The following is a 60,948-nucleotide window of genomic DNA, read 5'->3' as shown; positions in this document are numbered from 1 at the left end:
TTTACTTCTCAGTCTGATATATAATGTATAAATGTATAATTGAAACAAAATTTTATGAAGCAATGTTAACACTTCTATACATTATACATTCTAATATTTTCTTATTTGAAGGTAATTCTTTTTAATTTTAAAAATATTCTGGGTACTTCCACTTCTGACAAAAGAGAGCTTGTTTCAGACCAAACTCCCTACTGAGAAAGGACAGAAAATCTGGAAAACTATTTTTTTAAGAGATTTGATTGCCAGAATGAGAGCTATAAAAGCAGTGAGAACTTAAGGGGTCAAAATTCCAGAGAGAAGGGAAACCCAGAAAGATGAGCCCTACGTTTGTTACTGCTCCTTCTACTGAGGCAATTGAGCTGTGCATATTCAGTCACTTAGTCCAACTCTATATGACCCTATGGACTGTGTGTAGTCTGCCAGGCTCCTCTGTCCATGGGATTCTCGTGGACTGCCATGCCCTTCTCCAGCAGATATTCCCCACCCAGGGATCAAACCCATGTCTTTCTTGTCTCCTGCATTGGCAGGCAGGCTCTCTACCGCTAGCGCCACCTGGGAAGCCTGTTGTCACCAGTAAAGTGGTGGCTCAGAGACTGAGTTGCTGAGCACAGCCTTTGAGGCTGGGACAAAATCTGATGTTAACAATGACCAAGGAAAGCGGGCCACGGTAAACATCCTAGATTTTCAGGCGAGACCCCTGAAAAGAAGAGTGAATCAGAAAGAGACCAGGTCTCATAAATGCTAAAGTTCAAATCATCTCAGCCCTGGATTATTTTAAAGTCATCTACCCCTTACTCAACTGCTTGTTCCAAGCACAAATGAATGAAAGCTAGAATATCGAGCCTCAAAACTGTTTTCATACAAAGTGCAAAAAGTACAAGAAGAGACCAAAAGCCAAGAGAAAAAAAATCACACAATAGGAACAAGGACATAGGAGATACAGAAATGGAAGTGATTGAAAAAAGACTTTAATATAACTATGATTTATATGCTCAAGAAGTTTAAAAACAGTATGGAAAATTTAGTCCAGACAAATGCAAAGGATAAGATGAAACTTTTATAACTAAAAATAATAATTAAAATTAAGTACTCAATGAATAGGTTAAACAGCAGATTAGACACACCTGAAGAGAGAAATAGTGAATTGGAAGACAAGCCAGAATTAAAATAGCCATAGAAGATTATGAAAAGAGAAGTCAGTTTTTAAAATACAGAAAAGGACATAAAAGTCATGTGGTTTACAATACACGAATAAATTCAATCACAGAAGGGGGAGAAGGATGAATGGACCTATAAAAATACTTTAAGAGATTATAACCAAGGATTTTTCAAACCAAAGAATAACATCAAACCACCAAAGTAAGAAGCTCTATGTAACCTAAGCAAGATAAATACAAAGAAAGCCACATAGGCAATCACACTCAAACTACTGACAACAAAAGACAAGGTCTTTAAAGACTTTTAAAGCTTGTAGAAAAAAAACGAGATATATTTCCTTGAAAGAGGCAATGGTAAGAATGACAGTTGATTTTTAACAAAAAATAATGGAAATAGAAGACAATGTCCAGAGACACATGTACCCCAATGTTCATCGCAGCACTGTTTACAATAGCTAGGACATGGAAGCAACCTAGATGTCCATCAGCAGATGAATGGATAAGGAAGTTGTGGTACATATACACAATGGAATATTACTCAGCTATTAAAAAGAATGCATTTGAATCAGTTCTAATGAGGTAGGATGAAACTGGAGCCTATTATACAGAGTGAAGTAAGCCAGAAAGAGAAACACCAATACAGTATATCAACACATATATATGGAATTTAGAAAGATGGTAGTGATGATCGTATGCACAAAACAGTAAAAGAGACACAGATGTAAAGAACAGACTTTTGGACTATGTGGGAGAAGGAGAGGGTGGGATGATATGAGAGAACAGCATTGAAACATGTACATTACCATATGTGAAACAGATGACCAGTGCAAGTTCAATGCATGAAGCAGGATTCTCAAAGCTGGTGCTCTGGGACAACCCAGAGGGATGGGGTGGGGGAGGAAGGGTGGAGGGGGGCTCAGGATGGTGGGACACATGTACACCCATGGTTGATTCATGTTGATATATGGCAAAAACCACCACAATATTGTAAAGTAATTAGCCTCCAATTAAAATAAATGAATAAATTTAAAAAAGAGAGAAGACAATGTCATTCTTCAAATTGCTGAAAGAAAATACAGCCAAGCTAAAATCCTAATCTCAGTGAAATTAACTTTAAAAAATAAAAGTCAAATGAAGATATTTTAAGACACATATTGATACATATACTAAAAGAATTAGTCAAAACATATTTTAAAGGGAGTCTTCAGGCCAAAGGCAAATGCTTTCAGATAGAAGTTAAGTATGGAAAGCGAATGTAGATAAATGACCACTTACTCTAACAATAATAATGTATTGTAAGATTTAAATATAGAGAGGTAGAAATAAAATACTCAACAACAATAGCATGAAACACAGAAGGATAAGTGTTAGCATCATCCAGGAAGTGATGAAATTAGCATGTTAAAATACATTTTAATAAGTCAAGGGTGAATATTAATTTAAGATAAATCACTGAAGGAAAATAAAAGAATGTATACACAGCGAGCTGTTAAATGAGGATCCATAGAATTGTAAAAGTGTTTAATCTAATGAAGCTAAGGAATATAATAAAAATCAAGGACCATGTACAGCAAGTATAAACTGTCTGAGGATTCACTTAGTAAAGAACTCGCAACCTCTATAGGGAAAACTTTGAAACTTTGACAAAAGTCAGAAAAATTTATGTGAATACATGGATAGATAGACCTTCTATGCTCTTGCAAATATGTAAAAGTTCAATTCTACTCCCCAAATCAGTAAATTCATTGCAATCTAATAAAAATTTAAGCTGATTTTTTTCATATATTTGGTAAACTTATTCTGAAATTTACATGGAAGAATAAAGGACCATGAAAAATACACTTGACTTTGAACAAGAAGAGAGGGGAGGCTTACCCTGCTAGATGTTGAGGCACATGTTTTGGTAACAGAAATTGTTACAGGCCCAAGAACAAACAAAAGGCATCAGTGAGGCAGAAAGGAGTGCTCAGAAATAGGCTCTTGAGAGCTTAACACATTTCAGAAAAGCTGTCACAGATTAACTCAGTAGCTCCATGAATAAAACAAAACCAAACTGCACCCTACCTGATATTATAAATAGGGACCCTTACAAATAAAGGGGCTTCCCAGGTGGCACAGTGGTGAAACACAGGAGAAGGGGATTCGGTCCGTGGATCAGCATGATCCACTGGAGAAGGAAATGGCAACCCACTCCAGTATTCTTGACTGGAAAATTCCATGGACAGAGAAGCACTATATGCTGCTCATAAGGGATCACTTTAAATAGCAGACTGGAGGCTCTTGTTAATCAGCTGAGCATGATTTTGCCGCCCAAACCTCCAGGGCTCTTCTTTTCCTGACGTTTTCCCAAATCTTATCCTCTGGCCTCCTGTGGATTCTGTGCTCCTGTCTTGCATTTCCAATAATCTCATTTTTATATAAGATAGCCAGACTCGTCATCGTTGTTAGCAATTAAAAAAAACAAAACAACCTCTATTAGTGCGTTTCCAGAAGTCTGGTCTTTGATACACACCACCACAAGCAGTGCCCGCTGCCTCTCGCTGCCATACTGACTTCCTGTTCTTCTCAGCCTGGTGTTAGAAAGTTGAAGGGTGGTCAGTGAAAGTGGAAGTCACCTAGTCATGTCTGACTCTTTGTGACACCGTGGACTGTAGCTCTCCAGGCTCTTCTGTCCATGAAATTCTCCAGGCAATAATACTGGAGTGGGTTGCCATTCCCTTCTCCAGGGGATCTTCCTGACCCAGGGATCAAATCCAGGTCTCCTGCATTGCAGCAGATTCTTGACCACCTGAGTCACCAGGGATAAACTTTTTCTGATTTAAAAAATAAAGAACTCCCTGTCCTTTTATTCCCAGGATGTTCAGCTTTGGTTTAACACACTCCACAAAATACCTGGACCCATATACCTATCACTAGGGAAGAGCCTCCCTCTCACTCTCAGGCACTCCAGTCTCTGTCTCTGCTAGGAACACTTTGTTCTCTAGCATCTTCATCTTATATGATTCCCCTCCACCCACTTATTTGATTTTGAACAGAGGAAAAAGCTGGCAACTTTGGTTGCAAACCAGAAAGATGGTCCTATTGAGCAGTCACACTCAGCACGTGTTCCTTCTGTGAGCTTGGTTCCTGAATACAGTCTGGGGTGGGCAGGGGCAGAGGGTGGGTGACTGTTTAATTGACAGTTTGCAAAAAGGGTGTTCTGCAGACAGAAAATAACAGCCAGTGGCGATGCTGTTTGGACCATTTTTTTTTAACTTAGCAAACAGTTAAAAGCATTTTAAAAATCCAGATTTTTGACATCATGAAAAACCAAGGATGTAACAACACAAGCCCACAGTCGGGCATGTCATCACCAGTTCGCCTCAGTTCTCAGCACTCCCTGTTACCTCCCTGCACTGGGCCAGTAGTCACTCGGTATTCCTCTGCCACTCCTGCTGTTCTTTCTGAATTAAAGGTGGAAAGGGTCATTTGTGTGAAAAAGAATGAGGCAGAATATATCAGCAGGGCTGTTTAGTGGTTGGAGAATCTGTGCCACACAGAGGGCAACAATCAAGCTGATAAAGGCCCTCACTTGGCCTGCCGTGCCATGCCCCAGTCAGGCACTGGGCTGCACCATCCCCAAGGGGGAACATTTTCTAATCTGCTCAGAGCCTTCATATAGACTCCAAGAAGCAGGGCATGTGTTATCTGCAGTGTGTGTCTGTGTTGAAAGTATCAAATTTAACCAGCTTTGCCTATGTTGCCTGGCCAGTTCCTATAGACATTTGAACTTGCATTCTTGGTTTATTTCTTTTACTTCTACTGTTTCATAAGCTACAAATTTCACAGGATTTTCGAGACAACAAAGGATATGAGGAAAAATTTCCCAACTAGGCATTGACAAGATGATGCCTTTTCTCATATTATAAATACTATAAACAGATTTTGTTCCCCCACCCCTCACCCCGTCCTTTGTATTCTCTGGATTATCTGCTTACTAGAATATTTCACATTCCCACTTTTGGCCTTTGCCAGTGCTCTTTCCCCATCTGAAGTGAGCTTATCATTCACTACCCCGTCCAGATCTTGTCCACGCTAAAGGGGCTTCACCTGCAGAGCAGGGTGCAGAGCACTCTTCCATGGAGCAGCAGTGTGGGGGATACTGTGGCCTCCTCCTCAGACCCCCATTGCAGGGCCCACGTATCTGTATCTTAGAGTCAGGAATATCAGTAACCGACAGTTCACAGCTGCGTCCTTCTCAGTCACAGGGAACAGCCTTGCCCATGGTCATGGCCCCTCCCAGAGCTGCCTTGCAGCAATGACTCACTGATACAGAATTTTCTAAAGCGTCACTTGAGGCTTCAGTTGCAGCTGCAGGGTGGTGGCTTCTCCCCGTGGTAGCCCTGCTTTTGTCACCCCCCAGGTATCTTTGCTGAGAGCACCTGCAGAAAATCTTCAGCACAGTCTGGTTCTGAGTGTGTTTCCAGAGAGTTCCGTCTATGGCCATTGGTACCAGATATGGTGGTAGGGAAGTAGATTTCTTAGAGTCATTTCAGTGGGACTGTACGGTTGGATCATTCAAAGCAGAGTTGGCTGCAAATCACATCAGCAGTGGTAGGAGAAATGCTGCAGAGTTTCGGCTGTTATAGTTCTCACCAGAGGCAAACTGGGCCGGGACCCATCAGGGTGAAAAAATGGCAGCAATAAGGACTATAGAACTTGTGCCCTAGGTGACCTTGATTCATTGATGAAAGATAATGACAGTCAGGGTGATTAACTACCAATTCAGAGCAAAATGTAAAGAAAAAGTTTCTTTGCAGCATTTCAGGGAACTTTAATCAAAGGTATGGCAGAGACGGCAGAGGAAGGTATCACAAAGCTCAGAAACATAGGCGTTCTAGGATGGACTCACTATGTAAGGCTGAGAATCCAGAGCTGACTCTGTCCTGTGAAAGGCCTGGAGGACACCTGTTTACCAAAACCACAAGGATTTCCTGAAGAGGGTCCAGCATTGCTGAGCTCAGCAAAGGTGTCTTCTGTCATCCAGAGTTGATGGTAGAAAAAGAAATGATAGGATCCTGAAATATGAGATATTTCATTATCACCATCAGAAGCAAGATGCGTACAATTATCACAATGAGGTGCAAGCCTGAAGACAGTAATGAAGCTGCTATGCAGAGTTTAAGAGCTGATTCACAAAACATGATGTTCTCAGAGGCGAGACAAATAGGTACGCAACAAGGGTGTGGCTTAACTTACGAAAGGGAAAGAAATCAAGGATGGATGATTGGAAGGCCAAGGCAGTTTTCCCAATACAAAGTCAAAATCCTTTGCCCAGTTTTTGGGCCTGAGCCAGTTCTCAGACCTGGAACCCAGTGATTCAACGAGAGGACTCTTCAACAATGCAGCAAATGTATTGAATAGAAATTGCCCCAGTGTATCCATCCAGGTTTTGAAGAAAAACAGAGAACGTAACATAACATAATGTAGCACAATGGAGAGAGAGATTTCAAGGGTTTCAGTCATTTCACTTGTACAATTAGGGTGACTGGCAAGTCTGAAATTGATAAGACTGGCCAGCAAACTGAAAATTCAGGAAAGAGTCAATGTTGCAATTTTGAGGAGAATTTCTTCTTTAGAAAATCTTGGTCTTTATTCTTAAGACATGCAGCTGATTGAATGAGTCCACTCACATTATGGATTCATATCTGCTTTACTCAAAGTCTACTGATCTAAATAGTTGTTGTTTGGTCACTAAGCTATGTCCTAACTCCTTATGACCCCATTGACTGTAATCTGCCAAGCTCCTCTGTCCATGGGATTTCCCAGGCAAGAATACTGGAATGGTTTGCCATTTCCTTCTCCAGAGGGATCTTCCCGACCCAGGGATTGAACCCACGTCTCCTGCTTGGCAGGCAGATTCTTCACCACTGAGCCACTTGGGAAGTCTGATCTAAATGTTAATCACATCTAAAAAATACCTTCAATAGTGTTTGACCAAGATATGGGCACTATAGCCTAGTCAAGTTGACAAGTGAGATTACCCACCACACCAGATCTCCTCCCATGGGATCTACTGTCATTCACTCAGATAACTGAACACTGAGGGAAAAGGCAATTTCCAGCTCTTCCAAAGGTCTGAATTAACATGGCTACCTAGGGTCCTGGGCCTGGTATGTCTTACAGGGGGCCCATTGGGAAGTCATTTTCCTGGTTCCTAAAAGAAAAACTGAAATGGACATTCTTGGTAGGTGGCAGAACCATCAGATTAGTTCTTTGGCCTGTAGGCTGAAAGGTATTAAAGTAGGACAGGCCATGAAGAAGCTCTAACCATCCTCCCCCAGCCCAATGCAAGATAATAAGTAAAAAAAAAAACAATGCCATATCCCATGGGTTAGAGCTAAAGTCAAAAACATAATGAACACAGAAGTGATGGTTCTGTGATAAGCCAAGAAACACACCACCAGTCTGGCCTCTGCAAAAAATCAGTGGATCATGGCCAGCGACAGTGGACAATCAGAAACCTAGCCAAGGAGCAGCACCAAAGTGCAGTTATTGTGTTGGATATGATGTCTCTGCTTGATGAGCCTCCAGGATGTGATAGTGACCACTGACCTGCAGAGTGAGTTCTTGTTCAATCCATTCAGAAGGATCAGGAAGGGTTCATACTCACATGGCACAGACAACAGCGTACATTTATAGTCTTGCCCAGAGTTATACTAACTTTCCTGTTTCTTGTCAGAATGTAGTCCAGAGGGCCATCTGGACATTCTACAGAGTATCACACCAGTCCACTATATCAGTGGCATAATGTTAAGTAGACCAGATGAGCAAAAATTGGCATTGGAGGATGAGATGAGACATTCACTCCAAAAAGTAGGAGAAAAATTGAATGCGGATTTCAGTCCTCTCCCCCATTCCAGTGCCCTCCAAAGTAAAAGACAAATGATTACATCTCACGCCTCCCACTATTAAGTAAGTGAAATGTCTGGTAGGCTTCTTGAACTTCTGCAGGCAGCATATTCCATACTTGGAAAGATACTCTGACCCATTTTACTGGGTAATAGGGAAGTATAGGGGCTTCCCTGGTGGCTCAGTGGTAAAGAACCTCTCTGCCATGCAGGAGATGCAGGAGATGTGAGTTTGATCCCTGGGTCAGGAAGATCCCCTGGAGGAGGAAATGGCAACCCACTTGAGTATTCTTGCCTGGAAAATCCCATGGACAGAGGGGCCTGGTGGGTTCCATAGGGTAGCAAAGAGTTGGGCATGACTGAGCAACTGGGCATGCACACAAGCAGCTTGTCAAAAAGAGATCGCAGCTGCACTCTTTAGGGGTGGCTATGAAGAAGGCAGTGAATTTATGAAGGAAAATTCTCCAAAGAGTAGGCATCCAGGCAGAATACCTGGTCACACAATTCTGCAAAAAGAATAGGATCAAATTTACAATAGCCTGAGAGTCATGGGTAATTGTGTGTGATCCTTCTGGTTGGTCAGGGCCCTGAGAGTTGGAAACAGGGACCTCTGGATGGAACTATAAGAGAACATGACACATTAATTCTCACTTAAGAGTGTGCACCATGGGAAAGGCTCCAAACAACAAGCTAGGCAGAATCAATCAGTAAGTTCGTGTCAGCCACTCCAAAAGCTGGTACGAAGGGCTGTGTGAGCAGAGTAGCTCCATGGCAGAGATGGAGGTTATACGCAGGCCCAACAGCAAGATCTTCCACTCACTAGGTCTCCTCTAGATACTGATACTGTCAAATATCCACCTGCCAGCAGTGGGGGCCAACACTGAGCACCAACCATTGAGAAGACCAACTGTCTACTTGGTACAATTGAGTTGACTGGGAAGACATGCATTATCCTGGGTTTGCCTTTTCTGTCCATGGGAACTTGGTCATTATTTCATCCATTTACAAAAGATTCTGTAAACATTCCAGGGAATTCCATGGGAATTACTCTACAGAAAAGAAAGTTTGGCCATGGCCACAAAGAATTCACTGGTCCTGTTACATACTGCATCACCCAGAAACTGCCAGCCTGAGAGTGAACGCTTTCAAAGACATACTCAAAGACATACCTTGTAGATGACACCCTGTGAGGATGGGCTGTCATCCTCCAGGATGTATATACACCTAAATCAATGACCATATGGTGTTGTGTCCTCTTGGGGCTAAATAGAAGTGGCTGCACTTACCAATACTCTCAGTGACCACTTTGGGGGTTTGGGCTTCCCCTCTCCATTCCTTTAGGGTCTGAGAGCAAGGGAGTCACCATCCTGGCAGGAATTGTTGATCCTGGTCATCAGGAAGAGGTACGGTTGGTGTTACACCAGAGAACAGAGAAGAACACATTTAGCCTTCAGGTGATTGACAAGTGTCTCTTGGTGTTTCTACATCTAGTTTTAATGGCAAATGGCCATCAGCAGCAGTGGTCTGAGGAAAGCTTAGTAACCAGTGTCTCAGTCCCTCAGGATTGAGGGTCTGGGTCATCATGACAGGCCCCAGCCAAGGATGCATTAAATCTAGAATGGGTTGAGGATAATAATTGTCAGTTGTAACCTCAAGAGCAACCTACAACCTTCTCTTGTAAATTTCCATCAGTACATGACCAACCAAAATTCTGGAGCAGCTGTTCCCTTTAAGGGACAAATTCATCATAAGAAACAAGTAGGTATGAGCTGTGCAAGGAATAGACAGTCCTATGTGCTGTGGTGCCCTCTTTCAGTACGGTAAACCTATCCCCTGATGTCTACAAATATCAGCTGCTGATGGTTCACAGTTGTGTCCATCACTGAGCATGACCCTTGGCTTCAGTGGCCTGAAGGTTACACCCTATCCTAGAGAAATGACCCAGAACAGTGGGGACACAGGGGCTTGGCCTCTTCTTTCAGCTCGGGACAACTCTTGTAACCAAATAAGGTCATGCAGACCCCAATTTGGGTCCTTCTCTGGCTGAGGCCCCCTGCCTTGGTGGGGAATGTTCTTTTACTTTTGGCGTTTTTGCAACCAGAAGCAAAACCAATCAAAGCAGAGCAAGCTTTATTAAATGGGCCAGTGGGAACTTAGCTCACAAATCAACTTCTCACTTGGGGAATAATTAAGGGTAAGATTTCAAGGGCAAAGGTAATGGAAGGTTGGTATATACATTGGTTTTCTAGGAATAGTTCTCAGTTCTTCTGGGAACTGGAGTGCCACCTCTTTTCTGCCCTATTATGGTCCTTTGGCATCTGGGTTTGAAGCAAGTTGAACCATTGTGGTGCAAACAGGCAGATATCTTACTCAACCTGACTGCTTGGTGGTGAGGTAATAGGGAACCAACATCATCAGCTGTCTGGTTTCAATGTGCTTTGGGTAACAGTTAACTAACTTCTTTCACTTAGTGGAAGGAGTTTCAGTGTCTGCAAAGCAGCTCAAAGGACATGGTTTAGGAGGAGCTAAAGGTCCTTGGCTTTGTTTAATGATTGTTATTGTTATTTTGCCTTGCTTGACTGTTTTCCTTTATTTTTGCATTTTCTAACTTTTCTGATTAGATTTATTCTTTGGAACTCAGCGGAGGCTTTAGAGGCTAAAGTTTCTCTACAGGCAAGAGGTAGATGGACAACATGGTAGTGGGAGAGGTCCATCCAGGAAGGCCCCATAGGGTCCTGCTTGGTTACACTCTCAGCTCCAGAGCTTCCTAGAGGATCAGTCAAGGCCTCAGGTGAAACCCCTGCCCAGTCCTGATTTCTTTTCTTCCATACATGCATCCCAGGAGAGGTCCAATAAGACTCTGCATGCAGCTTCCTCTTGCAGGGTCCTATTCCAGGGAAGCTAACCTGCCACAAACAATCACCTTCTTGGAAAGGAACCCTCACTGACACCACTCCCATCCAACCCCCACCTCCAGCTGCAATCACAGGAGCCAGTAACCAACCACAGCGTGCGACCTTGCCACTCCAGGGCAAGATCATTGCCTCCCATTTTGGAGAAAGACATTCTGCAATAAATGAAGCAAAAATTAAAGAGTCTTGATTTAAGTCACTATTGGGGGTATCCCAGATGCTCTAGTTCCTTTTTTCCTTAGATATATTTGTTTAGTTTTCTTTGAATTCATGTAAAAGGGTTGAGGGATTTGTGGTTGATCAAGGAAAAAGTTTGATTAGGAGAGGCAGTAATGCATAAGCTTTATTGGGTGGAGCTCAGACAGACAGACTTGTGTGGGAGGGGGAGCATGAGACCAGAGACCAGAAGGGGAAAGGGTCAGGGAATTTTGGGAAAGAGTCAGATGGATTCACATATCTAGGTTGCATTGGTCAGCAGCCCAACAGGGTCTCTAGCTCAGTGAGCTCTGAAGGGCTTCATCAGCTTCTTATGACCAACGGCTCTTTTGTGCCAATGGCCAGTGATGTGGGATGAGATTTCATGGGGGATGCAAGGCAAGCTGTCTCTAAATAGTTAAAAATACTCTCCCTTGGCTATCTTAAAATAACCAGATGTGTAAACATTTGAGCTTGGTGTCGATGGACTTTGAGCTAACAGGTCTCAGCTTGCAGTGAAGAAATAAACAACTTAGGGGACAACACACAGGGCATCTTTGACTCACAAAACAAGTAAGGTCTAATCTATCCTTTTTTAAAACATAGCCCTTTGGTGCTTCAGCTGGCTAGAGTTGAAGCTCTGACAGCTGCAATCAACTATTAGGTCCTGTCTGATACAAAAGCCTAGTCCTATATTTATGAAGCTCTGATGATTGATTCCCTTCCCTGGTTGCTCAGGGCCATGAGCACACACTCAATGCACCGTTCTGCCGTCATTATTCTTTCATGGTTTCATGTTTTTTCTTGCCTGGCCTCTCTAGCTGGTGAGGTCTCTGAGGTCGAGGCCTGGCCAGATGGCCCGTTTTTTTCAGGACGCTGGTGCCTGGAGTTTCCCGGCAGCAGCACTTTTTCCCTTTTCCCGCACTTAGGAGTGACCCCTTCCACCTCCCTTCCTCAGATTAGTCAGCCTGGGCACAGGCTTCACTCAGAACAGGAGAAATGTGAGATCCTGAGCTGACCCCAAAGGCTGCCTGAATTGCCAAGGTCTTCCACAGTTCTCACTCCTTCATGTTCATGCATTTTCTTATTGTCAGCTCCTGAGTGCTCATAGACGCCTGGGGCTTTTGGCCACCTGCCTTGTTTAGCTCTCTTACAGGAGATGCCTGGTACTGCAATCAATCATAAAAAATAAAGCCTGATTTGAGAATCAGGGGTCCTGATTCTGGTCCTGGCCCTGTGTGACCTCGGACAAGTCTCTTGGGTGCTCAGTATCTCGGTTTCCCCATCTCAGCACTGCTAGTAATCATAAACATGTGATCCATGCTTCCTACGTGTCAGGCACAGGCACTGAGACTGGCTCGTGTGACACAACGATGCGACAAGAAGCCATGGGGACTCCCGGGCTTACAAGTCAGATGCAACTTGCCTGATATCACACGCCAACAGCTTCCTAAATCTGGGGCGAGGTGTTGGATGGCCTGCGCCTGGAACCCACACTGCCTACTGAGAGCTCCACTCTCCCATCTTCTCCAGCTGGACTCACCCAGATCCCTGTCTCCAAACTCTGCACACAGTGATCACCACTCAGCTCCCAAAGGCCTGATTGTCTGAGAACCCTTTTGGACTCATGATATTCTCACTGAGCATCAGACAAATTTGTGAGACTTTGGGCAAATCATTGTGTCTGAGCTTCTTCCCAGGAGACTCAAAACATTAAAGAGGTGATATTTAAAATGGGTTTGGCTACTTGCTTATTCTGTTGAGAAGAGTGTTATTTCAGGGAATGGATATGATAGCCACTCTGTGATGCCTGTGGAGGCGTATTTAAAAACACATGCAATAAAGAAGGTTGGGGAAAGTAATGAGCAAAATAAATTGGGTTTTGGAGGTGCTGTGGAGAATAGACCTACAGAACATCCAGAATCACCCCATCTTTTATTGTTATTTAGCTGTTTCTATCGGCCCTATCCATTTCAGTTGGGTGGACCTGTGTTCAGGGAATGAGCTGGGCTCTGGGTTGGGGGAAGGTGCTGGACAGGGGCTGAACTTTTCACTCTTTTTTCACTCTTCAGAGCACTGCCAGAGAGGCGTATTTTTGGAAGATGCATTGGGACAGCAACCTCCTGAGTCCGTGAGAGGATGCTTTTTTCTTTTGAAAACATTTCTTTAATGTCTCAGTGTTCTACTTTCCGGGGAACTGAGCAGCTGCTGCCTTTCAGAGGAGCTATAAATAGACCTTGCTGGTTTGAATAAATAATGCAGCAGAATGAGTGTGGGGAGGGCCAGGTGCACCGGGCAGCCTGATGTGGCTGGGGGTGAACAAGGCCTGGGAGAGGAGACAGCATTCCAGGTGCAGCTGCCCAAAGCCAAGGGGGGCCTGTGGGGGGAATGTCAAACAGGAGCCCAGGACTCTGATGACTCTCCGCCTGAGTGACAAGTGTCAGGCAGAGGGAGGGCGTTGTCGCTGCCCCAGTGGCTGCCAGAGCTGCTGTTGAGGTCTCTCACCAGAGGGCTCGGTGTGCAGTGGGTTCTGCTGGCTCTCTGCCTCCGGGCTGTGCATGCACGGTGGCCACATTTGAAAGGTGCCTTCATGCATCCAATGGCTCATCTGGGGTTGTGATTCTGAGTGTTCTGAACTGTAGGGATGAGTTCCTTCCTGGCAAAAATAAACAGGACTGATTATCTCCTGGTTCCAGGATCCTGATCTGGAATGTCAACACTTCTGCAGCCCCTTCTCCTTCTGGATCTCTGAGCTCCTGTCTCTGTTTCCATCAGTGCATGAATGTTCTGTCCTCATCGTTTTCTCATCCATGATTTGAGAAGCTAACAACATGTGGAGAGCTTGTTTCTGGCTTGAGGTATTCTCAGCCTGGGACACAGAGCACCCTTATGCCCTGAGGTTGGGTTGAGTCCTCAGGGACCTCCAAGCCAGCCTCCCTCCTGCCTGCCTCTGCTGGGGAGGCAGGGATGGCCTTCCCAGGTGGGCAGAGGCCTGGTACAAGCTCCCCGTCCCCCAGGCATGCAGGGAAAGTGTGATAGAATTCATGCTGCTACCAGCACTGCCCAGGACATAAGAACGCTTTTGTCTTCTGTTTCCATAGAACTCCTGTCCTGGACTTTCTGTAATCTGTGAGGAAAAGCAAACAAAAAGGTACTCAAAATCCTTAGTCATCAGGGAGCTGTAGATAAAAACTAAATGAGATGCTTCTTCACGCCTACTAGGATAGCTGGAATAAAAAACACAGACAATAACAAGTGTTAACAAGGTTGTAGAGAAATTAGAACTCTCAAACATTGCTGCTAGAAATGTAAAATGACGCAGCCACTTTGGGAAATGGTCTGGAATTTCCTCAAAAAGTTAAACAGAGTGTTAACATATGGCCCATATAGACCACTCCTAGGTATGTACACAAGAATTGAAAACATATGTTCACACAAAAACATGTACTTGAACGTTCATGACATAATGATTCATACTTGCCTCAAAGTGGAAACAACCCAAGTGTCTGTAAGCTGATGAATAAACCGAGTGGTGTATTAGCCATAGAAAGGAAGCAAGTCCTGACATACGCTGCAACATGAATGAATACTGAAAATGTCGTTCTGAATGAAATAAGCCAGTCACAGAAGAGTACATGTTGTAATAATACCATTTATGGGAAATGTCCAGAATAGACTAGTGGCTGCCAGAGGCTGGAGAATGGGAGAAATGGGGAATGACTGCAAGTGAGCGTAGGGCTTCTTTTGGAGTGAGGAAAATGTTCTCGAATTAGATATGGTTGCACAACTTTGTAAACAAACTAAAGCCCATTGACTGGTACACTTTGAAAATATTAATTTTATGGTATATGAATGTATCTCAGTGAAAAAATGCTTATGCTACTCAAATTCACAGAATCATTCACCAAGTATTTTTTGAACATCTGTTGTGTACATTGAATAGTGTGGCCAAAACCTAGCACATAGTAGGCACTCTAAAATATTTGTTGACTGGGTGACTGTGCTTAACCCTAGAAATAAAGAGATAATTAAGATGTGATTTCCCAAGAAGCCATAAAAAATTGCGTAGCATATTACATGTCACGCTATTTCACTTATCTAAAATTATATGAAGTGCAAATTGAACTATGTGATACAAAGCAGTGGAAACAATGGAAACAGTGACAGACTTTATTTTTGGGGGGTCTAAAATCACTGCAGATGGTGACTACAGTCATGAAATGAAAAGACACTTGCTCCTTGGAAGAAAAGTTATGACCAACCTAGACAGCGTATTGAAAAGCAGAGACATTAGTTTGCCAACCAAAGGTCAAAGCTATGGCTTTTTCCAGTGGTCATGTATGGATGTGAGAGTTAGACTGTGAAGAAAGCTGAGTGCTGAAGAATTGATGCTTTTGAACTGTGGTGTTGGAAAAGACTCTTGAGAGTCCCTTGGACAGTAAGGAGATCAAACCAGTCCATCCTAAAGGAAATCAGTCCTGAATATTCATTGGAAGGACTGATGTTGAAGCTGAAACTCCAATACTTTGGCCACCTGATGCAAAGAACTGACTCATTGGAAAAGACCCTGATGCTGGGAAAGATTGAAGGTGGGAAGAGAAGGGGCAACAGAGGTTGAGATGGTTGGATGGCATCACTGACACAATGTACATGAGTTTGAGTAAGCTCCAGGAGTTGGTGATGGACAGGGAAGCCTGGCATGCTGCAGTCCATGGGGTTGCAGAGTCGGACACGACTGAGCAACTGAACTGAACTGTGCTGATAGAAAGCAGATCAGTAGTTGACTGGGGATGAGGAAGAAGACTGAAGAGAAGTGTGAGGGATAGATTACAAAGACACACTAAGAAACTCTTAGTAATGTTTATTTACCTTGATTGTGGTGACTTTTGTGTGTGTGGAGACAACACCCTTATTGCATCTCATATGTTTTGGCACATGTTTTTTCATTTTCACTTGAGATACTTTTAAAATTCCCTTTTGATTTCCTCTTTGACTCAATAATTGTTCAAGAGTGTGTTGCTTAGTTTCCCTATTTGTGAACTTTCTCATTTTCATGCTGTTATGAATTTCTAGTTTCATTCTGTTATGGTCAGAAAATGTACTTTGAGAGACATAGAACTTCTTAAATGTGTCAAGGTTTGTTTTGTGACCTGACACATGGTCTATCCTGCAGAATATTTCATGTGTGCTTGAGAAGAATGTGTATTCTTCTGCTGCTCTGTGGAAAGTTCTATATATGTCTGTTAGGTCCCTTTGGTCTATAGCATGGTTCAATTCTGTTGTTTCTTTACTGATTTTCTATCTGGGTGTTCTATCCATTATTACAAAGGGGGCATTGAAATCCCTTATTATTATTGTACTGCTGTCAACTTCTGCCTTTGGATCTGTCTATATTTGCTTTATATATTTAGCCTATGAGTGTCTTTTAGCCTATGAGGGTCTTTAAATCTAAAGTGAGGACTTCCCTAGCAGGCAGTGGACAAGAATCCTGCCAATGCAGGGGACCAGGTTTGATCTCTGGTCTGGGAAGATTCCACATGCCACGGAGCAACTAAATCTATGTGCCACAACTACTAAGCACACACTCTAGAGCCCACAAGCCACAATTGCTGAACCTGCATGCTGCAACTACTGAAGCCTGCGTGCCTAGAGCCTGTGCTCCACAACAGGAGAAGCCGCTGCAATGAACAGTAGACTCCACTTGCCACACTAGAGAAAGCCCATACAAAGCAGTGAAGACCCAGCATGGCTAAAAAGAAATAAATAAAAACTGAAAAAGGAGTCTAAAACAAGTCTTCATTGGAAGGACTGATGCTGAAGCTGAAAGTCTAATACTTTGGCCACATGATATGGCCATTGGAAAAGACCCTAATGCTAGGAAAGATTGAAGGCAGGAGGAGAAGGGGGTGACAGAGAATAAGATGGCTGGATAGCACCACCAACTCAATGGACATGAGTTTGAGCAAACTCTGGGACATAGTGAAGGACAGGGAAGCCTGGCATACTGCAGTCCATGGGGTCACAGAGTTGGACATGACTTAGCAACTGAACCACAATCAACAATAACGAAGTGAGTCTATTGCAAATAGCTTACTATTGGATCTTGGGTTTTTCTGCTTTTTTTTTTTAAATCCATTCAGCCACTCTGCCTTTTGATTGGGGGAGTTTAAATGATTTATATATAAAGTAATTGCTGATAGATGAAGACATTATTGTCATTTTGTTCATTGTTTTCTCTCTCTTTTGGAGTTTTGTTCCTCTCTTTCTTGCCGTATTCCTTTATTATTTGATGATTTTTTTGTAGTGGTTTGCTTTGATTCTTTTCTCTTTGTCTTTTGAGTATCTGTTATAATTTTTTCCCCTTGTGCTTAGCTTGAGTCTTGCATAAACTATGATATAACCATTTATTTTAAATTGATAACAACTTAGCTTCAGTTGCATACAAAAAACTCTCCACTTTCACTCCCTCTGCCCCAATTTTGTGTCCTTGTAGTCAGTTTGTTTCATTTTGTATTGTGTGTCTATTAAAAAATTTTTATCTTTAACTGATATATTAGAATTAAAAGTAATTATGCCACCATTATAGTGTTACATTCATCTGTTTGTATATATTTTACCTTGACCTTTACCAATGAGATTTATGCTTTCATATGCTTTTGCATTGCCTTTTTATCATGTTTTGACTTCAACTTGAAGAACTCCCTTAAACATTTCTTGTAAGGCAGGACTAGGGGTTACAAAATTTCTCAGTTTTTGTCTGTCTGGAAAAGAGTTGAACGCTTCTTCATTTCTGAAGGTTAATTTTGCCAGGTATAGTATTCTTGTTTGGCAGTTTTTTTCTTTCAGTACTTTGAATATATCATCTTACTCTCTCCTGTCCTGCAAGATTGCTGTTGTGAAATCTGCTGATATGTGACAAGTCACTTCTCTTACTGCTTTCAAATTTCTCTCTTTATTTTTGACTTCTGACAGCTCGATTATATTAACAATGTGCCATGGTGTAGTCTCCTTTACTTGTTTGGGACCCTTTTAGCAGTATGGGGGCTTCCCTGGTAGCTCAGACGGTAAAGCGTCTGCCTGCAATGCGGGAGACCTGGGTTTGATCCCCAGGTTGGGAAGATCCCCTGGAGAAGGAAATGGCAACCCACTCCAGTACTCTTGCCTGGAAAATTCCATGGATGGAGGAGCCTGGTAGGCTACAGTCCATGGGATCACAAAGAGTCAGACACGACTGAGCAACTTCACTGGTTCACTTAAGTTCCCAGGTGGTGCTGATGCTGTGAATCCAGCAACTTCACTTTCACTTTAGTACCTTGAACCTGGATGTTCATTTCCCTCCCAAGATGTGGGAAACTTAAGCTATTATTTCTTTATATAAGCTTTCCCACTTTCTCTCTCTCTTCTCCTTCTGGGATTCCCAAATGTATATATTGGTCCTTTTGACGAAGTCCAATAAACCCCATTGGCTGTTTTTACTCTTTTAAGTCTTCTTTTTTCCTCTGACTGGACAATTCCCATAATTTCTCTTTAAATATGCTGATTGTTTCTTCTGCTTGACTGAGCCTACTGCTATCTATTGCTTTTTTCTATTTCATTCATTTTATTCTTTAACCCCAGAATTTCTATTCAGTTCTTTTTTGTGATTATCATTTCTTTCTTCAGCTTCTCATTTTGCTCATGTGTACTGTTTCCCTGACTTTTGTGAGTTGTCCAAATTCTCTTGTAGCTTGCTGACCTTCTTTAAAACAATTATTTTGAATTTTCAGGCATGTTATAGATCTCCATCTCTCTGGGTTGGTTGTTGGAAAATTATTTTGTTCTTTTGGTGGTGTAAGTTTCTCAGATTTTTTTTATCTTACTGTATCCTTGCATTGCTGTCTGTGCATTTGAAAGGGCGGTTATGTCTTCCAGACTTTATGGTCTGGCTTCAATGGGGAAAAGATCTTTCATCTATGAGTGGGTTGATGGCACCAGCTGGGTGGGGTACAGCAGTTCCAGCTAAAGTAGGTGCCGTGGTGGCTCTGGTTCTGAGGACTGCAGCAGGAAAGATTCTGGGTGGCTCCAAAGCTAAAAACAGCACTGGGGAAGGCTGCAGGGGTCCTCAGTGTCCAAGGCTGGGAGTGTCTGCAGTGGTGGCAAGGCCTGCTTGAGTCCTCAGTGGTGAAGGCCCCTGGGATCCGTCTGCTCCTCTCTTCCTCTGCAAGGGGGTAGTCACAGCCAAGGAGATCCCTCTTGGTGCCAGGGTGTAGGGCACAGTCATGTGCAAAGTAGCTGCGGAGGTCCAGGGAGTGGGCGTGTGCAAACTGGCAGTGGCACCAGGGTCTGTACTCTTGAGTGTGAACTTTTGTTTCAGTCTACTTATCCTGCAAAGAAATGCTAATATAGGAAATTACTCACTTGACAGATGGAGAGATATCCATATCCTTTCCCCTTAACAACTTAAAGTCCTGATTAGCAATGTGCCTTGGAGGAGTTTCATCCTCACCACACAACATGGGCTCTGGATATACACATTTTTTGTCATTTTTGTGAGTCATGAACAAAGTTTCTAAAATAAGATTCTGAAATAAATAGGCCATTATAAATACTAAGATTAATTTTATGAAGCACCCTGGATTTTTTACTGTTCTGAAATCTGCTGATGGCACAAAGAGTGAAGCCTTTTGTTCTGCTTTCAGTTAAGAAAATCTTGTTATCCATTTATAATATGCTTCACTGAATAGAGTATGACTCAGGGCCTCCCAAGCTCACACTTCCCACGTGCAGCTCAGCATGACATTCAAAGTATTTAACAATCAGCAGGCATGAAGCAGTAACCAAGCACATGGACACTGACCAGCATACCACACTAGTGTGTACCACTTGAATGTCACTTCCACTTAGTACTAGCCTGTGGCCTCACTTTTAGACTGAAAAGGTAAAACAATTTATAGATATCAAAACACCTTAACCCAGAAACTCCTATAACTGCAGGTTTGCATGTCAACTAAGACATAGCATCTCTAGAAACCTTTACCTAAGAGAAAGGATAAAGTAAGTGGGAAAGTCATAGACATTTTTGTTACAAAAAATTATTTCACTACCTAGTGCCTTCCTAAAATAATGAGATACATGATGGAAAATTTGCTGAAAGGAAGAGTAAAGAGGAGTTGATGAAAATTGCTTTTTATCCTATTTTAAATTCATCTTGTTTTATTCAAATATATTTAAAGCATTCACAGGGAAAATAAGTGGTCTCTTTGGTTAGTTGCTTTTAAGAAGTTGTAAGTAGAAGCAGTTTGGTAAAATATGAGGCCCATAACCAAGTAAAGAAATCTTTTTCAAAGCTAAAATAAGCATTATTTAATGGTAAGGGAAATAGGAAGGCATGCAGAAGAGGTGACACAATAATTACTAAGTGGGGGAGGGGTGGATGAACTATCCCACACACACCATCTGTGTGTCGTGTACAGCAAATACTGGGATGAGCCCTGAAAGCAACCCACAGATTTCCATGTGCATCACTGCAGAGCCAGCCTAGTTTCACAGTGACTTCAAGGTGCGGGATAAAATGTCTGATCACAGCTGACTTGATGCCTCCCTGTCCCTCCTCAACTCATCCCCATTCCAGGTAAGATGAGTGCATGGAAGGTGAGGGGACCTAGCAGAAGTCACACGGCAGCTGTGACTGGTGTTTTGGAGGAGGAAGGAGCTCTGATTCAAGGGTGAGGCAGAACAAAATTTTGGAACTGATGATAATTATCCAGAACATATTTCCTCCTTTTACGATGGACATTCCTCTTTAATTTTTGATACTGACCATTCCTGCTTGTGCAGTAAAGGGTTAAACCAGCAGCTTTGGAGTCTTCAAACTCTGCACATTCCAAATCTTCTAGCTCTTGACTTGCTCCTGAGAGATGAGATCCAAACTCTTGGAATATGGTCCCTGATAAGGTTGTTTTTGTGTACCTGGAGGTTGGGGATTTTCCAGAAAGTCTATGCTAACAGCATGATTTACGGTGGGGTCCTTGAGCCATGCCATATCAGTTTGAGCCCTGGAGTAGCTAGACACTGAGAACAAGGTCAGTTCTGTGGGTGCTCCATGCTTATGTGACAAAATCCCCACAAGAACGCTGTACCCCAATGCTGGGGGCTCCTCTAGCTGGCAGCGCCCCTCACCTGTTGTCACTCATCATAGCTGAGAGAAGTAAGCACTATCTATACAAATCCAGGGAGAGAGAACACCTGGAAACGTGAGCCCGCTTCCTCCTGGGCCTTGCCCCCTCAGTCTTTTTCCCTTTGCTGTTTGTAATCTGCATCCCTTCATTGTAATAAACTGTAACTGCCAGTATAACAACTTTTCTGAGTTCTGTAGGTCCTTCTAGTGAATCATTGGCAAGCCTTCTTTCTGAGGGTGGTCTTTTTATTTAACTTGAGGATAGTCTTAGGGACCCCTGACCACAATGTGGTTCTTGCAGAAACTCAGACCGTCTTCCTCCAAATAGCCTCAGGCTGTAAAATACATTGCTTTCCACCCCTGTCATCCAACTTACCCTTCTTCTAGCTGGTCTCTGTGTCCTGAAAAATCCAAGATGAGCACCTTCCAGGCCCAGCAGCTTCTGTACTTCGTCTCACGAGATCCTCGTCTCATTCCCAAGTATAATAGTGTGATGCCAGGGCATCATGTCCCCACTGTGTTCACCCAATGTGTCAGGCAGACAGCTTCTATTTTGATTTTCTGGTTTCACTGAAGTCTTACCTCCCCCCAAAAATGGAACCCAGCCCTCATCTCAGTCAATGCTTAATGCCCAGATCATGTTCTTACTTCTTGGCTCCCATCTTGGCTAGAACTAAACCCTCTCCTCCATGGCCCCAGGGGCCCCCACACCAGACAGACTGCCCTGATCCAGGTTCTGGCCCAGTTCAGTGTCTCCAGGTCACTGCCATGGTTGAAACTCACCCAGAGTCCCTCCTTTGAAACATACTGAATCAGAAGCAGAACAGAATAAACCTCAAAAACACATTTTCCAGCTGACTGTCATCTGTACCTTGGCCTCCATCTGTAGAAGACAAAGCACTGTGCCCTTTGTTCCTGGAGGACTTGGAGTTCTAAGCAGTAGTGAGTGTTGTATCCAGTCTCTGTGAAGATCACTTGTGTGATCTTCTCAGAGATCTCCTCAGGCCACCCCTTCCCTTCCAACTGAGGCTGTCTCCCACACATTGTTCAGGTCTGGGTTTGTGTGTTGTAATTCCTCAGGGAAACCTTTCCTGTGCCTCATTCTAGGTCGGTTTCTCTCGGTCTATGCTTCCATAAAATTATGATCTTTTCAAAGGGTTCAAGTGTGTTTGTAATTACTGGGTTAATGTCTGTCCCCCCCATAGACTGTGGGCTCCATGAATTATGACTTTTTCTTCAGCTGTGTTTGCAATTGCTGGACTAATGTCTGTCCCCCTGCAGACTGCGGGCTCCATGGACACCACCTCCCTTTGTGCTCGCCATGTATCCAGGACCTAGTACCATGCCTGGATCATAGTAGGGCACTTGAGACTAAGAACGAGGTGTATGAACCATGTCACAATCACTTTGTACTTAAAAAAAATTATGACACTGTATTCTTCCATATAAGTTATCTCAGTCTTCATGAACTTTTGCACTTGTAATTTGGTCATCTGTTCACCAAGATGGTTGCCAAGGTAACCCTAGTATAACCAGAAAAAAAGTAGCCCTGCAGGATACAGATGTGCAGGCGTGTGTGCATCAGTCATGCTCCTTCTCCACATGGACCATGGAAGGGAACAGAGCTAATTCTGGAGAGCAGCGCAGACAACCAGAGAGATTGAGCTTGAAAAAGTGGCTGGGAAAATTCTGACATGTGCTACAACAGGGATGGACCTGGAGTGAAATAAGCCAGACACAAAAGAACATATGCCATAGCATTCTATTGATATGAGGTATCTGGAGAAGTCAAATTCATAAAGACTGAAAGGCATCTGTCTCATGGTGGTTGCTGGGGCTGGGAGGGGGATCGGGAGTTGTTGATGGGTAGTTACAGTCTGGGAAAATGAGAAAGTTCTGGAGATGGGTGGTGATGATGGTTACACATCAATGTGAATGTACTTAACGCTACTGAATTGTACACAAAAGAGTAAATTGTGTACAAATTTTCTAATTGGAAAATTTTATGTTATATGTACTTACCACAATAAAACAAAATGAAAAAAAATGAAGAGATTTTTCTAGTTAATCAGAAAGAAATGGATACATTCTTGTTTAAATACTGTAATCAAAGAAGTAGAAATTCCATAAAGACACACATTGGGAAAATATGGCCCATGAGCCACAGTAAGGGGGTCTCCCTGTGACAGGCTCGAGGACACCTTGGTCCAGAGCAGCAGCGGTTGCGGATCGAATGTGTTTATGTTTATTTAGTCTTGCCCCATGAAGTGTGAGTGGAGAGTCCCTGCTTCCTTTGGAGCATCTCCGTCAGCGTTCTGCGCAGAGACGTATATCAGGACAACCAGTGGACATAGTGAGGAGCACTTTTCCGGATGCTGGAGGGAGCGAGCCGCACGTGCACAATGCCTGTTCTGCGCCTCCGTTCCTTGGCTCTTCACCGGTCCTCAGACACAGCAAGCATGCCCGTGACCCATCTCAGGAGGCTAGGAGAGAGGAAGAAGTGTCTGGACGGGACACCTTCCAAGAGGGAGCGACAGACTAATCTACCTAGTGCTCCCAAGGGCAGCCCAACCTGACAGGGATGGCGCACAGCCTTCCCTCACAGACGCGGCCGAACCCAAGTGTGAGCCAGCTCCCTCGGCGCCTCCCACTCCGTGCCTGCGTCCCAGACCCTCCTGCTGTGGAGGAGACCCACTCTGTCCTTGGTTGGTGGTGTGGCATCCGTGTGATTCTGGAGCTTTGCTGCAAGAGGACCTCCAGTCCCAAGATGCTGGGCTGAACATCCCCAGAAGAAAACGGTTCACTCGGAGAGGCTGGAAGGGAATGTCACAGGACAAACACGGTTAAGCAAAAGGCAAAATTGCCCATTTCACACCAAGCCCTCCCGTCTCTCTGCCTAAACTTGTGGCCAGGTGTCAGGCCATGCAGTTGGTCACGGTGCTGTTCTTTGACAAGACGAGAAGGTGCGGCAGTTGGGAGAAGGGGGCCTGCTCTTTCCTACAGAATCTCCTACAGGACACCACCTCTGGCAGCCAAATCCTAGTCCAGTGATCTCCATCCTTACAAGTGACATCATACAATCCCCTCTGACTGGAGCCAGACTAGTCACTGAGCTCCTTAGTTTACTGCAAGACTCCACGGGGTCACAGCTTCTGGCAGAGGGGACTTGATACAAGCTCCGTCGCTCTCCAGAAATACTCATGCAGATGCTGTTTTTCCCAAGCAAGAAAAAGGAGCTAGTTTGATTAGACTAGGAACAAATGTTGTCAAAACAAGTCAGGCAACTTTCTGTAACACAGAGATTGGACACTGCCAGCTACCATTGGACGGTGGCAGCAGCCACAGGTCATGCTGCCGTGGCAGCAACGAGGGCAGAAAGCAGCTGAGGAAGTTGGACCAGAGCCCTGGGCTGGGTGGCTGGGTGACGTGGGTAGGACCGGCAGAGAGCTGGCTCGTCAGTGAAGGGCTGAGATGGATCAGAAGTTAGGGCTGAGGCAGGGAGCTGGGGACCTGAGGGAGAGGGACAGGTGGTCTGTGGACCAGGCAGCGTGGTCGTGCTGAGGTGGGGTGACTTAGGATCATGCAGAACTGGGAAGCTCATTCATTGTAAAAAAGAGTAAAAGATAGATATTCAATGTCAAAAATTCAAACAAGAAAGAGGTATGAAAGTGAGACTAAAAGTCTCTGCCTTTCTCTTCTAGCAGTATATCTTCTCTCCCCAAGATGCCCACTATGTACACCACCTCTCTAATCTTTTCTCTGGGTATTTGGAAACATGCAGGCTTCTTTCTTCCAAATCAGATGTCACATGAAATGCTGCATCCCTTTATTATCATTATTTTAGTCAAATTAAATCTGTATCCAAGCCCCTATCCTCCATTATTCCCAGGACTTTCCTAATTCCAGAGTGGCAAAAACTTCCCAGAGTCCTGTTCTGGCCATGGAGTTTACCAGCTGCTGTGTGAGGCCACAGGGTCCCTTGAGGTCGGCTGCCTCTGCTGATATTGGGCCTTGGAGGCAGAGACACTGACATCTTTGACAACCAGATACCAGTTCCCTGGATCCAGTCCCCCAGGGCACATCAGGTTTTACCCTCCCTGAGGTTAGCCACCACTGGGGCAATATCAAGTCTTCCTCTGGGCCAAAATCCTTATCTTCTGCTGCTATTGGAGAGAAATCTCTGACTAGTTCTTGATGAGGCATTCCCTCCCCCTTACCTTCAGACCCTAGTATAATCTTCAAACCTTACCTTCAAATATTAATATAATCTCTTCACCAAATGTGTTGACTTCTAAGGACCTCTATTTTCTACCTGCAAAAATCACTAAAGCAAGAAATTACTAACCATCTAAGTGCCTTGAAGTAGGGAGTAAACTGAGAACAATGTACAAAATATTGATAATATAACACACACACGGAAATATCACAGGATTACAGAAATGGATCCCACTGTACCTATTCTAAAGCTTGCTTCTTTCACTGAAGAATATATGAGACATATTTCTTTGCCAGTATATTTAGACCAAGATTCCCTTTTTTAAACTGAGCAGTATAGTATCCCATGATTTATTTAGCCATTTCACACTTAATGGAGATGTCAGTTTCCCTTCAAAACCCCCACACCATCAGTGCCACAGTTGTACTCATATATTTAAGTGCACATGTGCATATTTCTGTAAAAGAGAACCTCAGAAGTGAAATTATTGGATTACTAGATTGCTAGATTGGTGGCATATGCTCTTTATATTAAATAAATATTGCCAACTTTTTAAAGATACCGAACTAGTTTATACTTTCGTAGTTTCTAAGCACACCAGTTTCTATACCTCCTCACCAATCTTAATCATTATCAGTCACTTTTTTTTCCAGTCCATTTTGTGGGTGAACAATAGTGTTTCACATTATTTTGTTTTGTATTTCCCTACTTACTGGAGAAGTTGAGCCTCTTTTGAAGGTTGTGGCCGTGTCTATTTCTTCATGATCTTCTCCTAGCTTTAACCTAGTAGTTTAAAAAAATTCTTTTCTTGTTGATTCTAAACAGAATGACTTTTCTGGTCCATGAAACTAAAACTTTGTCTTGTGTAAGTTACGGTTTTCTTATTCCAGTTTTCCCTTTACCTGTCAGCTTTATTTGTGGTCATAATTCTGAGTTACCTGGTAAAGGGTGGGAAAAGTCAGTAAATATTTCAAAGCTCCATCAGGTAATTCTAATCAGCTAAGGCTGAGAGCCACCAGTGAAAGAACAAACAAAACACACAGGGCCTGGGGACCAGAGAAAGGTTCCAGGTGTAGCTGAATTAGTGAGCAACCTCAAGTCACTGAACTGTAGAGGTAAGGCCATTTTTATACCAGCCTTACAACCTCCCTAGTTTTGTTTTACTTTCATTTTCAATCACCATACAGAGGCCAAAGGGAATGACAGGTTTCTCTCCAGCCAGACAGCCTTCAGTGGGACACATTACCCTTCTAATAAAATCCAAACTTCTTCACCTGACTCCATAGGTCTTGCCTGATCTGGTCCATGTCTATTCAACTTCATCCTGAGCCACCCCACCCCACTGCCCCCGCCCCGCATTGCCTTTGCTCACATCAGTCATTTCTTCTTGTTCACGCAGGGTCTTTGCGTCTGCTGCACCTTCCTCTCCCCACCCCCTCCCACTCCTCACTGGCAAAGTGAGCTCCTTCTCTTCTCTCCTTCACAGCCCAGCAGAGATGTCTAAAAACATTACCCCTCATTATTCTCCACTCTGCCCATCACAACTTGTCATTATTTAATGCACTTGTTTATTTGGTTTTGAAAGTAAGTATACCCTCTGACCTATGTACTCCATGGGGGGGGGGGGGGCACCAGGATATTCCACTGCCTGGCACATTTATTAGCACATAGAGGTTATTTCATCACTCTTTGTTGACTGATCCAGTTACAGATCAGCCTCACCAGTGTTTTCTCTAACTCCAACCCTTCCCCCTTGGCCTAGAACAACAACTGAAGAGAAGAGGACAAGGCAGGTCCCTGACACTGTCCTCCCCTGTGGATCATACCTCTTGGTCTCCCAGGTCAGTGGAGACTCTCAAAACTGGTGGGAGCCAGGGCCCCTGCTACTGCTTGGAAGTGTTGCAGCTAGCCATCACTCTCTTCCCCTCAAGCCCTATTCACAGCACCTGGACTCTGCTATCCAGGACAAATAGCTCCTCTTCCAGCTCAAATGGCCTCCTTTCACCTTCTGCATATCAGAATATGGGGAAGGAGAGGAGGCTGAGAAATTTCCCCAGAAGCATTTTGTCACCCTTCTGAAATTTTCTTAAAGCCCCAATAGAAGCCAGGCATAGTATCCCCTCAATTTTTCCATTTCAACCACTATTGGCTAGGAGAACTCTAGGCCAGTTGGGAGGGTCCAGATGCAAGACCTTTGCTCTGATCTTTTCAGCAACCCTAGACTCAACGGGGCTCCTGGTCTCAGAGAGAGGCATCCTACGGTGCTTGGTTATGGGCAGAACATCTGCCCAGCATTGGGATGCAATTAGCCTGTCACTTTAGGTTGTTTAACATGCCAGTCTTGCCTGTGACAAGTTGTCACATCTTTTTACAATGACAGCAAGCAATCCATCCATCTGAAAAACAGGAATTTTACATCCAGAGGAATGCTGAGAAAATTGACCACCAAATCCTGCTGGCCACACCTGGTCCAGCAGAAATTCTTGGCTGGGAGATGGCACTGGTGGGTAAATCTATACATTGCCTCCAGAGGACCAGAAACAAAGTTGTAGACATGATAATTGGGAATTTGTCCATTGACCTGAGGCTTTTCCTATTAAATCCTGGGTCTTCTGAGAAGGACTTCCATATAAGAAAGCCAAGATTTGCTTTTTAGGATGTAACCTATGAAACACTAATCATTCCCCTTTTACTGAAGGCCAGTAGATTTCCTGGCATAATTCACAAGGTTCTCCAGTCCACAGGAGATTAAATGTTAATTACCTGGAAAGGTCTTAGGAATATAGTTTGTACAGTAGTGATTCATACCAGTAACCACTTCAGCTTATTTCCAAACTGTCACACAGTCATGGGGAAGCACAACACAAATGTCACCAACACATCCTGCCCTTCCTGCACACCTATACCACCACCTGTTAAAACTTTCCTTAGATTGGCTTTTCTACAGCCCTTCAGTGGGGTTCTGGAGAGGGTCCCAGCTAGGCCCTGGGTTATCTTGTGCCCCACTGTGGATAATGCCATCACCCCCAGGACCCTGCCCCCAAACTCCTGGGCTCCAATTGGTCATGGAATTTTCTGCTTTAAGCCTAGATTTAGTGCTTTGGCTAAAGAAAAATAACTTTACTGAGGCCCATAAAATGCATTTTTTAAAAATTTGAATTACCTATGTTATTGAATAAAAGGATTGAAAGAGAAATCTGGGAATGCTTGTTCACCACTCAAATGTCAAAGCTCTGCTTCCTGTGAGAAGCAGTAATGAGGAAGCAGTTTTGCAGGGTTTCATACTGAAATTAGGTCTGGACTCTCCCAGCATGGGGCTGACTGGTCATAGCCTTTCCCAGCTTTCCCTGTGTCTCTGTTCAGTCACTTAGTCATGTCAGACTCTTTACAATCCTATGGACTATAGCCTGCCAGGCTCCTCTGTCCGTGGAGTTTTCCAGGCAAGAATACTGGAGTGGGTTGCTGTTTCCTTCTCCAGGGGATCTTCCTGACCCAGGGATTGAACCTGTGTCTCCTGCATTGGCAGGCAGATTCTTTACCACTGAGCCACCTGGGAAGCCCCACTGCTTCCCCTTATTCTCTTGGTAATCATATCCACCCGCCCTTGGAGTCAACCATTACCTGAGGAAGATGGTTATGATGACTCAAGCTCTTTATTTTCAGCCCACACCTTTCTAGATCTCTACCTAGATGTCTTGTGGAAACATCTCAGCAAGTCCAAACGACCTCACCACCTAAGCCTTTGGGATCTGCCACCACTACAATCATTGCCTGAATTCAGACCCTCCACCATGGGCTCGTATTTCTTTCTCCATTACCACCCGACCCCAGCACCCTCCCTATCTCTCTAATTGTATGCCCCCCACCCCCCTGCATGCTGCAGCATCCTAGCCCCTTGATTTCACAACAGATGGGATCTGTGTTTTCCCGGTCACCCTCCTCTTCTGCTGGGAGCCCTGCCAGGCATTCTGTGGCTGCCTGGGACCTGCACACTCTATCTCCCTCCCCTGGGTCAGAGGTCACTCATATAGAATGGGCACACAAGGCTAGCTGGGCTACCTGGATGCCTAACCAGGATCCAAATTGGGCCACAGAAAGATGATTCATGGCGGAGGGAAGTGTAAGGATGAAACTCTAGAGAATTTCCCTGCCATGAAGAGGACACGAGGACAACATGTAGAGTTAGGAGACAGAATATCGTTTTGGGGATATTTACATTTTTGAGGCTCAGATATCTTTCTGCCCTTCCTCTGACTTGCTTGCTTAGCTTGTCCCTAGAATCTGTGAGCCTAAGCTACTTGTAGTGGTTTTTTGCAGGTTTGTGTGTTTGCTTGCTTTAGGGAGGAGAGTTTATTGTTATTTACAGCCGAAAGAGGAGAGAAATGTTTGATTTGTCCCCCATCTGCTCCCTCTCCTGCTCCAGCACATACACAGTGCCTGGTGTATATTAAGTACTTGAGTATCCTTCCCAAGTGCTTTTCTCTCCCTCTGGAATAAAACTTTGAAGGCATAAAGCCATGTCTTATTTGTATCCCATATGCTTCCCAGGTGGTGGTAGTGGTAAAGAACCTGCCTGCCAGTGCAGGAGACATAAGAGATGTAGGTTCGATCCCTGGGTTTGAGCAGCTCTTTGCGTTATGCTGGCTTCCCTTGTAGCTCAGATGGTAAAGAATCTGCCTGCAGTTCAGGAGATCCGGGTTCAATCCCTGGGTCAGGAAGATCCCCTGGAGAAGGAAATGGCAACCCACTCTAGTATCCTTGCCTGGAAAATCCCATGGACAGAGGAGCCTGGTGGGCTACAGTCTGTGGGGTCACAAAGAGTCAGGCATGACTGAGTGACTAACACTTGCATTATGCTAAAAGTCTTGTACATGTTTTCATACAAATATAAAGTGTTTACTGTTTTTTATTCCTGAAATGCATATTGAATATGCAAGCTACAAAAGCGAGAAAGAATACTAAAGTACTATCCCTGGGGTGGGAAGATCCCCTGCAGGAGGGCATGGCAACCTACTGCAGTACTCTTGCCTGGAGACACTAATGCACAGAGGAGCCTGGTGGGCTACAGTCCATAGGGTTATAAAAAGCCAGACATGACTGGAGCTACTTAGCACATAACACAGAGTACCAAGGACACTGCTTGACAGTGGTCAAGAATGTTTACTACTCTTGTCTTAAAGAAAGGAAAAGAGCTAATGTAGAGTAGTGGGTCAGTGATAGAAAAGAGGATTGACTTAGAGCAGTATTTGATGGTAGAATCAACCAACTCAATCAGTCATTATGTGTGGTACAAACAGAAAAATCAGCAGATCTTCTGATTTCTGTCTGCCTGGCTTAGGTAGCTGTATGGATAGTGGTGGCCTGCACTGTGTGGAGAGCACAGGGGAGAAGCATGTTTCTTCTCCTCTCAAGATCCCCTGTGCTTCTCTTTGAGCCCAAGGAATTTTCCACGTCTTCCCACTGTACCCTAGGAATATAACTGCAGCCATCCTCAGGAACAAGCACCTGTGAACACCTGCTCTGTTTAGAACAAGAGTAGCTATTTTTGGATTCCTATTAGTTAAAAATCAACTCACACATTTCAAATTATTAAAATTCAAAAAATGAACAAAGGTTTCTTATTTAAGTAAAATTTGACTAGGAAATGGTAGTTTTAAATGTGAATGTTCAACCTTTTATCAAATGAACAACGATAAATTAATTTCATGCACTTAAGATGCAGATTCAGTCCCTGAGATATGTGGCTAGAAATGGGGCTGCTGGCAAGTGAGGGTGTGGACAGGTTCCTGCCATGGTGTGGCTATGATTGAAATGCACAATTTCCCCATTTTTAGAAAACATGAATCTTCCTGGGTGTGTTATCTACCTTTGTTTCCGTCAGTCATTTGAGGTCCTTTGTGGATAAGTCAGGCTGTCTCAGGTGGACAGTGTACATATGCTCAGTTGCTAAGTTATGGCTGATGCTCTGTGACCCCAGGGGCTATAGCCCACCACGCTCCTCTGTCTAAGAGATTTTCCAGGCAAAAATACTGGGGTGGGTTGCCATTTCCTTCTCCACATATGAACGATATCAATGTTAAAATGAAAAATAACCATAGGCTGAAAGGAAATGAAGGCTGTGTCAAGGTGTGTGTGTTTGTGTGTGTGTATGTTTGTGTGATGAGAAAGAGAGGACCAAGAAGAGACTCCCTTTCCCCAGTCATTTATGGAAATCTATTTCAGGTCAACTGGCACAAACTGTGAGTTCTGGCCTTGGGCAAAAATCTCTATTTGCAGTCAGAAAATTAATGGGTGGTGCCTTAAAATGGGTTGGCCTTAGCTGAATCAATGTCTGATGTGCAATCTTTCCTGAGATCAATTTCCCAATGAGGATCCTAGGTGGAAACTAACTGAAGTGGATGACTGAAAAGACTGAACTTTTCAGTCCTCTCACACATTCATTAAACGTTCATTTAGTTAAAGAAAAGACAATTTTCTTACAGAGCAGCTCTTTGCATTATGATGAAAGTCTTGTACATGTTTCCATATAAATATAAAATGGCTACTATTTTAAATTCCGGAAATATTTCTTAAACATACAAGCTACAAAAGCGAGAAAGAATATTAAAGTAGTATTTTGGGGGTTGATGCCATGCTTTGATGAAATTAAAGGGTAACTCTTTCCATCCCTTCAATTTTGAGGCAATTTTTAAAAACCCTCTTTGGCATGTAGCTGAACTCAAACTGTCCTTCTAAGACCTGGAGACGCAAAGGCTAGAAACAAAATTATTTCTACCTTAGAGAAATGAACAATCACATAAGTGCACAAGGAGATTTGTATAAGGGTTGTCTTTGTAGCATTTATTTACAGTAGCAAAAAAAGAAAAAAAGAAAGAAAGAAAACGAACACTGAAAGGCAAATAACTGTAAATCCTAGGGGAGTGGCTAAATAAACTGTCTTAAGCTATCAAGATGGTAGAGTAGAAGGACTCCACTTGTCTTCTGCGAGAACACAAAAGTCACAGCTAGCTGCTGAACAACCATCAACAGGAGAATGTTGGATCCCACCAAAAAAGATACCCCACATCCAAGAGCAAAGGAGAAGCCCCAACAAGATGGTAGGAGGGGTGCAATTGTGTTTAGCATCTCAGACCCGCCAGAGATCTCGGAGGGTGCAAACAAAGCTTGTGTGCACCAGGACCGAGGGAAAAATGCTGTGAACCCCCCACAAGAGACTGAGCCAGACCTGCCCTTTGAGTGTTGAGTGTCTCCTGCAGAGGCACGGGTCAGCAGTGACCTGCCATGGGGGCAGGGGGTCTGGCTGCAGCAGACCTGGGAGGCGCAACATGTGTTTTAAGTCTTCTTGGAGGAGATTGCCTTTAGTACCACTATAGAGCCATCAAGCAGACAACCCACAAACTGGAGAACAATTATATCAAAGAAATTCTCACACTGTTGCAAAAGTTCTAGGGCTCACAACAGATTTCCCAACCTGGGGATCACACAAAAGTACTCAGAACCCGCAGGGAAACAGACTCTTGGAGGGCACAACAAAAGCTTGTGCACACCAGGACCCAGGAGAAAGGAGCAGTGACCCCACAAGAGACTGAGCCAGGCTTGCCTGTGAATGTCTTGGAGTCTCCAGCAAAGGTGTGGGTCAAGTATCCTGCCATGGGGTCAGGGGCACTGATCAAAGCAGTCCTGGGAGCCTCCTTTTGAAGGAGGTCGCCATTACCACTGTTACCCCATGGTTTGGCCTAGGGCAAACTACAGGGAGGGAAACATCCCTACCATCAGCAGAAGATTAGATTAAAGATTTACTGAGCATGGCCTTGCTCATCAGAGCAAGACCCAGTTTTACCCACAGCCAATCCCTCCAATCAGGAAGCTTCCACAAGCCTCTTAACCTCATCTATCAGGGGGCAGACAGAATGAAAACTACAATCACAGAAAAGGAAGCAAAATGATCACTTGGATCACAACCTTGTCTAATGCAATGAAACTATGAGCCATGCTATTTAGGGCCACCCAAGACAAGCTGGTTATATGGGAAGTTCTGACAAAAAAATGGTCCACTGGAGAAGGGAATGGCAAATCCCTTCAGCATTCTTGCCTTGAGAACCTCACGAACAGTATCAAAAGGTAAAAAGAAATGACACTGAAAAATGAGCTCCCCAGGTCTATAGGTGGCCAATATGCTACTAGAGAAAAGCAGAGAAATAGCTCCAGAAAGAATGAAGAGGCTGAGCCAAAGTGGAAACAACGCCCAGTTGTGGATGTGTCTGGTGGTGAAAGTAAAGTCCAATGCTGTAAAGAACAATATTGCATAGGAAACTGGAATGTTAGGTCCATGAATCAAGGTAAATTGGAAGTGGTCAAGCAGGAGATGGCAAGAGTGAACATCCACATCTTAGGAATCAGTGAATTAAAATGGACTGGAATGGGCAAATTTAATTCAGATGACATTTTATATCTACTACTGTGGGCAAGAATCCCTTAGAAGAAATGGAGTAGCCATCATAGACAACAGAAGAGTCTGAAATACAATACTTTGGTGCCATCTCAAAAAATGACAGAATGACCTCTGTTCATTTCCAAGGCAAACCATTCAATATCACAGTAATCCAAGTCTATGCCCCAACCATTAATGCTGAAGAAGCTGAAGTTGAATGGTTCTATGAAGACCTACAAGACCTTCTAAAACTAACACCAAAAAAGATGTCCTTTTCATCATAGGGGACTGAAATGCAAAAGTAGGAAGTCAAAAGATACCTGGAGTAACAGGCAAGTTTGGCCTTGGAGTACAAAATGAAGCAGGGCAAAGGCTAACAGAGTTTTGCCAAGAGAACGCACTGGTCATAGCAAACACCCTCTTCCAACAACACAAGAGAAGACTCTACACATAGGCATCACCAGATGATCAATACTAAAATTAGATTGATTATATTCTTTGCAGTCAAAGAAGGAAGAGCTCTATGGTCAGCAAAAACAAGACTGGGAGCCAACTGTGACTCAGGTCATGAACTCCTTGTTGCAAAATTCAGACTTCAATTGAAGAAAGTAGGGAAAACCACAGGGCATTAAAGTATGACCAAAATCAAATCCCTTATGATTATACAGTGGAAGTGAGAAATAGGGTCAAGGGATTATATCTGACTGACAGAGTGCCTGAAGAACTATGGACAGAGGTTCGTGACACTGTACAGGAGGCAGTGATCAAAACCATCCCCAAGAAGAAGAAATGCAAAAAGGCAAAATGGTTGTCTGAGGAGGCCTTACAAATAGCTGAGAAAAGAAGAGAAGCTAAAGGCAAAAGAGAAAAGGAAAGATATACCCATCTGAATGCAAAGTTCCAAAGAATAGCAGGGGGAGATAAGAAAGCCTTCTCAAATGATCAATCAAAAGAAATAAAGGAAAACGGTAGGATGGGAAAGACTAGAGATCTCTTCAAGAAAATTAGAGATACCAAGGGAACATTTCATGCAAAAATGGGCACAATAAAGGATAGAAATGGTATGGACCTAACAGAAGCAGAAGATATTAAGAAGAGGTGGCAAGAATACACAGAAGAGGGGGAGAACAAGATGGCGGAGGAGTAGGTGGACGTGGAGTACATCTCTCTCCACAGATACATCAGGAATACACCTTCAGACACAGAAGTGCATGCAGAACACCAGCTGAGAGCAGACAGGAGTACCTGACCAGTGGAAAAGAATATGTAGAACCACACAGAACTCAGTAGGACCAAGGAACTACGGGGAAAAACAGGAGTGTCAGTAGGACTGGACCTGCCCTCAGCTGGTGGGGGAACTGAAGCAGGGGTCTGATCCCCACTTTGGGGGCAATTGTCTGGGTCAGAGGAGAAACATTTAAGGCTGAGAGTGAAACAGCTGATCTGTGGCAGCCTAAATGGAATGAGAATCAGTCCTTGCCACAGCCATATGTACCCTGGACAGGGACACAGGTCCCCTGGAAGGTGCAGCAGCTGGGAGCTGGAGTTTAGGGATTGTGGAGCAATCCCAGGGCGAGGGCTGCTGTTGACTGTGGAGAGACAGATCAGGGGATGTGAGGGAGGAGACTGTGGTGGGAAATGCCTGTGGAGGAAAGCCAGGCAGCCATGGAAGCAAGGCGATACTGCTGAGTCATGCGTAGGGGTGGAGCCATCACCATAGCCTCTCTCTCCCCACACACCAGCATCGGCAGCTGAACAATAGAGAGGCTGGCCCATCAAATGCCTGACACACTGAACTACAGAGTAGGACCCCCACCCAGGGTGCCCCTTTAAGTGCTGATGCATGGATCTACAGAGTAGGACCCCAGCCAGGGGGGCCCCTCTATCTGCCTGATGTGCCAAACAATAGAGAAGGACTCTGCTCCCCACCCCAGGCAAGGGAGCCCTCTAAGTGCCTGAATGGGCAGAGCAACAGAAGAAGACTAGCCAAAGAGGCCTTGTGACCACCAGCTGCCAGAGGCTTGAAAAAAGACTATGACAGGGCCATAACTCCTGTGGTTGAGGCAGTCTGTGTCCCTGCAGCCTTGGTACCACCAGGGTCACCGCAACCCAAGCAGCTGCTCCACTTCATGCTCAACCATCAGTGGGGCAGAGCTGCCATGGGCAAAAAATGTCTTGTAGCTATGCATGCGGGGTTGCTTCAGTCGTGTCCAACTCTTTGCAACCCTGGGGGCTATGCCCTGACAGGCTTCTCTGTCAGTGGGGTTTTCCAAGCAAGAATACTGGGTATTGGCCAATACTGCTTGCCATACCCTTCTAGAGCATTATATTTCCTGCTACCCTAGCCACCAACTCCCCTGAGTACCTGGTCTGCCAGACTCCTGCGACCCAAGCAGCTGCACAACCTCACACCTGGCCCTCACTGGGGCAGACCCAAGTTCTCCAGGGCAGCCTCAGGAGCAAACCCAGTGGATCACCCACAGAGGTGGATATAAAACCACAATGGAAACTCAGGCACAGTGCGGCTAAAGAAGAAGACCCAAACCTTCCCACCAGCTGTACAAGCTGCAGATTAAATCCACGGGGTCAACTAGGCAGACTCTGTCTACGGAATATGTAAAAGGACATTGAGAGCTCCTACAAAAATAAATGCATTAGTTCTGATAGCTGTGGACATTGGAGGCAAGAACACACAGGAGTAGGACCAGATTAGAGTCTGAGCTGCCCCCACAGCAGGTCCAGAGACCAGCGCAGTTTTGGAAGTCACCCCAGGGGGATGAAGTGGGCTGTGACTCCCAGCAAGGAAAGGGATGCTGACAGTAGTGACTCAAGCGAAATATTTACTATTCTTACATTTTGAGTAGTTCTGCAGTTTCTTTTGGATTTTTGTTTTGTTTTGTTTTGTTGTTTTCTTCTGTTGTAGTTGTTGATTTTATTAGCACCATGGAATCTAATTAAGCTTTTGAGTATTTTTTATCAGACATTTTATTGTTATAAACCTCTGCCTCTATGTTGGCCTTTTGCAGTTCTGTGGAGTTTTCTTTTTTTCTTTCCTTTTTTTTTTAAATTTTAATTTTTAAAACATATTTTTTTCTACATTTATTCCTTTGTTTGCTTTTCCTACTGTTCTCTTCCCTTTTCAGTTAATCTTTAACATATATAAATCTTCTTTATCTACCTCTATTTAACTTTGCATATCTATTCTTTCTTTCTTTCCTTCCTCTCACCATATTTGTTAGTTTTGTTTTCTTTGCTTTATTCCCCACTTGTCACTTTGTTTTAGTTTTGTTTTACAGTTTGTGCTTAGTTAGTTTTGTTTTTAACTGGTAGATATCATTTTTGGTTTCCTTTGTTCGCTGGGTCAATCTATTGTACTTTATTTTTGTTGGACTGTTTTGATTTTGCTTATGGGTGTATATGTATATGTGTATATTCCATTATTTTAATTATTATTTGCCTGATTTTGTAACTGCCATTTGTCTGGGGTTCATCTTTGGTTTCTCATTTTTGGATATTTGTTTTAATCTCACTTAATGCCATAACAAACCACTTGTGGAATCTTCATTCCTGACCAGAGATCAAGCCCTGAGCCTTTGGAGTGGGAGCACTGACTCCAAGACCCTAGACTACCAGAGAACTAACCCTAGGGAGTATCAAATAGTGAGAACTTCCACAAAAGAAACCAACTGAGTACAAGACCAAGCAACACCAACCACCAGTAGTACCCTGTGAAGGATGCCTCATCCAAACAACAAACAAGGCAAAAATACAACCAAATCATCAACGGACAGGATTACCACCTCTCAGCCCTGCACATCAGAGGAAAAAAAATAGATCTCAGCACAAATCTCACCCTATAAGAAGCTTACACAAACCACTGGACCAACCTTAGGAGGGCAGAAACCAAAAGGAAGAAAGAATTCAACCTTGAAGCCTGGGAAAAGGAGACCTCAAACACAATAAGTTTAAAAAAAATAATGAAAAGGCAGAGAAATACTGCACAAATGAAGGGACAAGCAAGAAATACAGAAGTCTAAATAAATGAAGAGAAAACAGGCAAACTACCTGAGAAAAGAATTGAGAATAATAGTAAAGATGATAAAAACCTTGAAAACAGATTGGAGAAAATGCAAGAATCAATTAACAAAGGCCAAGAAGAATTAAAGAATAAACACACAAGGTGGGAGGGGGTTTCAGGATGGGGAACACATGTACACCCATGGAGGATTCAAGTCACTGTATGCAAAACCAATACAATATTGTAAACTAAAATAAATAAATAAATAGATTAAAAAGAAGAATAAACACACAGACACAAACAACATAATTACTGAAATTAAAAATACTCCAGAAGGAATCAATAAGAGAATACCTGAAGCAGAATAATGGATCAGTGAGCTGAAAGATAAAATGGTGGAAATACAGCTGAATAGCAGAATAAAGTAAAAGAATGAAAAGAACTGAGGATAGTCTCAGAGACCTCTGGGACAATATTAAATACACCAACATTCAAATTATAGGGGTCCCAGAAGAAGAGAAAAAAGAAAGGATATGAGAAAATTTTTGAAGCAATTATAGTTGAAAATTTCCCCAACATGGGAAAGGAAATAGTCAATCAAGTCCAAGAAGTGCAAAGAGGATAAACCCAAGGATACAGGATAAGCTGAAGGAGAAATGCACCAAAATACATCCTAACCAAACTAACAAAGATTAAACACAAAGAAAGAATATTAAATGTAACAAGGGAAAATCAACAAGTAACATACAGCATATTAAACATAGGTTTAACAGCTGATCTTTCAGAAGAAACTCTGCAGGCCAGAAGGGAATGACAAGATATATTTAAAGTACTGAAGGGAAAAATCTACAACCAAGATTACTCTACCCAGCAAGGATCTCATTCAAAATTGATGGAGAAATCAAAAGCTTTTCAGACAAGCAAAAGTTAAGAGAATTCAGTACCACCAAACCAGCTTTACAACAAATGTTAAAGGGACTTATATAGTCAGGAAATACAAGAGAAGAAAAAGATCTACAAAAACAAAGCCCCAAACAATTAAGAAAATGGCAATAGGAACATATATATCAATAATTACTTTAAATGTAAATGGATTAAATGCTCCAACCAAAAGACACAGACTGGCTAAATGGATACAAAAACAAGACCCATATATATGCTGTCTACAAGAAACCCACTTCAGACCTAAAGACACACATAGACTGAAAGTGAGAGGATGGAAAAATATATTCCATGCAAATGGAAAGCAAAAGAAAGCTGGAGTAGCAATCCTCATATCAGACAAAATAGACCTTAAAATAAAGAATATTACAAGAGATAAGGAAGGACACTACATAATGATCAAGGGATCAATCCAAGAGGAAGATATAACAATTGTAAATATCTATGCACCCAACATAGGAGCACCTCAATAAGACAAACAGTAACAGACTTAAAATGAGAAACTGACCGTAACACAATAATAGTAGGAGACACTAACACCCCACTCACACAAACGGACAGATCATCAAAACAGAACAGTTAATAAGGAAACACAAGTCTTAAATCATACATTAGAGTAGATGGATCTCATTGATATCTTCAGGACATTCCATCCAAAAGCAGAAGAATACACCTTCTTCTCAAGTGCACGTGGAACATTCTCCAGGATAGGCCACATCTTGGGTCACAAATCAAACCTCAGCAAATTTAAGGAAACTAAAATCGTGTCAAGTGTCTTTTCCAACCACAATGCTATGAGACTAGATATCAATTACAATTTTAAAAAAACTGTAAAAAAAATACATGGAGAATAAGCAACACATTCCTAAATAATGAACAGGTTACTGAGGAAATCAAACAATTCCTAGAAACAAATGACAATGAAAACACAACAATGCGAAACCTATGGGATGCAGCAAAACCAGTTCTAAGAGGGAACTTTATAGCGATACAATCCTAACTCAATAAATAAGAAAAATATCAAATATACAGCCTAACTTTACACCTAAAACAACCAGGAAAAGAACAAAAACTCCTAAAATTAACAGAAGGAAAGAAATCATGAAGATCAGAACAGAAATAAATGAAAAAGAAATGAAAGAAACAATAGTAAAGACAAATAAAACTAAAATCTGGTTCTTTGAGAAGATAAACAAAATTGACAAAACTTTATCCAGACATAAAAAAAAAGAGAGAGGGAGAGAGAGAAGAATCAAATCAACAAAATTAGAAATGAAAAAGGAGAGGTTACAACAGACAATGCAGAAATACAAAGGATTATAAGAGATTATTATGAACAACTATATGGCAATAAAATGGATAACCTGGAAGAAATGGATAGATACTTAGAAAAGTTCAATCTTCCAAGACTGAATCAGGAAGAAATAGAAATTATGAACAATCCAATTCCTAGCACTGAAATCGAAGCTGTGATAAAAAAAAATTTCCCCAAAAAACAAAAGCCCAGGACCAGATGACTTCACAGGTGAATTCTATCAAACATTTAGAGAAGACTTCTAAAAGTCTTTCAAAAAACTGCAGAGGAAGGAACACTTCCAAACTCAATCTACAAGGCTACCATCACCCTGATACCAAAACCAGACAAAGACAACCCCCCCCAAAAAAAAAACTACAGGCCAGTATCACTGATGAACATAGATGCAAAAATTCTCAACAAAATTTTAGCAAACAGAATTCAGCAACACATCAAAAAGCTCATACACCATGATCAAGTTGGGTTTATTCCAGGGATGCAAGGATTCTTCAATATATGCAAATTAATCAATGTGATACACCATATTAAAAACATTGAAAGATAAAAATGATATGATCATCTCAATAGATGCAGAAAAAGTCTTTGACAAAATTCAGCACCCATTTATGATTAAAACTCTTCAAAAAATGGGCATAGAAGGAACTACCTCAACATAGTAAAGGCCATATATGATAAGCCCACAGCAAACATTATTCTCAATGGTGAAAAATGGAAAGCATTCCCAAGATCAAGGACAAGACAAATGTGTCCACTTTCACCACTACTATTCAACACAGTTTTGGAAATCCTAGCTACAAAAATCAGAGAAGAAAAATAAATAAAAGGAATCCAGATCAGAAAAGAAGTAAAGCTCTCACTGTTTGCAGATGACATGATACTATACATAGAAAACCCTAAAGATACTATCAGAAAATTACTACAGCTAATCAGTGAATTTAGCAAAGTTCCAGGATACAAAATCAATACATATAAATCATTTTCATTCCTATATACTAACAGTGAAAAATTAGAAAGAGAAATTAAGGAATCAATTCCATTCACCATTGCAACAAAAAGAATAAAATATCTAGGAATAAACTTACCTAAGGAGACAAAAGAACTGTATACAGAAAATTATAAGACACTGATGAAAGAAATCAAAGATGACATAAACAGATGGAGAGATATTCCATGTTCCTGGGTAGGAAGAATCAATATTGTGAAAACAACTATACTACCAAATGCAATCTACAGATTCAGTGTGATCCCTATCAAATTACCAATGGCATTTTTCACAGAACTAGAACAAAAAATTTCACAATTCATATGGAAACACAAAAGACCCCGAATAGCCAAAGCAGTCTTGAGAAAGAAGAATGGAGCTGGAGGAATCAACCTTCCTGACTTCAGACTATACTACAAAGCTACAGTCATCAAGACAGTATGGTACTGGCACAAAAACAGAAATATAGACCAATGGAACAAGATAGAAAGCCCAGAAATAAACCCATGCACCTATGGGTACCTTATTTTTGACAAAGGAGGCAAGAATATACAATGGGGCAAAGACAGCCTCTTCAATAAGTGGTGCTGGGAAAACTGGACAGCTACATGTAAAAGAATGAAATTAGAACACTTCCTAACACCATACACAAAGATAAACTCAAAATGGATTAAAGACCTAAATGTAAGACCAGAAACTATAAAACTCTTAGAGGAAAACATAGGCAGAACACTCAATGACATAAATCAAAGCAAGATCCTCTATGACCCACCTCCTAGAGTCAATGGAAATAAAAACAAAAGTAAACAAGTGGGACCTGATTAAACTTAAAAGCTTTTGCACAGCAAAGGAAACTATAAGCAAGGTGAAAAGACAACCCTCAGAATAGGAGAAAATAATAACAAATGAAACAACTGACAAAAGATTAATTTGCAAAATATACAAGCAGCTCATACAACTCAATACCAGAAAAACAAACAACCTAATCAAAAAGTGGGGAAAAGACCTAAACAGACATTTCTCCAAAGAAGACATACAGATGGCTAACAAACACATGAAAAGATGCTCAACATTGTTCATTATTAGAGAAATGCAAACCAAAACTACAATGAGATATCACCTCACACTGGCCAGAATGGCCATCATCAAAAAGTCTACAAACAATAAATGCTGGAGAGGATGTGGAGAAAAGGGAACACTTTTGCACTGTTGGTGGGAATGTAAATTGATACAGCCACTATGGAAAATGGTATGGAGATTCCTTAAAAAACTAGGAATAAAACCACCATATGACCCAACAATCCCACTCCTAGGCATATACCCTGAGGAAATGAAAATTGAAAAAGACACATATATCCCATTGTTCATTGCAGCACTATTTACAATAGCTAGAACCTAGATGTCCATCAATAGATGAATGGATAAAGAAGTTGTGGTACATATACACAATGGAATATTACTCAGCCATAAAAAGAATGCATTTGAGTCAGTTCTAATGAGATGGATGAACCTAGAGCCTATTATACAGAGTGAAGTAAGTCAGAAAGAGAAAGATAAATATTGTATACTAACGCATATATATGGAATCTAGAAAGATGGTACTGAAGAATTTATTTGCAGGGCAGCAATGGAGAAACAGACATAGAGAACAGACTTATGGACATGGGGAGAGGGGAGGAGAGGGTGAGATATATGGAGAGAGTAACATGGAAACTTACATTACCATATGTAAAATAGATAGCCACGGGAATTTGCTGTATGTCTCAGGAAACTCAAACAGGGTCTCTGTATCAAGCTAGAGGGGTGGGATGGAGTGGGAGATGGGAGGGAGGTTCAAGAGGAAGGGGGTATTTGTATACTTATGGCTGATTCATCTTGAGGTTTGACAGAAAACAGCAAAATTCTGTAAAGCAATTTTCCTTCAATTAAAAAATAAATACATTTAAAAGAAAAAGATTACACAGAAGATGTATACAGAAAAGAGCTTAATGACCTGGATAACCACGATGGTGTGGTCACTCACCTAGAGCCAGACATCCTGGAGTGTGAAGTCAAGTGGGCCTTAGGAAGCATCACTATGAACAAAGCTAGTGGAGGTGATGGAATTCCAGCTGAAGTATTTCAAATCCTAAAAGATGATGCTGTTAAAGTGCTGCACTCAATATGCCAGGAAATTTGGAAAATTCAGCAATGGCCACAGGACTGGAAAAAGTCAGTTTTCATTCCAGTCCCAAAGAAGGGCAATGCCAAAGAATGTTCAAACTACTGCACAATTGCACTCATTTCACTAGTTGTTAGGAAAATGTAAATCAACACTGCAATGAGATACCACTTTACACCCATTAGGATGGCTACCATAAAACAAACAAACAAACAAACAAACAAACAAAAAAACCCAGAAAATGAGTGTTGACCAGTACATGGAGAAATTGGAACACATGTAATGTTGTTGGTGGGAAGACAAAATAGTGCAGCCACTATGGAAAACAACATGGCAGTTCCTCAAAAAAAAAAAAAAATTATTACCACATGATCCAACAACTCCATTCCTGAGTATATATCCGAAAAATTCAAAGCAGTATTCCAAAGAGATAGTTGTACATCTATGTTCATAGCAGCTTTATTCACAACAACTAAAATGTGGACATGTAAGTATTCATCAATAAATGAAGAGATATGCAAAATTTGGGGTATATATACAATGAAATATTGTTCAAACTTAAAAAGAAAGTAAACTCTGACACATGCTATAGCATGAAAAAACCTAGAGGATATTCAGTTCAGTCGCTCAGTTTGCGACCCTATGAATCGCAGCACGCCAGGCCTCCCTGTCCATCACCAACTCCCGGAGTTTACCCAAACTCATGTCCATCGAGTCGGTGATGCCATCCAGCCATCTCATCCTCTGTCGTCCCCTTCTCCTCCTGCCCCCAATCCCTCCCAGCATCCAGGTCTTTTCCAATGAGTCAACACTTCGCATGAGGTGGCCAAAATATTGGAGTTTCAGCTTCAACATTAGTCCTTCCAATGAACACCCAGGACTGATCTGCTTTAGGATGGACTGGTTGGATCTCCTTGCAGTCCAAGGAACTCTCAAGAGTCTTCTCCAACACCACAGTTCAAAAGCATCAATTCTTCGGCGCTCAGCTTTCTTCACAGTCCAACTCTCACATCCATACATGACTACTGGAAAAACCATAGCCTTGACTAGATGGACCTTTGTTGGCAAAGTAATGTCTCTGCTTTTTAATATGCTGCCTAGTTTGGTCATAACTTTCCTTCCAAGGAGTAAGCGTCTTTTAATTTCATGGCTGCAATCACCATCTGCAGTGATTTTGGAGCCCCTCAAAATAAAGTCTGACACTGTTTGCACTGTCTCCCCATCTATTTGCCAGGAAGTGATGGGACCGGATGCCATGATCTTAGTTTTCTGAATGTTGAGCTTTAAGCCAACTTTTTCACTCTCCTCTTTCACTTTCATCAAGAGGCTTTTTAGTTTCTCTTCACTTTCTGCCACAAAGGTGGTGTCATCTGCATATCTGAGGTTATTGATATTTCTCCCAGTGATCTTGATTTCAGCTTGTGCTTCTTCCAGACCAGCGTTTCTCATGATGTACACTGCATATAATTTAAATAAGCAGGGTGACAATACAGCCTTGATGTATTCCTTTTCCTATTTGGAACCAGTCTGTTGTTCCATGTCCAGTTCTAACTGTTTCTTCCTAACCTGCATACAGATTTCTCAGGAGGCAGGTCAGGTGGTCTGGTATTCCCATCTCTTTCAGAATTTTCCAACAGTTTATTGTGATCCACACAGTTAAAGGCTTTGGCATAGTCAAGAAAGCAGAATAGATGTTTTTCTGGAACTCTTTTGCTTTTTCAATGATCCAGTGGATGTTGGCAATTTGATCTCTGGTTGCCAGTGGCAAAATCAAATATTGTATGATTTCATTTATATGAGGTGCTTAGAGTGGTCAAAATTATAGAGACAGAAAGTAAAGTGATGGTTCCAGGGTCTGGACTTGAAGAGGGATAGGATTTATTATTTAGTAGGTATATGGTTTCAGTTTTACAAGATGAAAAGAGTTATAGAGATGGATGGTGATGATGGTTGCACAACATTATGAATGCAGTTGTTGTTCAGTTGCTAACTCATGTCCGACTCTTTTTGACCCCAGAGACTGCAGCATGCCAGGCTTCCCTGTCTTCACTGTCTCCTGGAGTTTGCTCAAACGCATGTCCATTGATTCGCTGATGCCACCCAGCTATCTCTTTCCCTGTCACCCCCTTCTCCTCCTGCCCTCAGTGTTTCCCAATGAGTCTTTTCCAATGAGTCAGTTCTTCGCACCAGGTGGCCAAAGTATTGGACCTTCAGCTTCAACATCAGTCCTTCCAATGAATATTCAGGGTTGATTTCCTTTAGGATTGACTGGCTTGATCTCCTTGCTGTCCAAGGGACTCTTAAGAGTCTTCTTCATCACCACAGTTGAAAAGCATCAATTCTTCCCACAAGTCAAAAGCATCAGTTCTTCAACTTCAGCTTCTTTATGGTCCAGCTCTCACATCCAACATGACTACTGGAAAACCATAGCTTTGACTATATGGACCTTTGTTGGTAAAGTGATATGTCTGCTTTTTAATATGCTGTCTAGGTTTGTGTTTAATACCACTGAAAATGAAAGTGTTAGTTGCTCTGTCGTGTCCAACTCCTTGAGATCTCATGGACTGTAGCCCACCAGGCTCCTCTGTCTACGAAACTCTTTAGGCATGAATATTGGAGTAGGTTGCCATTCCCTTCTCCAGGAGATCTTCCCAACCCAGAGGCTGAACCCTCATCTCCCACACTGCAGGCAGATTTTTTACCATCTGAGCCACCAGGGAGGCCCCAGAACTGTACATTTAAAAATGGTTGAGATAGTAAAATTTATAACAAAATTGAAAAAAATGATAAGGCAATATGTTCTTTTTGCTAAAACCTGTTTGGTTGTCACTTGCAACCAAACATGCAACTGATATACAGTGTGTATCAGTCCTTATATACACTGCCTGCATCTAGTTTTATCTCAATCATGAGTAGTAACAATGAACATGAAAGACCTGCGCACAGGGTTTTGGAAGCCTTCCCTTAAGTCAACTTCAGTCAATTAATCAAAACATTTTGAGGATGGTTATTAACCTAGTGGCTACTCTTAATTGTAAATAGCATGTAATCCATATTTCTTTACAGAGTCCACAAGCATGTTATGAAAAATTGCCAAAGTCCTCGTGCACTTTCCAGACCTACCTGTCTACCAATCATCAGAGGGAGAAGAGACTCTTCCGAAGTAAGTGGTTCTGGGTAACTGACCCGGCCACGTTCCCTGACAGTACTGCTGCTGGGCTGCCTGCTCGTCTGCAGCTCCCCAGGCGTCTCCTTCCCTGACGCCACAGGCTGTGTAAAGATTCTTGCTGGTTTCTCAGCTCTCTCAGGTGCTTTCCCTGCTCGCAAAACTGGATTCTCTAGGGTTTGGGCACACACAGGCCAGTCTTCCCTCAGCGCTGAGTGAGAGCCAGCCCCGTGTGAACTGGACATTCGTGATTCCTAGACGCTGGCCCTTCCCAGTCAATTCATCATGCTTTTTTTTTCAAGTGATTGGTTTCAAGGCCGAATGGAGTGACTTTCACTCTTGCTACTCAGAAAATAGCATCATCTGGGAGCTTGTTAGAAATTCAGAATCTCAGGCTGCCTCTCAGACTTATGAAATCTGCATTTTAACAGGATATAAGGTGATGTGCACATTAATATTTCAGACACTTAGACTGAGTGCTTCCACTGTGGAGGCCCCTTGCCTGGGTACACGGTGTTCTGTGTTTTCTCCATCCAACCTCTCTACATAACGTGTCCTCTTGAATGACCGCTCTTAGTTGGAGAATCATTTTACATTGCTTAAGTTATTAAACTAAACAAAACAAGCTTCAAAATTCTTTGAGTATGCTTTAGTTTTTTCTTTAACAAGCCCAGCTAGCTGTGACCTTTTCTGTACTGCTGTTTTTCTTGTGTGTCTGGACTGTCCTTTCTGTTTGTGCTTGCTGCCATCCTGTTTGCATCATTTCCACACCACCTCAGAACTCCTGGTTCAGAGCTCTGCTTTCTGGGCATCCGTGCTTGTTTAGGTACCATTCCCTTTTCTTCCAAAATCAATTGCACACGTATTGTTAGTATTACATTCAGGGACCTTTCAAACCTCTAGGAGTGCCTCCTCTTCACTGTCTCTTAGCCTAAGAATCTTATCTCTCCACTGAAATCAGTATTTTCCCAGAAATGATTTTATATAATACATGAACATAGTTAAAATGTTAATTAAATGTCAAATTGTAACAAAAAAGTATTAAGTCCCTCTGCATATAATTATTACTGCATCTTACTTGTGTTTTCTGATGCTTAGCTTTTATGTTCTTACTTTTATGCTAGATTGAAATTTTTCTTATTGCTTTTGAATATTATCCGTTGAATTTTTAATTACATTTGATGAAAGATTTGGCTTCTAATACCACTCTGTTCCCACTTTGCCTCCATTCTCCTATGAAGGGGACGACAGAGGATGAGATGGTTGGATGGCATCACCGACTCGATGGACATGAGTTTGAGTAAACTATGGGAGTTGGTGATGACATGAAGGCCTGGCGTGCTACAGTCCATGGGGTCGCAGAGTAGAACACGACTGATCAACTGAACTGAACTGAACTGAACCTTTTAATCACAGGTGTATCACAGTTTTTATTAAACTATTATAATTATTACTTCATAAATGTTAACTTCATACCCAAGAATCTTATTGTGATTATATTTCCTTTCTTTTATAATTGTTAGTTTTGGATTTAACAATTATATCATTTTAATTTTCCTAGGCTGTTTTGTACCTATACCCAGTTTTTCTCACTTTCTCCACAGCCTCACAATATAAGTTTCCAAATGATCAAATACATTTTCATTTTCTTAAGATTCTATGTATGTGTATGTAAAATTTCCTAATGCACTCCACAAGACTTTCAATTAAATTTTCCACATGGTGAGATCTAGCCACTACAGTTGTGTTTAGTCACACCCTTCCTGGAGCACGCTGGCTCTGTCCCACTTTGGGTAAACTGGTGGACAGACCCAGGGCCCAGCTAATGTCTGGGTTTCCCCCACGTGATCGCTCTCCCCCACATGATCAGTGTGGGTCCAATCCAGAGACAGAAACCACAGAGTAACTCAAAAACAGGAAGTTTGATAGAATTATTCAATGTATATAGAAAAATAAGTGTAAAGATGCAAAGAAAATGAAAGTGTGTCCTAGAGCTGAGAAAGTGTCCCCCTGAGAAGGACAACTTGGAAGGGTTCTCCTCACTGGAGAAGGTTTGGCTGCAGCCTCTTGAACGGCAGAGAAGTTTGCTGGGCTGCTGGGCCTGAGAGAGTCTCTGGTCACCCAGTGAGCAGGAAACAGGCCTCTGGGGTACAAGTGAACCGAGGCTGGAGGTGGGCACGCAGAGGGAGAGGAGGCCCACTGCAGTCTGAAGGCCTGAAGTGCAGTGTCTGTGGCAGAGTTTCCAAGGGGCTCACACCCTGGGCGTGCACTGGGGCAGAGCGCTGCGCATGTCTCTGCAGAGGCTCACTGATGGAGCAGCAGGAGCGAGAAAAGGCAAAACACAGCAACCAGAACCAAGAGAGGCTTTCCTCCAGCGCCCTCTACCGATGGAGAGGGAGCCTCGGGGAGCCTGGTCCAGGGAGGCGGAGCCCGTGCTGGAGGCGCGCCCAGGCAGCAGAGAGGTGGCGCGGATGTCTGGACGCCCACCCCTCGTGCTACTCAGCTTCCCCAGGCACCTTCTGCACACATTCAACTCTCTGTATTTCTGCCTAACGTACATAGCAAGATAGAGCCATCCTCTATACAAGAGAAATTCTCACCCTTCCCCCAAATGAGGCGACACGCAGTTCCAACAGTTATTGTATTCATTGCCAGCTTTATTAATTAATCTTCAAATTCAGTCCCAATCCCCATGGAATAGTCTGTTATCTCCAGACTACATGACAAAGTTAAGTTCCAACAACTTATATTAAAAAAAATAAAATGGGAAGGAGATAAAGAATAAAATGGTTAGTAACTGCCAGTAGATACAGGTATACAATAAGAAAGAAAAAAATGCAAAGTTTACACTATCTTTTAGCAGTATGTCAAGTGCCATGAGTTATATTGATTTGCTCCAGTAAAAACACCACACTGGTGCCAGCAGCTGTAAGTGGAGTTTCACACTTGATTGAGCTTAGGGTGGTCCACAGTGATTATCTAGGATCCATCTGGCTTCAGTACAGACCAAATAGGTGAGCTAAGTGAGGATATGATAGGTATCACCCCCTTTCAAGTCTTTGATGATGGTACTAAGCTTGGCAGTTCCACCAGGGGTACTGCTTCTGGTTTACTATTTAAGTAATGAGGGGAATTTCCATGACTACAGAGAAGGTGCTGGAAGTGCCTCGGGAGAAGGGGTGCCTTAGCATTTCCTATGGTAATAGCCCTTGTTGCTAAGTATTCAAACACTGGAGGAACAACCACAGAGTGGATCTGCTGTAAGTTAAGACTGCAATTACCACTAGCCGCTGGGAACCTCTACCTTGTCTAATAAGACACAGCATCGCTTTGAGGCAGCCAACGTTGGCTGCTACTTTGCCTCTGGTGCCATGTGTTGGTTCTAATGCTGCACCTAAAGGCTGAGAAACTAAAAGAAAAAACGACTTTTAGCTGAGAAGCTGAGCAGAGCTTTCATCACTTTCATTGGGATAAGAGAGATAATTATTAGGACTCACCAAAGAGGAAAACAATAGAAAGGGAAAGACTAGAGATCTCTTCAAGAAAATTAGAGATAACAAGGGAACATTTCATGCAAAGATGGGCACAATAAAGGACAGAAATGGTATGGACCTCTAGAAGTAAAAGATATTAAGAAGAGGTGGCAAAAATACATAGAAGAACTGTACAAAAAAGATCTTCATGACCCATATAACCACAGTGGTGTGATCACTCACCTAGAGCCAGACATCCTGGGGAAGTCAAGTGGGCCTTAGGAAGCACCACTATGAACAAAGCTAGTGGAGGTGATGGAATTCCAGTTGAGCTATTTCAAATCCTAAAGATGATGCTGTGAAAGTGCTGCACTCAATATGCCAGCAAATTTGGAAAACTCAGCAGTGGCCACAGGACTGGAAAAGGTCATTTTTCATTCCAATCACAAAGAAAGGCAATGCCAGAGGATGTTCAAACTGCTGCACAATTGCACTCATCTCACACACTAGCTCAAAATTCTCCAAGCCAGGCTTCAACAGTACATGAACTGAGAACTTCCAGATGTTCAAGCTAGATTTAGAAAAGGCAGAGGAACCAGAGATCAAATTGCCAACATCTGTTGGATCATTGAAAAAGCAAGAGAGTTCCAGAAAAACATTTCCTTCTGCTTTATTGACTAAGCCAAAGTCTTTGACTGTGTGGATCACAACAAACTGTGGAAAATTCTTCTGCAACTAAGCGACTGAACTGAACTGACTGTCTGACCAATGAAGAAAGGCCCTAATTAAACCCCCATGCCCTGTAATTGAGACTACAAAAGTGATACAACGGAAGGAAGGAAAATCTAGAAATAAACCTGCCTTCATCAGATTAAGGCAACCCTGATTCCAATTAACTCAGTCCCTGATTGTTTTAGTATGAGATCTACTCCAATGTGTCTGCAGCATAAAATCTAATCCTCTCTGGAAAAAGATAGCATCATTCAAAGCCTCAAATTTTCTCTCAAGATTTTCATATTCAATGTCTCAGTTCAGTTCTGTTGCTCAGTCCTGTCTGACTCTGCGACCTCATGGACTGCAGCTTGCCAGACCTCCCTGTCCATCACCAACTCTCAGAGCTTGCTCAAACTCATGTCCATCGAGTTGGTGATGCCATCCAACCATCTCATCCTCTGTCGTCCCCTTCTCCTCCTGCCTTCAATCTTTCCCAGCATCAGGGTCTTTTCCAGTGAGTCAGTTCTTTGCATCAGATGGTCAAAGTATTGGAGCTTCAGCATCAGTCCTTCCAGTGAATATTCAGGACTGATTTCCTTTAGGATTGACTGGTTTGATCTCCTTGCAGTCCAAGGGACTCTCAGGAATCTTCTCCAACACCACAGTTCAAAAGCATCAATTTTGTGGGAGAAAGTGAGGGTGGGATGTTTCAAGAGAACAGCATTGAAACATGTATATTATCTATGGTGAAACAGATCACCAGCCCAGGTTGGATGCATGAGACAAGTGCTCGGGCCTGGTGTACTGGGAAGACCCAGAGGAATCGGGTAGAGAGGGAGGTGGGAGGGGGGATCTGGATGGGGAATACATGTAACTCCATGGCTGATTCATGTCAATGTATGACAAAAATCCACTACAATATTGTAAAGTAATTAGCCTCCAACTAATAAAAATAAATGAAACAAAACAAAACAAAATTAAAACAAACAAACAAAAAAAAACAAAAGCATCAATTCTTCGATGATCAACTTTCTATATGGTCCAACTCTCACATTCATACATGACTACTGGATGTCATGTGTGGATAGTCAAACCATAGCTTTGACTACATGGACCTTTTGTTGGCAAAGTAATGTCTCTGCTTTTTAATATGCTGTCTAGGTTGGTCACATTTTTCTTCCAAGGAGCAAGTGTCTTTTAATTTCATGGATTCAGTCACCATCTGCAGTGATTTTGGAGCTCAAGAAAATAAACTCTGTCACTGCTTTCATTGTGTCCCTCTCTATTTTCCATGAAGTGATGAGACCGGATGACATGATTCAATGTCTAGCAGTTAGTTAAAAATAAATGCACCTACAACAATGCAGGAATTGGAGGAAGGGATTTTTTTTTCTTTCAGTAGCTGATGCTGAGTCAATTGCATATCTACATGGTAAAAAATAAACAAACAAATAACCCAACCCTTCAAAAATGTTCACAGCCTAATCCCTGGAACCTGTGAATATATTGCAGGTGTGATTAAATTGAGTCATGAGATGGGGCGGGGGGGGGGGGGGTGGTAGCTTAGATTATCCAGGTGGGTCCAATCTCATCATAGTGTTCCTATAAAAGGGTGAAAGGGGATTAGATCCAGAGAAGTAGAGGTGATGATGGAAGCAGAAGTTGAAGTAATGGGATTGCTGGCTGAAAGGGGCTATGGTCAAGGAATGTGGGTGGTCTTTAGAAGCCACAAAAAACAAGATAACAGATTGTCCCCTAGACTCTCCAAAAGGAATGTACTTCTGCCAATGCCTTGATTTTAGCCTGAAGAGAACCGTTTTGTACTTCTGATCTCCAGAACAGTAAAATAATAAATTTGCATTGTTTTAAACCATTAAAGTAATTTGCTATAGCAGCTGTAGGAAATTAAGACAATATCTAACAGAAATAAGTATGTATGTGTACAAAAACATATTCACTAGAATGTTTCAGGAGCATTACTTGTTAAATCCCAAACTGGAAACTATCCAAACATCCTTCAAGAGTAGAATGGATAAGCACATAGAGGTTTAATAATTCAGTAGGGTAGGTTTAATCACTCAGTAGGATACCACCAGTAGTAGAAATGAATGAAACCCTACTACACACAAAATGTGATGCAGATGAATCCAATGTGTACTACCTAATGTTTACACTGTCTCTCTGGGAAAAATTATATATATACATTATATATATATATATATATATATATATATATATATATATATATATCCTTATTATATGGGGCTTCCCAGGTGGCACTAGTGGTAAAGAAGCTGCCTGCCAATGCAGGAGACTTAAGAGACACAGGTTCAATCCCTGGGTCAGGAAGATCCTCTGGAGGAGGGCATGGAAACCCACTCCAGTATTCTTGGCTAGAGAATTCCATGAACAGAGGAGCCTGACAGGCTACAGTCCATAGGGTCACAGAGTTGGACACAGCTGAAGTGACTTAGCATGCACATATACTTATTATATATATTACATACATAAACTTATTATAAATTTTACTGGTATATGAAGGATGTGTAGGACACAATTTACAAATAACAAAGTAATACTCCTTATTGTAAAGTTCCTATTGCCAATTGACTCCAGATCAATTTTCTTTTAAAACTTTTGCTGAACTCTTGTATTTATAGCCAATCTATGGTTGCAACTGATGAACAAGTGTAGCTCTGACATGGATATTGTGAAAGTGGCTCAACTGTGTCTGACTCTTTGTGACCCCATGGACTATACAGTCCATGGAATTCTCCAGGCCAGAATACTGGAATGGGTAGTCTTTTCCTTCTCCAGGGGATCTTCCCAACCCAGGGATTGAACCCAGGTCTCCTGCATTGCAGGTGGATTCTTTTACCAGCTGAGCCACAAGGGAAGCCCAAAAATACTGGAGTGGGTAGCCTATCCCTTCTCCAGTGGGTCTTCCCGACCCAGGAATTGAACTGGGGTCTCCTGCATTGCAGGCGGATTCTTTACCAACTGAGCTATCAGGGAAGCCTGACATCAATATTATTTCATATTAATAGTTTTACTTATGTTAGATAATAAGACAAAAGACAAAATCTATGTCAAATTTATGTCAAAACTTCTCTCATTGTCAATGACTTGAGCAACTTCTATGCTGCATTGAATAATAGCTTTGAATACTGGAAGAATATTTCCTCAATATTTTGTGTTCTTCATGATGTAATGGCTACAGACAAATAATTTTAAGTTTAATCTGCAGCATAATAACATTTTCTTCATCACTTTCTTAAATTTAGACAATCAACAAATATAGATCAAGCCTTGATTTATAGTATTTGCTGATTTCCTTGTAATGAATATGCCTACTGTGACCAATTTCAAGTTACCAATGTAACAGTGCTGAGCACAGAATTGGGAAGAAATGTACCACCATGACCTAGTGTGGGACACTACTTCATGGAGTTGTAGTTGATACAGATCACCTTAGGAGCATAGATAATAGTGAAACATAGCTAAATAATTTGGAAATGATGAATTTTGAATACTTACTTACTTTTGCCTTTAGTATAATTTACTTATTATAATTTATTGAGTTTTCATAATTTAATTTTTAGTAACAGTTATGCTTGACAACTGGCTTCCAAAGTTTCTAAAAATTTGACAATCAGCTCTTATGATCTGTTATGAAACATACTACTGGACGAACCTCAAAAATGAATATTGAATTAAATAAGCTAGATGTAAAAGAATTCTTACTGAATGAGTCCACTGATATAAAGTACTAAAAGAAGAAACACTTAACTCATGTTGGGTGTCAGGACAGTGGCCCAGCTAAACCCAGTCTAGACCAGCTGACATCAGACATGTAAGTGAATGCAGCCGAAATTAGCAAAGCCACTGAGCTGAGCCCATACCTGACTGCACATCCATGACAATAGTAATTATTGTCTTCAGCCACTGAATTTGGGGGTAGTTTGCTGTGTGGCAATTTTGTAGCAATAGCTGACTGATTTAGAGATTGTACCCTCTCCTTCGGGAAGGAAGGTGAGGACAGAAAGGGGATGGAGAGAAGACCGATGGCTGGTAATGTTTCACTTCTTGACTTCTGCTCTGCTTACCGGCATGTGTTGGCCTTGTGGTAACTCACTGAGCTGTACTTTTGATTTTTACTTTTTTTTTTAGGTGTTTAGATCTAGCAAAAAAGTTTACTTGAAAAAATACAATTGGCTGATTAATTCATTGAAAAATGTTCAATTCCACTAGTGTAGTAGGGTTCTCCAAACAGAACCTATGTGAATGTGTGTGTGTTTATACAGAGAAAGAGAGAGACTTATTATGGGGACCTGGCTCACACGAGGCTGAGTAGTCCAGTCATCTGCAAGCTGGAGACCCAGGAAATCTAGGGGTTTATTTCAACCTGAATCCAAAGGTTGGATAACCATTAGAGCCGATGGTGTAAAATCCCAGTCCAAGCACCAGAGAAGATGAGTCAACAGGTCTCAGCTGAAGCAGGGAGGGAAAAGGGGTAAGGATTCCTTCTTCCTCTGCCCATGTTCTATTCAGGTTCTCAACAGACCAGTTGATGCCATCCACATTAGGGATGTGTTCTCCTGAGTCCATCAATTAAAATGCTAACCTCATCCAGAAATACCCTCAGCTAGAATAATGTTTAGTCTGTGCACTCTATGGCCAGTCAAATTGACACATAGACTGAACCATCTCAGCTAGTAATCAAAGATACTGAAATTAAAATAATTGAATACCATTATCCACCTAACTGGCAAAGACTTTTAACTTTGTTACTCAATGTTGCATTTTAATATATTGGCATTGTGCTAACATTAGATATTGATACAGATTTTGAAGTGTTCTTTGGCAAATTTATCAAATACTTGTCAAAATATTTTTGACTCACAATTTCACATTTCGAAGTTTACTCTAAGGAAATAATTTAAATGATTTACCTAGACTTAGTTACTAGCATGCTTAAAACAGGGTTGCTTTTGATAGTGAAAAATCTGAAAAAAATTAAATATAATTAAATTGGGGTTGATAACATAAATAAGATGCATTCCTACAAGTGTAGTCATTTTAACACAGTTGGAAACATACAGTTAATTCCAAAAAAAGCTATTTGTGATCTACTTAGTGAAAAAGAAAACAGTTTATAAAATAATACGTATAGTATAATCTGACTTTTGTGAAAATAGTTATGTGTATATAGGAAGATTTTCATGTCTAGGTTTTAAAGATGGATGGTAGCCAGGTAAGTAGGTAGATATGTAGATAAGTATGTGCTTGTGTGTTCAGTCATGCAGTCGTGTCTGACTCTTTGTGGCCCCATGGACTGTAGCCTGCCAGGCTCCTCTGTCCATGGAATTTTCCAGGCAAGAATACTGGAGCAGGTTGCCATTTCCTACTCCAGGTAGGGAGGTAGCAAACTAAAAGTCTAGCAGGAGACACTCCAAAACATTAGTAGTTTTTATAGCTTGATAGTGGGGCCATATATGTTTTTCATTTTCTACTCATCTGTACTTTCCAATTTTTTTTCTGATGTGTGTGTATTCTGTTTAAGCATTATTAAAAACCAGCTCTATACCAACAAAAGGTTATACACAGCCTCATGTCAGGTCAAGTTTGGTACCAAATGAGTTGGGAAAAAACTTTTCAGAGTTTTGCTATCTTGCAGTTTCAGCGAAAGCATCATTGACTTTAACATATTGCATTAGAACTTTATTACCTATTTCCTCTAACTGGCCAGGTGGCCTGCAGAATAAGGCCACTAGGATATTATAATTTTTAAGGCTATTATTTTTATAATTTATTTTCTTCAGTCCTTACACTATGCCCCACCGAATTCCTTATTTCTAGGCTAGTAAATTTCAAGGCATACAGAGGAACTCGACCTTGCTGTGAACAGTCTGCTTCTTCTGCATAGATCAAATCTTTCCATCCCTGGGTTTCACTTTAAGCAGTATCCTGAAAATCTCTGTGATAATCAGATTTACCTCTCCATGGTATAACTCAAGTTCTCTTTATGTATTCTACATCTTCTATATAATAGAACATAAACATCTGAGGTCTTGAGTCTCCTATACAGCTCCTGTCCTAACTATATTCTCTTGTGAATCACCAGATGCCCCTTTCTTTGACATAACTGCTGTTTTCCATGGTAGTTATATTCATCTAGGTGCTTCCCCTTTCTTATTCATATTCAGTGTAAATCACTTTTGACCTGATTAGCTAGTCTTTAGGCAAATAATATAACAGTTATCAAAATGTATAACATTTATACCACACCATATTTTTAATAAAAGAGCCCCCTAATACTCTCATGGATTTTAATGATTAACAAAGTTGCAAACTAGGATTATTTGGTTATAAAAACATCTGTTTAAATAAAGGAGAATATTGTTACTATTCTTGAATGTTAAAATTAGTGAAAGGAAAGAAAGTGACAGTGTCTGCATCAAGACAGCAGGGGGCGCCAGGATAGCAAAGGAAGTTGGCAGACAAACCTCACTCCCTCAGCCCCTTCTCCAGCCACCTCCGTTCTGCAGAAGGTGCCTTCATTACAAAACCACCCGCCATATCATTTAAATACGGTGTAAATTATATAATTTATATATTTCTGGCACAAATTTTACCTAAGGATATGCAAGAACTTTAAAAACTGCACCTACACAGAATTACAGATGTTTCAAATTTGATCCATAAAAGCAGGTTACTGTCCCTGAGATCGTGAATTTTGTAAATGAAAGGGTGTAAGTGGACTTCATATCTCGTTATACAATATACAAAATGGTCATAAACTATTTCTTAAGATGACACATCTCATTCTTTAAGCATATCTTCATCCACTTTTGATCTGTGTGATACCAGAACCTTGGGATGCGGTGCCAGGACACAGCATTCAAAGGAGGTTGTGTGAGGACATCTGTGAGCTGGGGCGTGTGGGTCAGGGGAGAAACTGCAGAGAGTAGGTGCGTTCCTAACACTCCTGTTATTAAAAGTCAGCCTTGTATTAAAGAATCCACCTGTGACCCGGGATACCTGGGTTTGACCTCTGGGTTGGGAAGATCCCCTGGAGAAGGAAAAGACTACCCACTCCAAGTATTCTGGCCTGGAGAATTTCATGGACTGTCCATGGGGTCGCAAAGAGTCAGACACGACTGAGCGACTTTCTAAGAAAGCAAAAATTATGCTAGGTGAAATAAGTCAGAGAAAGACAAGTATTGTATATGTAGAATCTAAAATATACAACAGACTAGGGAATATAACAACAAAAAAACAGGCTGAGATGTAGAGAACAAACTAGTGGGTAGCAGTGGGGGAGAGGAAATGGGGTGGGGCAAGATAAGGGTAGGGGACCAAGAGGCACAAACTACTGTGTGCAGACTCGGCTGCAAAGACATTTGTACAACATGGGATACACAGCCGGTATTTTATAATAACTATAAATATGGCATAAACTATATAATTTACTTATGTAGCAACGCTATTATTAGAGAAGGAAATGGCAACCCACTCCAGTGTTCTTGCCTGGAGAATCCCAGGGACGGGGGAGCCTGGTGGGCTGCCGTCTGTGTGGTTGCACAGAGTCAGACACGACTGAAGCGACTTGGCAGCAGCAGCAGCAATGCTATTTGTGGTCTTCCCAGGTGGTACTAGTAGTAAAGAACCTGTCTGCCAATGTAGGAGACTTAAGAGACACAGGTTAGCTATCTGGGTCGGGAAAATCCCCTGGAGGAAGGCATAGCAACCCACTCCAGTATTCTTGCCTTGGAGAATCCCCATGGACAGAGGAGCCTGGCGGGCTACAGTCCATAGAGTCGCAAAGAGTCGGACATGACTGAAGCAACTTAGCACACATGCAACTGCAATGCTGTGTGCATTTTTTTGCACACATAAACTTATGGCATTTCTTTCACCTTTAGAAATTGTGAATCATTGCGTTGTACACCTGCAACTTATGATATTGTACATCAATATACCTCAATAAAAAATAGTCAATAACTTGTAGGCATGTTTAGTAGCCTTTATAACTCATATTTTAAAAAATTCAGCACCTAAAGCTCCAAAAGATTTATGTATTGAAGATCTTAGCTATTCCATGGGAGGAAGAAGGAGGGTGGTTTAAAGACCCAAGTGGACAGAGAATAAGTCACTTGTCCAGACTTGCCCAGTGGTCAGTAGCTCCCAGGGTGTTAAAAATTAAAACTGCATTCAGACTGTGCTATCATAATGTGGAGGGGATGGGGAGGTAAGTACACAAATAAACAGCTTGGCTGCTGAAAGTTAACATTAAAGACACTGCAATAGGTAGTTCTAAAGACAACATTTATAGCTTAGGTGAACCCAACAGAGTGATCAAGACTTCCCACCGCGACAGTCTTGATCCCACCCTCTGTCCTCTGATCTTTCCTGGTGGACTTTAGTTTTCTGTGCTTTCTACCACTGGTCCCAGGGAGACATTTTAGTAATCAGTGAACTAAAATGGACTGGAATGGGTGAATTTAACTCAGAGGACCATTATATCTACTACTGTGGGCAAGAATCCCTTGGAAGAAATGGAGTAGCCCTCATAGTCAACAAGAGTCCAAAATGCAGTACTTGGATGCAATCTCAAAAATGACAGAATGATCTCTGTTCATTTCCAAGGCAAACCATTCAATATCAAGTAATCCAATCTATGCCCCAACCAGTAATGCTGAAGAAGCTGAAGCTGAACAGTTCTATGAAGATCTACAAGATCTTCTGGAACTAAAACTCAAAAAAGATGTCCTTTTCTTTATGGGCAATGGGAATGCAAAAGAAGGAAGTTAACAGCTACCTGGAGTAACAGGCAAATTCAGCCTTGGGGTACCAAACGAAGCAGGTCAAAGACTAACAGAGTTTTGCCAAGAGAACATGCTGGTCATAGCAAACACCATCTTTCAACAACACAAGAGAAGACTACACATGGACATCACCAGATGGTCAATACCAAAATCAGATTGATTATATTCTTTGCAGCCAAAGATGGAGAAACTCTATACAGTCAGCAAAAACAAGAACAGGAGCTGACTGTGGCTCAGATCATGAACTCCTTGTTGCCAAATTCAGACTTAAATTGAAGAAAGTAGGGAAAACCACTAGACCATTCAGGTATGACCTAAATCAAATCCCTTACGATTATACAGTGGAAGTGACAAATAGATTCAAGGGATTAGATCTGATAGACAGACTGCCTGAAGAACTATGGATGGAGGTTCATGACATTGTACAGGAGGCAGTGATCAAGATCATCCCCAAGAAAAAGAAATGCAAAAAGGCAAAATGGTTGTCTGATGCTGCTGCTGCTGCTAAGTCGCTTCAGTCATGTCTGACTCTGTGAGACCCCATAGATGGCAGCCCACCAGGCTCCTCTGTCCCTGGGATTCTCCAGGCAAGAACACTGGAGTGGGTTGCCATTTCCTTCTCCAGTTGTCTGATGAGGCTTACAAATAGCTGAGAAAAGAAGAGAAGCTAAAGGCAAAGGAGAAAAGGAAAGATATACCCATTTGAATGCAGAGTTCCAAAGAATAGCAAGGAGAGATAAGAAAGCCTTCCTCAGTGATCAATGCAAAGAAATAGAGGAAAACAATAGAGTGGAAAAGACTAGAGATCACTTCAAGAAAATTAGAGATACCAAGGACACATTTCATGCAAAGATGAGCACAATAAAGGACAAAAATAGTATGGACTTAACAGAAGCAGGGTTTCCCAGGTGGTTCAGTGGTAAAGGATCTGCCTGCCAAGGCAAGACATTCAAGAGACACAGGTTCAGTCCCTTGGTTGGGAAGATCCCCTGGAGAAGGAAATGGCAATGCACTCCACTATTCTTGTCTGGAAAATTCCACAGGCACAGGAGCCTGATGGGCTACAGTCCACGGGGTGGCAAAGAGTCGGGCACAAATGAGCACACACAACTTGTAATCAACAGAAGCAGAAGATATTAAGAAAAGGTGACAAAAATATACAGAAGAACTATACAAAAAAAGATCTTCATGATCCAGATAACCACAGTGGTATGATCACTCACCTAAAGCCAGATGTCTGGAATGCGAAGTCAAATGGGCCTTAGGAAGCATCACTATGAACAAAGCTAGTGGAGGTGATGGAATTCCAGTTGAGCTGTTTCAAATCCTAAAAGATGATGCTGTGAAAGTGCTACACTCAATATGTCAGAAAATTTGGAAAACACAGCAGTG

General features: G+C 42.1%; 1 long non-coding RNA gene across 2 annotated transcripts; it reads right to left on the bottom strand.

The window, feature by feature from the left end:
- Positions 1-23,054: 23,054 nt before the first annotated feature.
- LOC110123233 (uncharacterized) lies at positions 23,055-27,109 on the bottom strand. Of its 2 annotated transcripts, none has more exons than XR_011486453.1 (4): positions 26,899-27,109; positions 26,240-26,309; positions 24,006-25,634; positions 23,055-23,793 (listed from the first exon to the last, which is right to left on the bottom strand). It is a non-coding gene; the product is annotated as an uncharacterized lncRNA (long non-coding RNA). The 2 variants fall into 2 exon arrangements; XR_011486452.1 differs by having other exon boundaries at positions 24,006-24,123.
- Positions 27,110-60,948: the final 33,839 nt, after the last annotated feature.

The sequence above is a fragment of the Odocoileus virginianus genome, unplaced genomic scaffold (assembly GCF_023699985.2).
Source record: "Odocoileus virginianus isolate 20LAN1187 ecotype Illinois unplaced genomic scaffold, Ovbor_1.2 Unplaced_Contig_14, whole genome shotgun sequence".
NCBI lineage: Eukaryota > Metazoa > Chordata > Mammalia > Artiodactyla > Cervidae > Odocoileus > Odocoileus virginianus.
The sequence above is the reverse complement of the archived record's forward strand: the minus strand, read 5'-3'. Positions and strand labels throughout refer to the sequence as shown.